The following is a 72,089-nucleotide window of genomic DNA, read 5'->3' on the forward strand; positions in this document are numbered from 1 at the left end:
TTTTTTTTTTTGAAAGGACAATTCTTGACCACTAGCTTGAAGGGAGCCCTGTACCATCCTCTCCCTGGCTCTCCCAACAACAAAAAGTAAAATACATGAAATTATATCTAGTTTATCTCTGTGGCTTATAAAGGTCTGTTTTTTCTTCTGCTCCTTTATACCATAGCACCACTTCCTTCGTAGAGCTCATGATTCAATTTGGTGTCTCCTGAATTAATCAGTAATGTACTTTATCTTGTCACCCTTATTATTTTTTGTCCTACTGATCTACCTTGTTAAAGATTTATCCATTTTATTGCCCTCTGTAATATTTAGACAATCTTTACTTCCCCTTTATAATTTTAAGCTCATCTTAAATCTGTGTTTATGAAGCTCAACTTTATTTTTTTTAATATGAAATTTATTGTCAGATTGGTTTCCATACAACACCCAGTGCTCACCCCAAAAGGTGCCCTCCTCAATACCCATTGAAGTTCGACTTTAAAAAAAAAATGTCGACACCTCCCACGAAAGATTACAAATTTATTTTACTTTAACAATCTTCCTCCTCCCTCTGCCCCTTCAATATCCTTCCCCAGTTTTTGTTTTTGTTTTCACCCTTTGGGATTTTCTGTCCCTGGATATTATCAACAAGTTATTATCTTTACATTGGGTGCTGTTGAAATCAATTAAATTCTGGATTTTAATCATAATCTATATTTAGGCTTCATTCTATGTTTAAATTTATTTAATATTCACTGGCATCCCTTTCACAGCACATTCCCCCATTTTACTTCCCCTTTGGCACATCAGAGCATAATGGTTAGCGGCTTTGGGAGCTTGACAAATTCTTTACCTATTCTGTGTCTCAGTTTCCTAAATACAGAATTGGGATAATAATAGTATCTACATCGTATAGTCATTTTGAGGATTAAAGGAAATGGCACGTAGAGCACCAGAACACTAACAGCCACCGTTTGAGTGTCACCAATCATTATTCATGAGTTCTTTATTTCATTCCATTTTTATTTTGTTGTCATATGTACTCCTCTAGATTTTTGGTAAGAAGTGGGGATTGTGAAATATTCCAAGATCTTGTGTATCTGAGAGTCTATTTTTACTCTACATATGAAAGAGAACTTACCTTGCTGCAGATTTTTGGGGCATCCTCTTTCTTCTTCTGGACATATTATATACACTGTCATCTGGTATCTAATGATCTTCAGAATTGTAAGACCAGCATAACATTCTTGCACAAACAATAGATAGAAAACAAAATAGCACTAAGAGAGAAAGAAAAAAAAAAAAAAACAGTAAAAAAAAAATTTTTTTCAAGAACAGGGCAGAAAATATCAGTAATGGGAATATACACTCATCGCTTACAGGGAAAAGACTTTAAGATTGGGTTATAAAAGCTATATGTTATATACAAAATAAAGACTTCCAAATAAAGACTTCATAATGGATAAACTTGTAGAATCACTATGCTGTTCACCTGAAACTAATGTAACATGGTATGTCAGCTACACTAAAAAAATCCAATTATCTTAAACAATAAAAAATCATAATCTCAAAAAAAAAAAAAGACTTCAAAGTGACTCATGAAGTTTGTAAGTTTTAAAAAATTGTTCAAAGATCTAGAGGTCCCTGGGTGGCTCAGTTGGTTGAGCACAGGACTCTTGATTTGGGCTCCGGTGAGGATCTCAAGGTTTGTGGGATCAAGCCTTGCATGGGGCTCCATGTGGATACCACAGAGCCTGCTTAGGATTCTCTCTCTCCTTCTGTCTCTACCCCTCCTCTGCTCTCTCTCTCTCTCTCTCTCCAAATAAATAAATAAACATTTTAAAAATAAATAAAATAGGGGTGCCTGGGTGGCTCAGTCCATTAAGCATCTGACTCTTGGTTTCTGCTCAGGTCATAATCTCACACTTCGTGAGTTCCAGCCCCGCATCAGGCTCTCTGCTGCCATGGCAGAGCCTGCTCAGGATCCTTTGTCTCCCTCTCTCTTCCTCTCCCCACTTATGCTTTCTCTCTCTCTCAGAAATAAATTTAAATGAATGAATGAATAAGTAAATACATAGTTGTTCAAAGATCTAAACTAGAAAATGCATGCAAGGAGAAAGCAGTCGTCAAGGTCTCATTGTCAGTCAAAACTGAATTTGAAGAAAAAAAATTAGGGGTGCCTGGTGACTCATTCAGCTGAGTATCCAACTCTTAATTTTGGCTCAGGTCCTGATCACAGGGTCATGGGATGGAACCCCACACGGGCTCTCACTGAGTGTGGATTCTACTTAAGATTCTCTCTCTCTCTGTCTCTCTATGTTTCTCTCTCTCTCAAGTCACATAGCATAAAATACTGTAGAAAAGAACAAGGGAAATTAACAAAAATATAATAATTGTGGAAGATTTTATACAGATTTTTAGAGTTCTTAACAAATTAAATAGTCAAAAGTAATGACAAGGGGAAAAAGGATACTATAATTAAAATTAATCTTCTAATAAGAATATATCTAAATATATATATACACACACACCCTGCATTATAAAATTTCAGAAAGTCAAGGTTGAATAAAATAAGGAATGGATTGACCAGGGAGCAACATGAGGGAACTTTCTAAGCTAGCTACAAGAAAATTAAAGAAAAGAAGAACCTGCCCCCCCCTTTCAGGGCTGGAGCATGCGACCCACCTTGCTTTCTGAAATATCTTGGGAGACTTATGGTAGCAATGTGAATGAGCCAAAATTTTATCTCAAACAGACCCTATTTCAAATCCTTGCCCAAACAGGTAGTACCTGTGTGACCTCAAATAAGTTATTTAAGGGGAATTGGCTGACTCAACTGGTGCAACATGCTTGATCTCTAACAATCTCAGCGTTGTGAGGTCAAGCCCCATGTTGGGTGTAGAGATTGCTTAAAAACTTTTTTAATAATACATAGGTTATTTAATTTCTGTGACTTTCTCTCTAAAATGAATGTAATCAGGGGCACCAGGGTGGCTCAGTAGGTTAAATGTCAGACTTTGGCTCAGGTCATGACCTTGCATTTCGTGAGTTGCCCCTCATCGGACTGACATTTCAGAGCCTGGAGCCTGCTTTGGATTCTGTGTCTCCCTCTCTCTCTGCCCCTCCCCCACTTGTGCTCTGTCTGTCTCTCTCTCAAAAATAAACATTAAAAAATTTTAAATGAGTGTAATCATATACTTCTGTGAATTTTTAATTTTTTTTTCGATATTCATTTATTTTTGAGAGAGAGACAGAGCATGAGCCAGGGAGGGGCAGAGAGAGAGGGAGACACGGAATCCGAAGCAGGCTCCAGGTTCTGAGCTATCAGCACAGAGCCTGACACGGGGCTCAAACTCACAGACAGCGAGATCATGACCTGAGCTGAAGTCGGAGGCTTAACCAACTGAGGCCACCCAGGCACCCCATCTCCTGTGAATTTTATAAGGACTCAGTGATATTATGTAGAGACCTAGGCACATACCTATTATTCTTAGAACTATATATAATCCAAGCATACAGGTACACTGAAATTATTTCACCTTTTTTTAAGTTTTTAAATTTATTTTTGAGAAAGAGAGCTGGGGAGGGGCAGAGAGGAGAGGGAGACTCCCAAGCAGCTCGCACATTGTCAACGCAGAGCCTGACATGGGGCTCAAACCCATGAACCATGAAATCATGACCTGAGCCAAAGTCAGATGCTTAACCGACTGAGCCACCCAGGCGCGCTGAGATTAATTCACTTCTAGTAAATATTCACCAAGAATGTATTAAGCACATGTCGCCCTGATGACCATACTTTAGTATGACCATACTTTAGTATCAGTGCTTTGCTGATATCTACTATGTAGCATGGGTAAGAGACGGACATCATAGAGAATCCAGCTGGAAGACTGGGAACATGAGAAAGCAGAGGTAGATATGAAAAATTAAAAATATCTCAGCTTTCCAGAGTTTATGATCTAATTATGTTAGAACTGAAACAGTGAACTCAGCAAGAGTGAATGATTAATTGCCCAAATGCCTTTAATATGAAAAACACACATGCTAAAGGAAAAGAAAAGAAAGGGAAAGGAAATCAGTCAGCCAAAGCCTGGGATTGCAAATTCTGCTTATTCATTCAGTGATTCACCCATCGAGCTTCCTGTGAGCATCTAGAATGTGTGGAGCATTATATATTGTCGGGGATTTAATACTAAAGAAGGAGAGTGTGCTGTGCTATAAGGGTTAATTCCAGCAGAATCCGAATTGGCCTGAAATTTTTTACTGAAATAAGAGACACATCTGCATGGCACTGATCCAGGTATGCCATGAAATGGTCAAGGTATGAAATGCACTGATTAATGGTTTGCTTTGTATCCATGGGTCCACGGTGACTTTTGAAGTGGCTTATCCCAGTGTGTCAGCATTGTTTATTGATAACAATGAGACTGACTGTATCTGGTCTCAGTGAGACCTCATAGAGACCTCTGCTATTGAGGCTGGTTACATAGCAAGATCATATGATTAACAAGGTACAAGGTAGTTCTAGAATCCTTTTGTACTTCCTGGTTCCAAAATGTTCCACGCACACATGAGTGATTTCTGATCTAAGAAATATGTCCTGCCATGGCACTGTGGAAAGAGGACAATTGGAGCCGATGCCAGGTGTCTCTGGATAACTTGCTGTGGGGTCGCTTTTGGCTACGAGGTTATGCTTACTTGATGCTTTTGCTATGCTGTGTCCCTTTAGGCAACAACCATAGATTTGTAAGCATTGTTATTTGGGGTCCTGTGAGTGCCCTTTAACAAGCACTAACTGCTGCCATTAGTTCGGTTGGTATCAGAAGGGGGATTATAAGTCCAGTCCCTGATTCATTTTTAACTAAAAATATGGCTAAGGCATTACTGAGATAGAAAAACTCTGGTTCTGCTAAAGGGGGTGGAGATGAATCATTGATGCCAGATGGTGGCCAAGTCACCCTTGATTTGAATTAGCACGTTTTCAAAGCAGTTATTGGTAATAAACCTTCCAGTGGAATCTGAAAATGATAAAACCTAAGCCTCAGATCTAGCAAAGTGGATTAGCAGGAAACTTCAGGCAGGTCCTCAAAAAATCTGTTCCATGGTGGCTGCATTCAATGTTAGCAAAAATAAAAGCTCAGAATCTCCTTTCGTTGGGCTTAACCCTCTCTGGCCAGGAGATGGCGCTTCAACCAAAGGAACCTGGGGCAGCTATACCTGCTAAATTAACTGTATCTGTGAGACCAATTAACTAAAAAGGTGATTCAGGTGGGACAAATTGACCATGGAGGACAAGAAAACACAAAAATAAAGGATTCTTGAGTGAAAAGAATTGTGACTGCAGTGTACTAAAAAAAAGTTCCCTGATGAGCCCTTGTGGAAACGGCTACTGAGAATTTTAGACCCAGGGGCACAGCCCCCCTCCTAGAACACAGCTAAGTGGAGGAGAATGTTTGCTAGCCCCTGAGCAAACGTTTGGGCTTACCTTGGATCTTTGAATCGCTGCTACCTTTGCGGAGATGGTTTGTGCAGCAGCCACTTCTTGACCAGGCTGGATGGAGGAAGCGATGTGTCACGCATATCCCGATAGGTGGGAGCTCCTGGTTGTGGTGTGTGCCATACACGTTGATGGTTTCTTTCTTTCTTTTTTTTTTTTTTTAATGTTTATTTTTGAGAGAGAGAGAGACAGGAGAGGGAGAGAGCAGGGGAAGGGCAGAGAGAGAGGGAGACACAGAATCCAAAGCAGGCTCCAGGCTCTGAGCTGTCAGCCGAGAGCCCGACATTGGCTGCAACTCACAAACCATGAGGTCATGACCTGAGTCGAAGTCGGACGCTTAACCAATGAGCCACCCAAACGCCCCCATGTTGGTAATTTCTAATCAAGAGAGAAAGCACGTGTTGTATGGCCCTGTGGAAGGAAGATAACTGAGCTCCACCCAGTCCTCTCCCCTTGCTATGAGGCAGCCTTTGGCTGTGATGCATATCCATATTTTAATGCCGCTGTTATATTGTATCCTTTTCCTATAAATCTTAGGTTTGTAATATTTGTCACTTTGGATCCTTGGAGTTTTCTTTATCGATGGAAACATGTCTAACTCTTGCCATTAATAAAAAAATATATATCCTTTTGCCCTCAGGGAGTTTGCAGTTTAGTGGGAGCTGAATATCAATTATGGGGTCAAGAGGCAGGTTGCATGGCTGGCAGGGAAGATTTCTCATAAGCCATAAGGAGAAATGATTGGTTGGTCATACAGGCCTCTGCAATGAAGTCTGAATGAGCTAGGATTATTTTACCCTAAACCCATAACCAAAGAGACCACACTGGAGACTTTGAGAAAGGTAAATCAAGATATTTGGGTTTGGGGAAATTGCATCTTCAGGAAGAATGCATTATAAGGACTCAAGAACTTGAATGAAGTTCCCATAGAAACTTGGAAGCAAAAACAATAGATGCCTCTCTCTGAGCATTTAGCAGCAATTTGCAACTGATTAGGCCAATGAAATGCAAAATGAAGATATGGCAGAGTTGACCATTAATATACTCAATGTGTTATTGTATCCAAAAATGTACAAAGGGTCAGCAGCTTGGATATGTCCCACCAAACTCTAATCCCAAATTCAAATTTCGTGGTTCTCCTTGGCTGAGCTGTGACTGCTACCATCAGGAAGCTGGGTCAGTGAGGCTCAGGGCCCCTGAGAGTGCTGTTAGGAGCAGTGTGTGCAGGCCTTTCTCTCCATGAGCTGAACATGGATGTTCCTGGGAAGACTAGCACTCCAGTGATGAGTCTATAGGTCACGGGTTGGCATTACCTCATGCAAAGGGATTTCTGTCCAACTACCAAACATCTAAGGAAGAACTCAAACCGAGATAAGTCTTCCTTTCATGAGGATGGGAAGTCACACGGAGCCTGGAGTGCAGAAGCATGTGTCTGGAGATGGGATGGCAACTTGCAGGCTGCTATAGGCACACAGGTGTGGACTCTCCTCTGCCAGGAGAATGTCGCCACTTACTGAACTCAAACAGCCAGACTTTGGCCACAGTGAGCAAACAAAACAGTATAGAGAGACACAGAGATAAACGTCAAGCAGAAAATAATCAGAACAACCCGCAAAAAATGTGGAAGGAGATAGAAAGAGATGGACCTAAATAAACAACCAACACAGAAAAAAGACAAACAGTGAAGGCATTAAAGAGATTCAAGTACAGTAAAATAAGAGACATTCTGGAAACAAGAATTATAATTTTCCTGTTTAAAAACTCAGACTTCTGGTTTTGGCTCAGAGTTGCAGAGGGCTGGCAAGCTATCACTCCTGCTCTTACAATAAGAAAAAAGCTGGGCCATTCTTTACAGGGCTAGAACAAACAATCTTAAGTATGGAACCAAAAAAAGACCCCCAATAACCAAAGTAATGGTGAAAAAGAAACCAAAGCTGGAGGCATCACAATTCCAGACTTCAAGCTGTATTACAAAGCTGTAATCATCAAGACAGTATGGTACTGGCAGAAAAACACACATAGATCAATGGAACACAATAGAGAACCCAGAAATGGGCCCACAAATATATGGCCAACTAATCTTTGACAAAGCAGGACAGAGTATCCAATGGAGAAATAGTCTCTCCAGCAAATGATGTTGGGAAAACTGGACAGCAACATGCAGAAGAATAAAACTGGACCACTTTCTTACACCATACACAAAAATAAATTCAAAATGGATGAAAGACATTTAAGTCTCACTTAAGTGAGACAGGAAACCACCGAAATCCTAGAAGAACACAGGCAGCAACCTCTTTGATCTCAGCCACAGCAACTTCTTAATAGACATGTCTCCAGAGGCAAGGGAAATAAAAGCAAAAATGAACTATTGGGACCTCATCAAGATATAAACTTCTGCACAATGAAGAAAACAATCAGCAAAACTAAAAGGCAACTAATGGAATGAGAGAAGATATTTGCAAATGACATATCAGATAAAGGGTTAGTATCCAAAATCTATAAAGGACTTACCAAGCTCAGCACCCAGGAAACAATCCAGTGAAGAAATAGGCAGAAGACAGGAATAGACACTTTTCCAAAGAAAACATCCAGATGGTTAACAGACATATGAAAAAATGCTCAATATCACTCATCATCAGGGGAATATGAATCAAAACCTCAATGAGATACCACCTCACACCTGTCAGAATGGCTAAAATTAACAACTCAGGCAACAGATATTGGCGAGGATGTGGAAAAAGGGGAACACTTTTGTGCTGTTAATGGGAATGCAAACTGGTGCAGCCACTTTGGCAAACAGTATGGAGTTTCCTCAAAAAAATTAAAAATAGAGCTATCCTATGATCCACCAACTGCACTACTAGGTATTTACCCAAAGAATAAAAAAACACTGATTCGAAGGAGCACATGTATCCCAATGTTTATAGCAACACTGTGAACAATAGCCAAATTATGGAAAGAGCCCAAATGTCCAACTGATGAATGGTTTAAGAAGATGTAGTATATATATGCAATGGAATACTACTCAGCAATGAAAAAGAATGAAACCTAGCCATTTGCAACAACGAGGATGGAACTGGAGGGTATCATGCTAAGTGGAATAAGTCAGTCAGAGAAAGACAGATATCATATGACTTCACTCGTATGTGGAATTTGAGAAGCATGGCAGATGAACATAGGAGAAGGGAAGGAAAAATAATATAAAAACAGAAGGGAGGCAAGCCATAAGAGACTCCTAAATACAGAGAACAAACTGAGGGTTGCTGGAGGGGAGGTGGGTGAGGGGATGGGTTAAATGGGTGATGGGCATTAAGGAGGGCATTTTTAGGATGAGCACTTGGTGTCATATGTAAGGGATGAATCACTGGGTCCTACTCCTGAAGCCAAGACTATACTGTATGTTAACTAACTTGGATTTAAATTTAAAAAAGAAAAAACCTGGTCAGGGGCACCTGGGTGGCTCAGTGGGTTAAGCGTCCCACTTCAGCTCGGGTCATGATTTCTCAGTTCATGTGTTTGAGCCCCATGTCAGGCTCTGTACTGACAGCTGAAAACCTGGAGCCTGCTTCAGATTCTGTCTCCCTCTCTCTCTGCCCCTCCCCCACTTGCTCTCTCTCTCTCTCTCTCTCTCTCTCTCAAAAATAAATAAATAAACATTTAATAAAAGAAAAAGAAAAAAGCTAGGGAAACTTAAAAATCAACAACTTATCTTAACCATCAGAGAACTGTCTTGGGCAGATGCCCATGGAAATCTGGAAAGGAGCAGGTACCTGTAGGGAGACACAAGACCTGAGCATTTGCTTACTCAGGACAGAAGCCGCTGGTGCCATATAAACTAGGAGGAAAATTAAACTAGAAATGTTGATGGATTACTGGAGGCTGACAGTGTGCCATTGTGAGGCTCCCCAAGGGTTGCAGTCATAGGGAAGCTCCCACCTTCTTGCAGTTTGCTCCTCCAGGAACCCCACCTGGCTCTCACGGGGAGGATGGGGGGGGACGCCAAAGGAAGCTCTCCCCGTGGGCTAGCTGGGGTCGGGGAACAGAAGCCACAATCAAATCTCCCAGGCCCAGCTCCCCTACCTATCTCTCTTGTGGAACAAAAAGCTCAGGCTGAAGCAGGAAATGCATCAAAGCCCACCGGGTGCTGTTGTGGTCCCCTTGCAGCCAGGGAAGGGATTCAAAACCTTAGCCTGCAGAAACTCATGAAAATGGAAAGGCAAAGGTACAAAAATAGCCAAAACAATTCTGAGAAAGAACAGAGCTGGACGACTTACATTATCTGATTTCAGGACTTATTATAAAGTTACAGTATTCAACACAGTGTTGTATCTGCAAAAGGATAGCAAAGGAATAGACATGTAGATCAATGAATCCAAATAAATCCGTGCAAATATAATGAACTGATTTTTGAAAGGTGCAAAGGAAACTCGGTAGAGAAACAATAGTCTTTTCAACAAGAGGTGGCAGAGCAATTGGAAGACAGAAGGGCAAGTGCAAATTAAAAATAAAAGGCTAATTCTCCTGTCGAAAAGAAAGGAAGTAATTTCTCTCCCTCATCGCTTTTCTTAGAGCATTTACTTTAAAAAACTTGTAAGTTCTTCCTCTGTCTCCTGGAAATGTATGTAAATCTTCTTAAACGTTAAAAAGCCCCTTGCTGGCTTTACTGCCTGGTAATGTCTTTCTCAAGAACCTAAAAACCAACTCTTCAAAATGTAATTACAAGAGAAGACAGTTCCCCTGTCTCCTGCTTTCTGGGGAATGGTAGGAACCTAACCTCAGAGGGGTCTCACTCCAAGTTGCAAAACCACCTCATGTCATAATGGTGTGAGAAGTTTGTTTTCCTTTGGATAAAGCCCATTAGCAAACCCACACAGCCACCTCAACTACCAAGTAAGTCTAGAATGAGCACATGTGTGACAAATGGTGCTGTGAAGTTCTCTTACTTAAGGACTAGTTATTGTTTATCATGTGACTATGTATGTAATGAGTTGTGTTTGCTTGACTATTGCTGGCATAGTAATAGGCAACCCTTCGTCTGCCTCCTAACTGCAGTGCTGGGCCCAAAGGAGACATTTATGAATGGTCCACCAGGTTCTGTATATGATGGTGGTCTATTCTTTCTGGATATCACATTTTCATCTGATTATCTATTTAAGGCTTCAAAGGTTAACTTCCAACCAGAATCTATCTCTGTGACATCAATAGTCAGGGAGCCACCTAATTAAAGACAACTGGAATACTGCTTTTCTGTGTTGAAAGTTTTGCTGTCAATTTGTTCTTTTTCCTCAGACTACAACCCTGCAGGTTCATTCAGTACTTGACCAACAGGGCAGACAGAACACTACAGGATACTCAGATGATGAGCCAAGTGCAATGTGACATAATTCACACAATGTGTATGTGGTGTAAAGGAATAGAGGGCATCTTCTCACAGGACCACACATCTCTATACACAGTACAGAGTTCTGTGTGCATGCAACACTGACCCTACTCCCTGAGTTTACCCTTTAGAGACTGGTAGACTCCCCAAAGAAGTAAATGCTATCAAGAATAGAGCTTTATAGCTGTAGGTTAGGGTAGGTTATGTCTAAGACACCTGCTTGCAAGTCTTGCTTCTTTGGTGTATCAAAATATATTTTGTGATGTACTAAAGTTCCTGATGTCTACCAAATATTAAAGTGCATTTTAGCCTAATTTATTATCTGTATTTTTTTTAATGTTTATCTATTCTTGAGAGGAGAGAGAGAGAGAGAGAGAGAGAGAGAGAGAGAGCACAAGCAGGGGAGGGGCAGAGCAAGAGAGGGACACAGAATCCAAAGCAGACTCCAGGCTCTGTCAGCACAGAGCCTGATGCAGGACCCGAACCCACAAGCCGCGAGATCATGACCTGAACCAAAGTTGGACGCCCAACTGACTGAGCCACCCAGGCTCCCCTATCTGTATTAAGTTATAAAAGTAGCCTTAGATGACTAGAAATTCTGTTATTTGTATTAAACAGAGATCTTTTTCTGAGTATGTGGCTCATGCTGTTGTGAAAAATGTTTTACCTCTTACCTTTGTCAGTTTATAATGAGAAAACTTCCTTTTACCCTATGTAGCTCAGAGAGCAACTTGATGTATTATCTCAAACACAATAAATATGCTCCTGAAGGCAAAAAAAGAAAAGGGGGTTATTGCAGCTTTATTTTTGATAGTGGGACATTGGAGAAAATTGTAAGTTCTTTCTCTGTTTCCTTGAAATGTATGTGCTGGTGGTGGGACATTGGAGACAATTTGGGTTAGTTATGAAATCTATTTTAGGAAGATAAAGGCTAAGCTGTTATAGAAGAGATCTTCAAATGCAGTGCCTCAGACAAAATAAAAGATTATTTTTCTCTTAAGTCCAGAAACGTATGGGTGGTCCCAAATGAAAGGCGCCAGTTCCTTATATATTGTTGCTTTGTTATTTCCTGGGAACTTGGTCAATCACCATTCAATCCTCATCCATGGCAAAGAGTGATCATCCGTCCTCAGTACTGCCCTTTTCTTCTACCTTTCAGTAATAGAACTTTCCCGTGTTTTAGACACATGACTGTTCATATAATGCAGCGACCACATTTTCCAGCTCAATGTGATCAAAGCTGGAGAGCAGTCAAGGAGCTGATAATTATTGAAACTGGATGATGGATACAGAAAGGTCAATAAACTGTTCTTTCTACTTCTCTATATGTTTAAACTTGTTTACAATAAAAAGGTTTTGCCACAATTAAAATTTGTCTTAAAGTTTTTAATCTATTTGGATTTTATTTGAATTACAGTAAATAAAATAATTTTGGATGACATGATGAATCCTTATTTTCTTCTTTTGTCATTAAAATATCTTTAATATCTTTCATTTTCAATATATCTTCAGTATCTTTTTCATTTTCTATCTTTTATCATAATCTTATTTGTATAATCATAAATATGATTTAAAACATAATGAAATGAGAAGGAAGGAAAGACAAAGGGAGGGAGACAGGAAATTCCAAGTTTTTGCACTAGGAATCCTTAGAATTCCTTATTTTTATCTGTAGACATTATTGGCCACCCTAGGTCCCATCGTGTATGATGCAACCCACTGAAACAAGAGTAATTCAGAGGAGGAATAGTTGGCCCAGGAGAACTCATTCACATTCAGAGCAGGCTTCCTACTTAAGGGCCTCTCCAGGGAGCTCTGTCACTCTCCAAAGTCTAGAGTCAAGATCAAGTCCCTCTGGCCATTGTTATATGGGAAGCAGAGTTAAGAAGGCTTCCCCTTAGAAGACTATAGGAATGTTTCCTTGCTAGGAAGTTCCACTCCTGAATCTTCTAAAGGAAGGACAAAGTTGAGGGAAGCCCACAGAAGCCCTAGCCATATCTGGGGCTTTTGCTCTAGTGTTGGAAGGATGCTATTCAGTATCACCCATTGAGAGCATCACTTGTTGGCCTAGGGTGCCCAGGTAAAGACAAATCTCCTTCTCATTCATATACATCTTCTCCTAAAACTACCCACTCTGGGAACCTGTGAGTGTCAAACCATGAACAGAGAGATCAGATCCTCACTTATCACCTTCCTGAGTTATCCATCAAAGAGAAAGGTGAAGGTGACAAGTATACCTTGTTCTGGTCTAGACCAAACCCTATCACTGTACATTTTACCAGGTGTTCTTGTTCTCAGTGTTCTTGCATTCTCTCTCTCTCTCTCTCTCTCTCTCACTCCCATTGGCATTTACCATCCCTGTGATGCACAGAAGATGGTCCAAGATTGACTTGGCTTTATCCAAATCTCCTGGTACCAACTCAGAGAGTAGCACAGTCTTCATGGACTTACATGCTAAGTACTGAGATTACAGAACAAACAGTAGACAATATAGATTCACATAAACCCTGGAATGGGCAGACCTTAGAGTAACTGATGTGCGCAACTCTCACCTCCATTTTGAGGGCTTCCTCCTGCCTGGCTTCCATAAAATCAGCACATTTGTGTGCCACTTCTGCTTGGGTTGACACAGAAGGGAAGAAAGGATTTTTATTTAGTACCAGTAATACCCAAGGAAGTTGTCCTTTAATCTTTAGAATTGCTTTTTTAAAAACTTTTTTTTATTTATTTCTGAGAGAGGGAGAGAGAGAGCATGAGTGGGTGAGGGGAAGGAAGAGAGTGAGACACAGAATCAAAAGCAGGCTCCAGGCTCTGAGCTGTCAGCACAGAGCCCAACATGGGGCTCAAACTCACAAACTGCAAGATCATGACCTGAGCCAGTTGGGCACTTAACCAACTGAGCCACCCAGGCACCCCTAGAATTGCTTTTTTTTTAATCTTTAGAATTTCTTTTTTTTTTTTAATTGTTTTTATGTTTATTCATTTTTGAAAGACAGAGAGCACAAGCAGGAGTGGGGCAGAGAGAGAGGAGGACACAGAATCTGAAGCAGGCTCCAGGCTCTGAGCTGTCGGAACAGAGCCTGGTACGGGGCTCAAACTCATGAACCGCGAGATCATGACCCGAGCCAAAGTCAGACGCTCAACCAACTGAACCACCCAGATGCCCCGAAATCTTTAGAATTTCTAAGCTGGAATGGACACTAGAAACCATCTAGTTTTCCAAGATTTTTTAAATGTTTATTTATTTTTGGAAGAGAGAGAGAGCAGGGGAGGGGCAGAGAGAGAAAGAGAGACAGAATCTCAAGCAGGCTTCACACTGTCAGGACAGAGTATGGGGCTCAAACTCATGAACCATGAGATCATGACCTGAGCCGAAATCAAGAGTCAGACATTTAGCCAACTAAGCCAACCAGGTACCCCCCGCCCAGATTTTTTTTTTAATAAGAAACTCAAGTGACTTACTCATGAACTTACTGGGGCAGAGAAAGGTCTTGCACCATCATCAGGTATCACAATATCCCTATCAATCACTCATTCATCATGATCTTTCAGCCACATAGTCAGTCCAAATGTTCATCACTTATTCACTGTGCTGATCAGAGCCTTCCTGTGGTTTGAGTTCATTTCCTTCTGGAACTGGAGAATAGTACTTCTCAATGCTCTGGAGTCCATTCCCAACTGCCTTCCTTTCTTTCTCCAGTCTGGATGATCTCTGTTCTCTTCTCTTTCCTTTCTAGGTCTGATTGTCTATGCTCTTCTTTTCTACCTTCTCCACCTTGGCCAATAGCTTCCTACCCTGAGCCAGGTAGGGCTGATGAGCCATGAAGCTTTACTCCCAATGCCTCATCCCCAGGCATGCTCTAAGACTGATAACTCATTTGATCATTCTTCTCCATTCTTGCCCCTCTGAAGGGGAACTTAAATGTTCCATGGAAGTTGGTAACAACATAACCACAGTCACTACATCTGTTCTCTTAGGACTGTCCAACAACCCTCAGATCCAGGCCCTGCTCTTTGTGCTCTTCCTGGGGATTTACCTTCTGACCCTGATGGGAAACCTGACGATGCTACTGGTGATCAGAGCTGATTCCCACCTCCACACATCCATGTACTTCTTCCTGAGTCACCTCTCCTCTCTGGATGCTTTCTATTCCTCAATCGTTGTACCTAAACTTTTAGAGAACCTTTTTTCCAAATGGAAGACTATATCCCCCCTTGAGTGTTTTACTCAGATCTCCTTGGTCATATTTTCTGGGGCCACTGAAGCTTGCCTCCTTTAAGTCATGGCCTATGACTGGTTCCAGGCTGTATGCCACCCACTGTTGTATGTGGTGGCCATGAACAGGAAGGTATGTACTGGCCTGGTGGGAGCATCCTAGGCCATAGGAGTGGGGACAGGCCTGGTTAACAGCATCCTTCTGGGTCAGCAGCATTTCTGTGGCCCCAATCTTGTCCACAGTTTTGCCTGCGAGCTTCCCCCAGTCCTCCTGTTGGCCTGTTCTGACCCTTACATTAGTATTGCCTCCATCCTGACCACATGGCGGTCCTGGGCCTTGGCACCCTTGTCCTATTTCTGGGCTCCTACACCTGTATCATCATGACAGCCCTGGGGATCAACTCTGTCACGGGTCGGAGGAAGATCTTTTCCACCTGCTTTTCTCATTTTTTTGTGGTCACCATCTTTTATGGTTCAGGAGTTTTCAGGTATGTCATACTATATCTCCTAAATGTAAATGTAGGGTATCCCTTGCCCTAAAGTGGCTTTGGTCTGTAGAACAGGGCATTTCAAAGGAGCAGGAAAATTACTATACTGGAATTCAGAAGGCCTAGGTTCTAGTTCTGGTTCTGCTGTGGACTAGCTGTATGAATTATAAAAAAATCCATTTTCTTTCTCAGGTCTCAATTGTCTAAGTCTGAAAGATGAGCTTATACAAGGACTAGAGACTTTCCTACTTTCACTAACCTATGATTAATAGTTCTCAAAAGGAAATCAGACAGCCCTTGGTAGATTATTATTCAGTGCTAGGCAAAAAAATAAATAAATAAAACATACAATTCTTGAAACAGATGACATCTTTCTTTCCTACTGGAAGATGATGTCTCTGAGCTGCTTTTACATGGCTCAAGCTCAATTTTAGTATGTAGAGAAAAGAAATATTATTAACCTCACTTTCAGGTAAGGAACCTGAGTTTCAAGACTAACCAGGTGACTTCTCAAATGTTCCAGAACAAGTTAGTAATGGAGCCATAATATAAACCAAGTCCCACTGATTTCAAACCTCATGCTCTTTCCTACCATGCTTCTCTCAAACATAAACAGCTCTAGCTGACAAGTCCTCACCTACTAGGAGCAGAATAATTAATGGTCCATGGTATCCACTGAACTGGAGATGGATTTGTACAAATTGCTCCATATTTTCTCACCTGCTTGTTACTTGGAGAGAAGGCAAGGGTGGAAAAGGATGATAAGGAATAGTCAAGAAGAGCTCACCTGAGGTTGTGGGAAAATCTCTTTATCTCTCTCTGCCTGATTTTCCTCATATGCCATAAGGAGACAATAAGATTTCTCCTGCCTACTTCACAGAAATGTTAGGAGGGATAGATGAAGAATAATGACAGTAAAATGAATATCTTTTTAAATCAAGCACACCAGAACCCACAAAGAACATTCCAATGGTGATGGCACTCTAGCACACACACAAAAAAATTAATGTTTCTTTGGGAAATACTTCCAGTGACACTTAATAAAATGCACCCCAAGATTTATTCTTATTATTTTAGATTAATATCTTGTGCTTAGCACATTTTTATTTTCCATGCTTGGCTTCTTTACTAAGCCAAAGAAAAATGCACCTAAAAGGACAAATGTTCATTCCAATAAGCATTATATAAAATAATGTGCCATGGGGCACCTGGATGGCTCAGTCGGTTGAGCAAAGGACTTCAGCTCAGGTCATGATCTCACAGCTTGTGAGTTCGAGCCCCACGTCGGGCTCTGTGCTGACAGCTCAGAGCCTGGAGCCTGCTTCGGATTCTATGTCTCCCTCTCTCTGCCCCTAACCCACTTGCATTCTGTCTCTGTCTCTCTCAAAAATAAACATTAAATTTTTTTTTAATAAATAAAATAAAATAAAATAATGTGCCGTGACTGAAGATAATTCCCAGAGCCATAAATGTTGGGAACAATGACAGTATTATTAGAGAAGCATACACTTTTGCCAGAAACAATCCTCACAGCATGAGAACATACATTGTATATACAGGGAAAAGAAGAGAAAAAAATCCTCATATCTTTATCATAACTATTAAGAAAAGATGTTTTGAAGCATATGAAGTACTACAGAAATGAATGAAATTATTAGTTTTTTTCTAATCTGCAGCCCTTGATGTGCTACAGAACTTTCTTTTTCTCGGGGCAGCCCTTATAATGTTCTGCATAAGAGAACTCATGTTTGGAGGCATATGAAGGTGGAAATGATTGACTTCTCAGTGATCATATAGTCATATCTAGATGCTGCTGCCACTGATAGTCAATTAAGCTCGGAGGACCCACTTTGCAGAGACTCTGGGATGGGATGGACCATGCCTGCCAACAGCGTTGTGGCCATTGTTCTGAGCTCAGTTTACTCCTCTGTGCCATTCCCTTCAAGATACATGACTCCAGCATCTGGCTCAGCCCTGGAACAAGTGCTCTCTGTGAAGTACAGTGTGGTGACCCCGTTGCTAAACCCTCTCATCTACAGTCTGAAGAACCAGGAAGTGAAAGCAGCCTTCAAGAGAGTGCTGGCCAGGAAGCCCAGGCTTACCTTCTAACCGAGTTCCACTGCCTGCTCGTAACAGGAGAAACAGTGGTGCAAAGGAAGAGGAGGCAGGAGAACTATCACCAGCTATGTTCTTTCTTCTAAAAACAGAAGCATTAGTTCCTCTAACTCCACTGTCCTCCCCCAATCAAGTGAGATGGGAAAACCCCCACAGAGCACATGACAGGGGGGCCAGTCACCACTCAAGAAAATCCTGACAAAAAAAGTGTGAAGGATCCTCAAAAAATTTAGAACTACCATATGATCCAGTAATTCCACTTCTGGGTACTTATCCAAAAGGAAATTATTATACCTAGATGTCAGAGGAAAGTAGCATGGAGGATAAATTGGGATAGAAAGGGAGTCCATATTGTTGGGCACCATTTTGAGACCTCCTCACACAGAGCTCTGGGAGAGGGTGCACTCTGACAGCCCTGCCCTGAGCCTCCCCACCGCAACCTGAGCCTGGACCACTTCAGATCCCTTCTTGGTTCAAGACTTGTTCCAGGCCTAAGGAAGGAGAAGGAGTTGGAGAAACAGAATAGATTCTCAGCTGCCATCCCATCTCTCCTTCAGCTCCCAAGAATGTTCTCAGGAAGAGAACAACAGCACTTTCCTGTCATGCTTCTATCAAATGCCAAGAGGTCAGGACTACATCAGTCAGGACTACTTCCATGCCAGCTCCCTAGCTTCCCTCTGTTCTTCTGAACTTCAAGCTAAGATACTCTCTGAAAATAAATTTGTTGTCAGTTTCCTCTAGCAAAGTCCTCTTCAGATTATGGCCTCATACATGGTATACTCACAGGTGATGTTTCCTGGTCTTCTCTGTGGCATGAAGACCAGAGCAATGGGACTGGGCACAAGTCCCAGCCTTAGCTGCATTTCTTCTTGGGCCACTTGGTGAAGCAGGTCCCTTATGTTACCAGAGCATTTGACTTCCTGAGGGGTAACTAAGGCAGGGTAATAAGTAAGAAGTCGATATGTGAGCTCTGTAGGAAGAATGGCCATCTGACACTGTCCTCCCACACATACCCATACAAAGGAGTCACTCCTAAAACCTGTAGACTTGGGTAAATCGTTTTGTCCCAAGGGGGAATAGCATGCAGTACTCCTGGGAGATGCATCACATTGTGTTTAAGTTCACACTAAAGTCACATCATGAGTACCAAGTTATTTCCTGAGAGTCTCTTTTCATTAAGTATAGGAGAGGGATGGCTTCTCCACCCCTTTCATGGTCCTATCAGTCTCTAAACAGCCATAGGGAGACTTCATGTGGGAACTGCTCATCTCTGAGACAAGAGAAGTATGATCTGACTACCAAAAGGCCCTGCAGGTATAGGGGTAGGAGGAGTATAATCAGCTATATTAGACATCTAAGAAAGGCAGGAAGAAGAAAAACAGGAAGTAGAAGATAACTCAGTTAACTCAGAAATGTCATTTTTTTTCTTCAAGTTTTTACTTAAATTCCAGTTAGCTGGATGGCGGTGTAGGAGGACGCTGGGCTCACTGCGACCTGCTGATCACTTAAATTCCAACCACACCTGCCTAAATCAGCCAGAAAACCGCCAGAAGACTAGCAGAATGGATTCTCTGGAGCCAAGTGTAGACAAGAGGCCCATGGAAGAGGGTAGGAAGGGCGGAGAGGCAGTGCACGCTACACAGAATGGCGGGAGGGAGCCGGGGTGGAGGGACACCCGCTGGCAAAGCAAAGCAGAGCCCCCGAGTCTGGCTTGCAAAAGCTGAGGGGCCGGACGGACTGTATTCTGACAGCAAGCGGGACTTCACATCTGGAAGGTTATAAGTTAACAGCTCTGACTCTCAACAATAGCCAAATTATGGAAAGAGCCGAAATGTCCATCAACTGATGAACGGATAAAGAAATTGTGGTTTATATACACAATGGAGTACTATGTGGCAATGAGAAAGAATGAAATATGGCCCTTTGTAGCAACGTGGATGGAACTGGAGAGTGTGATGCTAAGTGAAATAAGCCATACAGAGAAAGACAGATACCATATGTTTTCACTCTTATGTGGATCCTGAGAAACTTAACAGAAACCCATGGGGGAGGGGAAGAAAAAAAAGAGGTTAGAGTGGGAGAGAACGAAAGCATAAGAGACTCTTTAAAAACTGAGAACAAACTGAGGGTTGATGGAGGGAGGGAGGGAAGGGTGGGTGATGGGTATTGAAGAGGGCATCTTTTGGGATGAGCACTGGGTGTTGTATGGAATCCAATTTGACAATAAATTTCATATATTAAAAATAATTTAAAAAATTACAAAAAAAAAAGTTAACAGCTCTGCTCAGAGAACGGGAGGGCTAGAGGACAACAGGAGGGAGAGTTGTTGAGCCCCGGATGACAGACCTCAGCTTGGAGGGGAACAAAGGTGCTCGTCAGTGCCATCTCCCTTGCCCATCCCCTAGCCAAAATCCCAAAGGGAACCAGTTCCCGTCATGGAACTTCCTTGCACGGCGCAAACACCCAATGCTGTGCTTCTGTGGATCCATCCCTCCAGTGGGTCTGACTCCCTCCCAGTGCCGCAGGACCCCTCCCGAAGCGGATCATTGAAGGAAAAGCGAGCTCAGCCTGCCCCTCCTGCCCCTGTGCACCTTGCCAATCCACCCCAGCTAATACGCCAGATCCCCAGCACCACAAGCCTGGCAGTGTGCAAGTAGCACAGATGGGCCACACCACCCCACAGTGAATCCCACCCCTAGGAAAGGGGAAGAGAAGATACACGCCAGTCTGACTGTGGCCCCAGCGGTGGGCTGGGGACAGACATCAGGTCTGACTGTGGTCCCGCCCAGCAACGCAAGTTATTCAAGACAGCACAGGGGAAGTGCCCTGCAGTTCCACACCACTCCAGGGACTATCCAAATGATGAAACGGAAGAATTCCCCTCAAAAGAATCTCCAGGAAATAACGACAGCTAATGAACTAATCAAAAAGGATTTAAACAATATAACAGAAAGTGAATTTAGAATAATAGTCATAAAATTAATCGCTGGGCTTGAAAACAGTATACAGGACAGCAGAGAACCTATTGCTACAGAGATCAAGGGACTAAGACACAGCCAGGAGGAGCTTAAAAATGCTATAAATGAGCTGCAAAATAAAATGGAGATGACCACAGCTCGGATTGAAGAGGCAGAGGAGAGAATAGGTGAACTAGAAGATAAAATTATGGAAAAAGAGGAAGCTGAGAAAAAGATTTAAAAAAATCCAGGAGTATGAGGGGAAAATTAGAGAACTAAGTGATGCACTAAAGAGAAATAATCTACGCATAATTGGTATTCCAGAGGAGGAAGAGAGAGGGAAAGGTGCTGACGGTGTACTTGAAGAAATCATAGCTGAGAACTTCCCTGATCTGGGGAAGGAAAAAGGCACTGAAATCCAAGAGGCACAGAGAACTCCCTTCAGACGTAACTTGAATCGATCTTCTGCACGACATATCATAGTGAAACTGGCAAAATACAAGGATAAAGAGAAAATTCTGAAAGCAGCTAGGGATAAACATGCTATAACATATAAAGGGAGACCGATAAGACTCGTGACGTATCTCTCTACTGAAACTTGGCAGGCCAGAAAGGAATAGCAGGAAATCTTCAATGTGATGAACAGAAAAAATATGCAGCCAAGAATCCTCTATCCAGCAAATCTGTCATTTAGAATAGGAGAGATAAAGGTCTTCCCAAACAAACAAAAACTGAAGGAATTCATCACCACTAAACCAGCCCTACAAGAGATCCTAAGGGGGATCCTGTGAGACAAAGTACCAGAGACATCGCTACAAGCATGAAACCTACAGACATCACAATTACTCTAAATCCATATCTTTCTATAATAACACTGAATGTAAATGGACTAAATGCGCCAACCAAAAGACATAGGATATCAGAATGGATAAAAAAACAAGACCCATCTATTTTTTGTCTACAAGGGACTCATTTTAGACCTGAGGACACCTTCAGATTGAAAGTGAGGGGATGGAGCACCATTTATCATGCTACTGGAAGTCAAAAGAAAGCTGGAGTAGCCGTACTTATATCAGACAAACTAGACTTTAAATTAAAGGCTATAACAAGAAATGAAGAAGGGCATTATATAATAATCACAGGGTCTATCTATCAGGAAGAGCTAACAATTATAAATGTCTATGCGCCGGGGCGCCTGGGTGGCGCAGTCGGTTAAGTGTCCGACTTCAGCCAGGTCACGATCTCGCAGTCTGGGAGTTCGAGCCCTGCGTCAGGCTCTGGGCTGATGGCTCAGAGCCTGGAGCCTGTTTCCGATTCTGTGTCTCCCTCTCTCTCTGCCCCTCCCCCGTTCATGCTCTGTCTCTCTCTGTCCCAAAAATAAATAAACGTTGAAAAAAAAAATGTCTATGCGCCGAATATGGGAGCCCCCAAATATATAAAACAATTACTCACAAACATAAGCAACCTTATTGATAAGAATGTGGTAATTGCAGGGGACTTTAATACTCCACTTACAACAATGGATAGATCATCTAGACACATGGTCAATAAAGAAACAAGGGCCCTGAATGATACATTGGATCAGATGGACTTCACAGATATATTTAGAACTCTGCATCCCAAAGCAACAGAATATACCTTCTTCTCCAGTGCACATGGAACATTCTCCAAGATAGATCACATACTGGGTCACAAAACAGTCCTTCATAAGTATACAAGAATTGAGATCATACCATGCATACTTTCAGACCACAATGCTATGAAACTTGAAATCAACCACAGGAAAAAGTCTGGAAAACCTCCACAAGCATGGAGGTTAAAGAACACTCTACTAAAGAATGAATGGGTCAACCAGGCAATTAGAGAAGAAATTTAAAAATATATGGAAACAAACAAAAATGCAAATACAACAATCCAAACGCTTTGGGATGCAGCAAAGGCAGTGCTGAGAGGAAAATACATTGCAATCCAGGCCTATCTCAAGAAACAAGAAAAATCCCAAATACAAAATCTAACAGCACACCTGAAGGAAATAGGAGCAGAACAGCAAAGACACCCTAAACCCAGCAGAAGAAGACACCCTAAACCCAGCAGAATAAGAGAAATAATAAAGATCAGAGCAAAAATAAACAATATAGAATCTAAAAAAACTGTAGAGCAGATCAATGAAACCAAGAGTTGGTTTTTTGAAAAAATAAACAAAATTGATAAACCTCTAGCCAGGCTTCTCAAAAAGAAAAGGGAGATGACCCAAATAGACCATGAATGAAAATGGACTTATTACAACCAATACCTCAGAAATACAAGCAATTATCAGGGAATACTATGAAAAATTTTATGCCAACAAACTGGACAACCTGGAAGAAATGGACAAATTCCTAAACACCCACACACTTCCAAAACTCAAACAGGAGGAAATAGAAAGCTTGAACAGACCCATAACCAGAGAAGAAATTGAATCAGTTATCAAAAAATCTCCCAACAAATAAAAGTCCAGGACCAGATGACATCCCAGGGGAGTTCTACCAGACATTTAAAGCAGAGATAATACCTATCCTTCTCAAGCTATTCCAAAAAATAGAAAGGGAAGGAAAACTTCCAGACTCATTCTATGAAGCCAGTATTACTTTGATTCCTAAACCAGACAGAGACCCAGTAAAAAAAGAGAACTACAGGCCAATATCCCTGATGAATATGGATGCAAAAATTCTCAATAAGATACTAGCAAATTAAATTCAACAGCATATAAAAAAAATTATTCACCATGATCAAGTGGGATTCATTCCTGGGATGCAGTGCTGGTTCAACATTTGCAAATCAATCAATGTGATACATCACATTAATAAAAGAAAAGAACCATATGATCCTGTCAATCGATGCAGAAAAAGCATTTGGCAAAATTCAGCATCCTTTCTTAATAAAAACGCTTGAGAAAGTCGGGATAGAAGGAACATACTTAAACATCATAAAAGCCATTTATGAAAAGCCCACGGCTAACATCATCCTCAATGGGGAAAAGCTGAGAGCTTTTTCCCCTAAGATCAGGAACACGACAGGGATGTCCACTCTCACCGCTGTTGTTTAACATAGTGTTGGAAGTTCTAGCATCAGCAATCAGACAACAAAAGGAAATCAAAGGCATCAAAATTGGCAAAGATGAAGTTAAGCTTTCACTTTTTGCAGATGACATGATAATTATACACGGAAAATCCGATAGACTCCACCAAAAGTCTGCTAGAACTGGTACATGAATTTAGCAAAGTTGCAGGATACAAAATCAATGTACAGAAATCAGTTGCATTCTTATACACTAATAATGAAGCAACAGAAAGACAAATAAAGAAACTGATCCCATTCACAATTGCACCAAGAAGCATAAAATACCTAGGAATAAATCTAACCAAAGATGCAAAAGATCTGTATGCTGAAAACTATAGAAAGCTTATGAAGGAAATTGAAGAAGATATAAAGAAATGGAAAAACATTCTGTGCTCATGGGTTGGAAGAATAAATACTGTTAAAATGTCAATGCTACCCAAAGCTATCTACACATTCAATGCAATCCCAATTAAAATTGCACCAGCATTCTTCTCAAAGCTAGAACAAGCAATCCTAAAATTCATATGGAACCACAAAAGGCCCTGAATAGCCAAAGTAATTTTGAAAAAGAAGACCAAAGCAGGAGGTATCACAATCCCAGACTTTAGCCTCTACTACAAAGCTGTCATCATCAAGACAGCATGGTATTGGCACAAAAACAGACACATAGACCAATGGAATAGAATAGAAACCCCAGAACTAGACCCACAAAAGCATGGCCAACTAATCTTTGACAAAGCAGGAAAGAATATCCAATGGAAAAAAGACAGTCTCTTTAACAAATGGTGCTGGGAGAACTGGACAGCAACATGCAGAAGGTTAAAACTAGACCACTTTCTTACAACACTCACAAAAATAAACTTAAAATGGATAAAGGACCTGAATGTGAGACAGGAAACCATCAAAACCCTAGAGGAGAAAGCAGGAAAAGACCTCTCTGACCTCAGCTGCAGCAATTTCTTACTTGACACATCCCCAAAGGCAAGGGAATTAAAAGCAAAAATGAACTATTGGGACCTCATGAAGATAAAAAGCTTCTGCACAGCAAAGGAAACAACCAACAAAACTAAAAGGCAACCAACGGAATGGGAAAAGATATTTACAAATGACATATCGGATAAAGGGCTAGTATCCAAAATCTATAAAGAGCTCACCAAACTCCACACCCGAAAAACAAATAATCCAGTGAAGAAATGGGCAGAAAACATGAATAGACACTTCTCTAAAGAAGACATCCGGATGGCCAGAAGGCACATGAAAAGATGCTCAACGTCTCTCCTCATCAGGGAAATACAAATCAAAACCACACTCAGATATCACCTCACGCCAGTCAGAGTGGCCAAAATGAACAAATCAGGAGACTATAGATGCTGGAGAGGATGTGGAGAAACGGGAACCCTCTTGCACTGTTGGTGGGAATGCAAATTGGTGCAGCCACTCTGGAAAACAGTGTGGAGGTTCCTCAAAAAATTAAAAATAGACCTACCCTATGACCCAGCAGTAGCACTGCTAGGAATTTACCCAAGGGATACAGGAGTACTGATGCATAGGGGCACTTGTACCCCAATGTTTATAGCAGCACTCTCAACAATAGCCAAATTATGGAGAGACCCTAAATGTCCATCAACTGATGAATAGATAAAGAAATTGTGGTTTATATACACAATGGAGTACTACGTGGCAATGAGAAAGAATGAAATATGGCCCTTTGTAGCAACATGGATGGAACTGGAGAGTGTGATGCTAAGTGAAATAAGCCATACAGAGAAAGACAGATACCATATGTTTTCACTCTTATGTGGATCCTGAGAAACTTAACAGAAACCCATGGGGGAGGGGAAGAAAAAAAAACAAAAGAGGTTAGAGTGGGAGAGAGCCAAAGCATAAGAGACTCTTAAAAACTGAGAACAAACTGAGGGTTGATGGGGGGTGGGAGGGAGAGAAGGGTGGGTGATGGGTATTGAAAAGGGCATCTTTTGGGATGAGCACTGGGTGTTGTATGAAAGCCAATTTGACAATAAATTTCATATATTAAAAAAAAATTCCAGTTAGCTAACATACAGTGTAATATTAATTCCAGGTATAGAATTTAATGATTCATCGTTTACATAGAACACCAGTGCTCATCAGAATAAGCACCCTCCTAAATACCCATCACCCATTTAACCCATCCCCCCACCCACATCCCCTCCAGCAACCCTCAGTTTGTTCACTATATTTAAGAGTCTGTTTCCTGGTTTGCCTCTCCCTTTTCCTGCCCCCCCCTGTGTTCATCTTTTTTGTTTCTTAAATTCCACATTAATGAAATCATATGGTGTTTGTCTTTCTCTGACTGACCTATTTCACTAATCATAATACCCTCTAGCTCCATCCAAGTCATTGTAAATGGCAATATTTTATTCTTTTTGATGGCTGAGTAATATTCCATGGTACATGTATATACATTTGGGCTCTTTCCATAATTTGGCTACTATAAACATCAGGGTGCATGTACCCTTTGAATTAGTATTTTTGTATCCTTTGGTAAATACCTAGTAGTGCAATTTCTGGGTTGTAGAGTTCTACTTTAAATTTTTTAGAAACCTCAATGCTGTTTTCCAGAGTGGCTGCACCAGTTTGCATTATCACCAACAGTGCAAAAGGGTTGCCCTTTCTCTGCATCCTCACCAGCACCTGTTGTTTCCTGTGTTATTAATTTTGGCCATTCTTACAGGTATGATGTGATATTTCATTGTAGTTTTGATTCATATTTCCATGATGATGAGTAATGTTGAGCATCTTTTAATGATTCTGGTAACCGTCTGTACATAAATGTGGTACTTTAAATTGGAGTTTTGGCATGCTGGATTGTCAAAGCAGGAAGAGATATAAAAAAAACAAAAACAAAAACAAACCACCTGAACCAAAACCCTCCTTTTAAGATGAGGAAGCTGAAGCACAGAGGACAGAGATGACATTCCCAGGTTTGCACCATCAATGAGTAGCAGAAAAGACTTTAGGACTCAAATCTCCGTCAACCCATTGGTCACCCTTTTCAGATTCTTGGCACCCCTATCTTTGCTGTCCTTCTCCCACCCCGCATCTCCACCAGTCAAAAATCCAACCCATACTTCAAAACCAGCTTAAATGCCACTCCTTTAATAAATCCTTTCTTGATCTCTTTTTCCACAGCACCCCCCCCAATGTAAAGTATATTTTTTATGAATGTTCAGAGCACATTTCTAAATTCTCTCATGATGCTATGACATTATCCCTTGTATTATAATAATTTTTTTAATTTTTTTTACTTTTATTTATTTTTTGATAGAGACAGAGCACAAGTTGGGGAGGGGCAGAGAGAGAAGGAGACACAGAATCCAAAGCAGGCTCCAGGCTCCAAGCTGTCAGCACAGAGCCTGACGCGGGGCTCGAACTCATCAGCCGTGGGATCATGACCTGACTTGAAGTCGAACGCTTAACCGACTGAGCCACCCAGGCATTCTGCATTATAATTATTTATTAATTGTTTATCTTATCTTTCCTACTAGTCCTTGAGGGAAGGGACCCTTTTGCCAATTTTTTACTCCTTCTATAGTTCCTTGAATATGCTAGTGATCAATGAGTTTCTTGAATCAAGTTGCAACAGAAAGTAACCTCCATCTTTCTAAGTTCAGTCTATTTCCTCTTCAGTAGAGATGGAAGGTGGCTATGACTTATAGCTTCAGTGTCCACCCACTCACACTACTTCCTCCTCCTCCCTCCAGGAAGAAAATACAGCCAGCCATTCAATATCAGGCCCTTTATTCAAGACAGAGGTGGAATCCATTATTGTAGTTAAAGTGCCATCAGGGGGCACTAAGCAAGGGTCAAAAGTCCAGTGTACCAGTCACACATTCCTGGAGAATCATTCTCAAGTGTCCAAAGGTGTCACTACAGAGTTCAGGGCTCAGAGACAAATCAGCTTCAAGGGGGTAGAAAGAAGCAAACTGAGGTAGCCTTAGGGGAGAGGCATTCCAGGAATGTACAGAGGGCAGAAACAGCAAAGACCGCAGGCACTCACAACATCTCACAGTGCCACTGTTCCAGTTTCTCAGAGCAGAGTGGTTTATGGGCCAACCTGATAATGGAAAAAGAGATGGGACAAGTTGGATGACTGGATCTCCCAAACTTCCATCTAGCTTTATTCCCAAAAGGGTCAAGGTGGAAGAGTGTGGATGAAAATTACAGAAGGACATTCCTAGCCAGGTGGCAAGGGACACTGAGCCACCTAATGGGGTAGGGTTCACTTTTAAAACTCCAAAAAATTATAGAACTGGAAAAGACATGCAGTGGTATCAAGGGCTTGCTTCAGGGTCTAGGACTAAAACAAGCTGAATTAGATGTCCACGTCCAGGTGAAGGGAGCCATAGGTCTCAGCCTTCTCTTTCTTATGCTTATTAGGAATATTGTTAAACAGGAGTGGTGTGAGGGAAGCTTAGAAAATCGGAAAACTGAATCTTCTCAATGACTTTTGTTTTGAAAACTACATTCTAAATTAAATGGTCAGGAGATAGAAAGAGAGGACAGTAGTGCTGGACTAAAGGAGTGAGAAAAAGGAGGAGAAGGGAAAAGTAAAAAATAGAATGGAGATTCACCAGTAGTCAATTCCTTCCTTATCCAGGATCTTCTTGGCACAAATCATGTCATCAGTAAGGTCATCATCCAGGAACTCTGGCAGGAGTTGCAAGGAGAGGAATGAGAGAGCTAAGTATTACCCAGAAAGATAATGTGTTTCCCTCTTCCCTGGATCTATTAGGTCTGGTTCTTCTCTGAACTGGAGGCTTATGCCTGTTGCCTTTCTATATGATAAAGTCAATACAATAATGTTCCCCATCCAAGATAAGGATTCCCTTCACTTTTCTTGAATGTCTCCGGAGGAACTGTCAACTTCATCAACTGACTTACTCTGAAAATGCAGGGTATTAGACTTCAAGAATCCCAGACAGCTCAGATCATCTACCTGTGAACTTCTGGGAACTGCCTGGGGATTTAGTGAACATGAAAATTCTGTCAATTCAAGCCCCACAGTTGAAGTGGAGTACAAGGCACTGAAGCCAGAAGTATGCTTGACACCAAAAATAAGATTATCCCAGAGGTAGCCTCCAGGAAAACAGAGGAACAGGATAAAAGAGGCTACTCACTGTCACAGGAGATGTCACAGATGTTCCTTGACTGAAGGATCTGGTTGTCCCTGCACCAAAATTTATTGTTGATCTGGAAGAGTCCATATTCTGTGCTGCCATTGTTATTGACTATGGTTTGTGTATCATAACCACTAGTATGAAATATGGTACAGATCCCTGAGGGAAATATGAGAAAGAGGTATCACAGAGGTGACTATAAATTGTGCATTTATAGCATAAATGAGGACCTGTATTACCAGACATAGAAAGGCTCTCTAGCCAATCTCCAAATATTGCAAAGCACAAAATATATTGATGAAATGAAAAGAGTTCCAAAAAGGACAGACAATAAGAGAAAGGGAAAATAAGGGCGTCTGGGTGGCTCAGTCGGTTAAGTGTCCAACTTCAGCTCAGGTCATGATCTCACAGTTCGTGGGCTCGAGCCCCACATCAAGCTCTGTGCTGACAGCTCAGAGCCTGGAGCCTGCTTCAGATTCTGTGTCTCCCTCTCTCTCTCTGCCCCTTCCATAGTCTGTGTCTCTCTGTCTCTCAAAAATGAATAAATGTTTAAAAAAAAATTTTTTTAAAGAGAGAAAGGAAAAATACATGAATAAATGTAATGAAAAGAGTAAACAGATAAGCAGATAAGATAAAAGGATTATTATATAATTGAATAAAAGTGGAGAGGGAAAGGTGGATGAAAGAGAGACACATATGAATTAATGAATGGATGAAGCAAGGCAGCAGGGAACTTACATTCAGACAAAGCAATGCCTCCATAGCCATCCATGTCTTTCAGCACCTGGGACAGCTCACATTTTGTAAATTGCTTCCCCTGGATGGCAGGGAACATGATGCCAATCAGGAGCAGAGAGACAAAGGACATCATTTTGGCTGCCCCCAAGAACCTGAAATAGGGACACCAGACAGCTTCACCTCCTTTTATTTGTGGAGAAAGCCTCGGGGGCCCTGGCACCAAGCCCTACATCCAGGAAGAGGATGAAGAGAGACTGGTCATGCCAACACAGAAACACTGAATCTGCCAGCTTCCTTCCGTACTTTTACCCCATTTTTCCTTCTCCTCCCCTAATCTCTAGTCCATACCAGTTATTGTTTTCTGCCCAGAGAGAGTTCCAAGCATGATTCTGTTCCCATTTGGCTTTGTTACGTACCTTTGTTTCTTGTAGATTTGGTTCTAGGAAGCAGGATGTCCCTAGCCTACTTCGGGAACAAAGGAGGCCTCAGGGGTAATATGAGTGAGGCAATCAGAAAATAAACTAAGGGTCTTGGCAAAACCCCCTCCCCACTAGAGACATACAGAATATGGAAAAGGAGTGTGTGTCATTACATGCCATAAGCCCAGGATCAGAGTTGGCACTTGTGCAGTCAACTCAGGCATGGACAAAAGGAAGAGTCCCTTAACATGGTGGTTCATGGCTGGGGGCTCAGGAGTAGGGATGGACGATAGCAACATAGACTACAAGAATCTGATATAACTTGGATCCAGAGATTTCTATACTTCAGGAAAACAGAGTATGACAGTATGTAGCTCTCCTATGAGCTATTATCCAGGCTCTCCACCACCAACCACCACTACCACTAAACAGCCAGATACCACATTGGTGTTAATTAAGACATTATGTAAATCCAAAACTAATAACTTGTAGCAGATTTGTTCATGGGTATAGAAACTTGTAGACAGCCTCAGAGTTGGCCACAGACGGTTAAAGAGAGAGTAACCCAAGTCAGTGTAAAGAGGACTTTGAGAACTTTAAGATTAGATTAAGATATATCTACAGTCTACAAAACAAGATTCTGGATCTGAGCTTTTTAAGGTCAGTGCCCCTGAACAAGTAAAGTTGAGGGTACCAGTTCTGAATAATTCCTCCAACTTGCTGGCATCAAGCTTCAAATCATGTGCCAATAGCTATTAGCCTCCTTCGTGCCAGGGCTCATCTTCTTTATTCCAATCTCTCAACCTGATTTCTTATATTGAAGTGGGTATCTGTCCCAACCAACAGTTTTCTCTATATCATGGGTGACCAGTATATGAAGCTGCATGAGTGAAATGAGTGTAGAGGATCTTGGTGTCAAGAGAGATGAGCAGAAAGTCCTGATGGCAAAGAAATACATGTTCAGAAACACAATGAAAGGGCTGCTACAACATTTCTCCTCCATTCTACCCAGAGGCATTGGAGGGGTACATGAAGGACAGGAATAGGAATAGGAATTCTGTCACACTAAGCAAGTATGGTTGAGAATATGGCTGGGAGTAGAGGATGACCTTGAACCATCTGACAGACAAGGAAAGCTAGGTCTGCTTGCCTATAATTTGGTTGGTTGTATCTCTGCCCTTCCCTGAAGCAATAAAAAGCAGCATCCAGGTCTGCACGGCTAAGCGCAAAAAATAAATGTGCCTCGGGCAAGAGGAACCATTATTTCCCTAGAAATGTTTGTAAAATGGCATATCTGAGGATCATCTGGAAAAGAATATGGAAGATGTGTAATGGGAACAATTACAAACATTCAGAGAAAGACGCAGATTCTTGGAGATAGACCAAACAACAATGACCACAGCACTGAAAGAGGAAGAAAGACATCAGGACAGCTACCTTTCCAGACAGGTAGCGTGCTCTCTGTGCAGGCTGAGATCTGAATCAAGGCAGTGAAGAGACATTTACAACACACGGATTTTTTAGAAATATGCTAGGAAGCTATATTCATTTTCTCGGATGCTGTCATAAAAATCAGGTTTCTCAAATCAGTCCTATTTGAAGGACTTTTAGAGATTAAGGAATCAGAAGGACCTGCTTCAAAACACATTTGTCAGTTGCCATCCAAAACTATAGTTTGTAGATAAGTGGTAATTTATAGAGAGAGCCAAGGACTACCATTTGGAGGAGCATCCTAGATCTACAATAACATTGATCGTTACTTCTGGTTAGTATATTCACCTTGTTCTACTTCCTCCCATAATCCACATAAATTACTACTAAGTGGACAATGAAGCAAAATTTTGGACTTGACATATAAATTTCAGACAAATTCTTCATTGAATTATAGAGTTATTTAAAGCAAATAAAATTTGGGGGCACCTGGGTGGCTCAGTCGGTTAAGCATCTGACTTCAGCTCAGGTCATGATCTTGTGGTTCACAAGTTTGAGCCCTGCATGGAGCTCTGTACTGACAGCTCAGAGCCTGGAGAGTCCTTCAGATTCTCTGTCTCCCTCTCTCTCTGCCCTCCCCCACTCGTGCTCTGTCTGTCTCTCAAAAATAAACAAACATTTTTAAAAAGCAGATAAAATTTGGAGAGTGATTTTGATTGGTGCTTTTCTTTTGGGGGTTGCTTGTGCAAAAGTCCTTACAAAGTCACTTAGCACTAGGGATTCACATCCTGTATCTGCACCAAAAGCGTGCTTGCAATTTACATTGGATTATTTTGAATTGTTGTATTTGTATTACTATCTCTATAACTGTTCTTGTGCATAAAAAAGCCAATGGTTCACTTTTGTGAACTGAGAATAGTATCAACAAAAAATGTAAATATACAAATGTAAATCATCACTCACAACTTATTTTAAAATATACTAACTAGGGGCGCCTGGGTGGCTCAGTCGGTTGAGCGTCCGACTTCGGCTCAGGTCATGACCTCACAGTCCGTGGGTTCGAGGCCCGCGTTGGGCTCTGTGCTGACAGCTCAGAGCCTGGAGCCTGCTTCCGATTCTGTGTCTCCCTCTCTCTCTGACCCTCCCCCATTCATGCTCTGTCTCTCTCTGTCTCAAAAATAAATAAACATTAAAAAAAATTTTTTAAATATACTAACTAAAATGGATTTTACCTTTTTGATCAAATATTAGCTAAAACAAATTCATATGCAATTACTAATACGTAATAGAATTTTTATGCAAATCTTACCCAATTTTTCATTTTAAATGTCTATTTTTAAAAAAACATAAGAGCACCTAGCTGACTCAGTCAGAAGAACATGTGACTCTTGATCTCGGGGTCATGAGTTCGAGCCCCACACTGGGTGTAGAGATTACTTAAATAGATAAAAACTTTAAAAAATAAAAATAAAAAAATAAATGAACACACATTTATATAATTTTACATCACACCTCTGATAAAATCTTACATCCTGTTTTTTGTTTAGGTGGTACTTTTTTCCTTTCTTTTTTGATTGGTTTCTCTCTCCTCCTCATTTCTTTCCTGCCATACACTGTCCCATTAACTCATATGAACAGTTTACCATATATCCACCCAAATTTTTATAAGTTACCATATTTATATACACACATATTGTTTTGCTATTCATTTGAAAATTTTTAATCCATCTGAAATTCTATCTGGGTTCCCTCTTCTGTTCAACTTGTCATCTTTGTCTATTTTAACACAAATACCTAGTAGACTTAATTGATTTTATATGTTTTGATATCTGATATGACAAGTCTTCTTTGCTATTTTTTATTAAGAAAATTAATCAAACTTTTTATTTTCAAAAAATGTTTTAAACTTACATAAAAGTTGTAAAAATATTGTAATAACTCACATATAGCCTTCGTGGAGATTCACCCACTGTCAACACTTGGCCACATTTGCATGTTCTCTCTCACTTTCTTTTTTTTCTCTGGCTTTACTAAGATATAATTAATATTTAAGCTTAAGGTGCACAACGTGGTGATTTGATCCGCATGTATACTGTGAAGTGATTGTTGCAATAAGGTTAGTTAATATCTCCATCCCCTCACATGATGACCATTTGTGTGTATGCGTGTGTGTAGTGAGAACATTTAAGATTTACTTTCATAGCAAGCAGGCAAAAATCTCTTTGACATTGCCACAGCAACTTCTTACTCAACACGTCTCTGGAGGCAAGCAAAACAAAAGCAAAAATGAACTATTGGGACCTCATCAAAATAAAAAGCTTCTGCACAGCAAAGAGAACAATCAACAAAACTAAAAGGCAACCAATGGAATGGGAGAAGGTATCTGCAAACAATATATCAGATAAAGGGTTAGTATCCAAGATCTATAGAAAACTTATCAAACTCAACACCCAAAAAACAAATAATCCAGTGAAGAAATAGGCAGAAGACAAGAATAGACACTTTTCCAAAGAAAACATCCAGATGGTTAACAGACACATGAAAAAATGCTCAACATCACTCATCATCGGGGAAATACTAATCAAAACCACAATGAGATATCACCTCACACCTGTCAGAATGGCTAACATTAACTACTCAGGCAACAACAGATGTTGGCGAGGATGTGTGGAGAAAGAGGATCTCTTTTGCACTGCTGGTGGGAATGCAAACTGGTGCGGCCCCTCTGGAAAACAGTATAGAGGTTCCTCAAAAAATTAAAAATAGAACTACCCTATGACCCAGCAATTGCACTACTAGGTATTTATCCAAGGGATACAAGCATGCTGTTTTGAAGCCGCACATGCTCCCCAATGTTTATAGCAGCACTGTCAACAATAGCCAAAGTATGGAAAGAGCCCAAATGTCCATCAACAGATGAATGGATAAAGAAGATGTGGTATATATATGCAATGGAGTATTATTCAGCAATATAAAAGAATTAAATCTTGCCATTTGCAACTATGTGGGTGGAACTAGAGGGTATTGTGCTAAGCGAAATTAGTCAGAGAAAGACAAATATCATATGACTTCACTCATATGAGGACTTTAAGATACAAAACAGGTGAACATAAGGAAAGGGAAGCAAAAATAATGTAAAAACATGGAGGGGACAAAACATAAGAGACTCTTAAATGTAGAGAACAAACAGAGGGTTGCTGGAGGAGTTGTGGGATGGGGGATGAGCTAAATGGGTAAGGGGCTTAAGGAATCTTCTCCTGAAATCATTGTTGCACCATGTGCTAATTAGCTTGGATGTAAATTATAAAAATACATACATACATACATACATACATACATAAATACATAAATAAATAAAAGATAAATAAACATTAAAAAAATATTGACTTTCATAGCAACCTTCAAGTATATAATACAGTATTGTTAACTATAGTCACCATGCTGTACCTTAGATTTCCCAGAACTTATTCATCTTATAACTGGAAGTCTGTACCCTTTGATCAACATCTCCCCATTTCCCCAACCCCCCAGCCCCTGGCAACCACCATTCTACTCTTTGTTTCTATGAGTTTGATGTTTTGAGGTTCCACATAAGAGTGAGATTTTATAGTATTTGTCTTTCTTTGACTTATTTCATTTAGTATAATGCCCCTCAAGATCCATCCATGTTGTTGCAAATGGCAGGATTTCTTTCTGTTTTAAGGCTGCATAATATTCCATTGTGTGCGTGTGTGTGTGTGTGTGTGTGTGTGTATGTAATATTCTCTAGTCCTTTTTAGATAATCCATTGTTAGTGTATTATATACCTAATAATTTTTAGAAAGTAACTTTTTATGATGTTAAATCTTTAATCTCAAAACATATGTATTTTTCTTTCATTCAGATTTTATTTTACTTACTTCAGTAAGATTTTATAGTGTTCTTCATACATATTCAGTGCCTTTTTAATTAAACTTATTCCTAAATATGTGACACTTTTTGTTGTTAATGTGAATGAGATATTTCCCCCTTTCCATTTCTGGGTATTTATAAATAGTACAAAGAACAAGTACTTTTTTGTAAATATATCTTCTACAAAGCCATCTCACCAAAATACATTATAAATTCTAGTATTTTTTTGACTAATTTTGGGGGGTTCTAAGTATATAATCATACCTCCAAAAGTGATAAGCTCTCTTTTCGTTCTTTGGCTTTTAGCAAAAGGAAACTATGAGGAAGCTGTCTGCCTCTGTCATGGCTCATGGCAGAAAATAATTAACAATTACAATAATACTAATGTTCTCCCCTGAGAATATAAAGCCATTGGCGTGTTCCCACTCAGGTCTGAGGTTCAGGTTTACATATCCACAACCAGGCAAGGATGGACCATAATGGATTATATGGTACATAGACATGATTCCTTCCACCCTTTACAGGATGAAAGCACTCATTCCCCCAGCTGCTAGGGGGGTTATCTGCAGACAGCATTTAGCTGAAACCCTCTTAGAGCAAGAGGGCCCCTTTGCCTCAGCAGGGAATAACACTGCCTGGACACCTCAACTCCACAACTTCCCATGAAATTGGCTAAGCACCTTGTTGTGACTGCAACACAGTTCAGCTTGTCCCTCTGACCAAGCCTACTTCCTTCACCTTCCTACCTACCCACCCCTACCCACCCCCCGCCCACACACACAGGTGTTGGTTCCAAAAGCAGTCTCCAATAAACTTCTTACACACCAATCTCCCTCTCACAATCTGTTTCCTAGGGAACATGATGTGTAACAAAAATAATAATAACAGTTCGTGGGGTTAGACATTCATAACTAAAATTATTGAAAATAATGTAAGTCAGGCAATACTCAGAATAAAAGTTTCCTAAGGTCTTATATAAGATAATGGTTATTATATTAATTAACTATATTAAAAGTTTATTGGTGGTAAAATTTTCAGATCAACTTGTAAAAGAATAGAAATAGAATATATAAATTTCAAATCCATACCAGAATAACATAGACTAAGAAAATAACATTAAATAAATAAATAAAACTGGAGCGCCTGGGTGGCTCAGTCGGTTAGGCGTCCGACTTCGGCTCAAGTCATGATCTCGCGGTCCGAGAGTTCCAGCCCCGCGTCGGGCTCTGTACTGACAGCTCAGAGCCTAGAGCCTGCTTCGGATTCTGTGTCTCCCTCTCTCTCTGACCCTCCCCCATTCATGCTCTGTCTCTCTCTGTCTCAAAAATAAATAAACATTAAAAAAATTAATAAATAAAACATAAATAAAATAGAACTAAAATATCATAATAGAATTAAACTAAAAAACAGTAACTGAAAGATATATGGAAAATGTCCCAAATATTTTGAAAGTAAAGAACACACTTCTAAATAACCAACTGGCCAAAGCAGAAATCTTAAGGGAAATTAAGAAATATTTTGAACTGAATAAATATTAAAATGTAACATATTAAAATTTGTGGGATGCAGCTAAAGCAGTGCTTAGAAGGAAATTTATAGCATTAAATATTTATACTGGAAAGGAAGAAAAGTATCAAGTCAGTAATCTAAGTTTCCTTCAATTACATTAGCCCTTTAAAAAGAATTTTGGAAATGCCCATCCAGTCAGTCTTACATGGCAGTGTTATGAAGAATGAAAACCAAGTACTAACATGTAATTTCCTCATCCATGTCAACCTTTACTCTGTTGCCCATGGAAAGGGGGCAGAGTCCAAATAAGAGAAATAGCCTGGCAATTCCTGGCCAGGGCCATCAGAGAAGTCAATCTAGAACTTTCAAGATGGAAATAGTGGAAAACAGCACCTTCACTTGAGGAATAACTTCCAAAAACATGGTTCTAAAGGAATGTAAGATGAAACTCCCACTTTGCAACTGTATTTAAGAAGACACTAATCCTTGAGGGTGGATGGAATGTACAGGTGAATGCTTTCATTACAAAGAACCAAACTGTGATGAATGTATGTCAGAATCAGAATGATAGGCCAGTCTGGAAACAAGAGCAACCTCCAGGGTTTCCCAGCAATCACTGGGAAATCTGTACCAGGGCTTTCAAATTGGGTGAGAAGTAGATGGGTAAGAAGGCGAGATCAAAACCCAAGAGATTTCAAAAGATGAGCAATATGCAATAACAGGTTAGTATTCAGGCAGTTGGAAACAGGACAGGACATATAAAGGTCAGGAATCCTGTGGCATTCACCCTTCAACACGGCTGGATCAGAGAGCACCTGTGGAAACAGTAACATGGGTTTCTTTTCTTTCTTTCTTTTTTTTTTTAAATGCTTATTTATTTTTGAGACACAGAGAGAAAGAATGTGAGCAGGGTATGGGCAGAGAGAGAGAGACACACACACACAGAATCCGAAGCAGGCTCCAGGCTCTGAGCTGTCAGCACACAGCCTGACGCGGGGCTCGAACCCATGAACAGTGAGATCATGACCTGAGCTGAAGCTGGACGCATAATCAACTGAGCCACCCAGACACCCCTATGGGTTTCTATTTCTAAAGGAGCTTTTATCACTTCTGAGCTGACAACAGTGGGAGCTCTCACAATTCAACCTTTCCTCTGCTCAGGATGACTTTGCCATAGATTTTCTTTGTTGATGGAAAATTTACATACAACTAAAAGTACCTATTTTAAGTGTACAGTTTGACAAGTTTTGATAAATATATATACTCATGTAACACCACACTCAAGATTTAGAACATTTCCATTACTCCAAAAAGTTCCTTCATTTCCCTGAGCAGTCAATCATATCCCTGATACCAGGTGAGCTTTGATCCATAACTATAAATGAGTTTTGCCCGTTCTAGAAATTCATGTTAATGGAATCCTGTTTCATGCCTGACTTCCTTCACTCAGTATTTTTTTGTATTTATCAACGCTACTGTATGTAAACATGGTTCATTTCTTTTTATTACTTAGTAGCTTTCCATTGTATGAATATACCACAATATATTTATTTGTTCACTTCCTGGTGGATATTTGAGTTATTACTCAAGATCTGCTTTTGTCCGCAGTAGACAGCGTCTCTGATGGGATAGAAAGTTGTGGTACTGGAGTTCCATCTAGTGTCTATTTGTGGTACTGCAGACTCTGGTGTCTGACCAAGCCATGTTTTCAACAGCCCCCAGCCTGACAGCCTACTGCTATCAGTGCTTAGATTCAGGCAAGACAGAAACCAGTCCCTTAGCAGCAGCAGCACCACCACCCCCCGCCCCGCAAAAAAAAAAAAAAAATCAGCACATTGGATATACATTCAACTGCTTTCCCTCCCAAGGGATAAGTCAGGAATTGAGGGTTTCCTCCCAATCAGACCATGCCATGGCATGCCATGCTATGCCATGCTGAGAAGGGCTCTGGTGAGTGAATGAATGCCAAGAATTTTCCTGCTGGGGCTTCAATGTGTTTGGCTGGGATGCAGGAATTACTCTCTATTATATATTCTCCCTCTCCCTCCTCTCCACCTCTTTTATATGTGTGTGTGTGTGTGTGTACATATATACACACATACATATATATATATACACGTATACATACACACACACACATATATATATGTATGTGTGTATATATATATATATATATATATACACACACACACACAGAAAATAGCCTTCACAACTCAAACCAAAAATACATTTATTTCCTGTTTACCCATGTTTGGGGTCTGTTGGTCTCAAAAGGTTAGACATTAACAGTTTGTACCCACATTCAGGAATTCACTTGAATGACACAAGCCTTGGAATTTCACAAAACCACAAATGGCTGATCGCTACAAACACCCACCTTTCTTCCTTGAATGTAAGAAATGAGCAGTAGAAGATACATTTCTTCATAACCATTTGGAAAGCAGGGTGGTGCCATTGTACCCAGACTCAAGGCAGCTCTGTCTCTGGCTAGAATGGAAGCTGCAAGCTAGTCTCATGGAGTCATAGGAGAGTTGGGCAGGATATTTTACCCACTCACTGAACATGGAAGTAGCAGGGTCTCCTGTCTCATTGGGTCTACCATGTTTTAATGAAGTAAAGCACTGGACTTTTCCTGTTTATGTTGTTTCAGATTTGTCATTTTGTTGAGTGGCAAAGAAGGCAGCCATTTAGTAGCTGAAACAGAAGAGAGAACCAGAACTCCCAACATCTAACAGGAAGATCCTCATCCAGGAATCTCTTACCTGGTTTCTGGCTTTCTCACAAAGGCAACTCGTTCATGTATCATTGTTAAATCCCTGTCTCCATGGAGGAAGGAGGGTCTAGGTTTCCTATTCTGCAATATTGCTGGTATCCTTTATTGCCTCATTTTTCTCTGCCTAGTTTCCTGCTTCTTTGAACTTATACTAATTGTTTTACTGGATGCCAGACATTATGGATTTTCTGTTGTTGATTGTCTCAATTTTTTTTTTGTCTTTCTTTAAAGAGTTTTGGCTTGCTATTGGTAGACAATTAAGATATTTAGGTTCAAAAACAAACAAACAAAAATCAGAAACAGATTCATAAATACAGAGAGCAAACTGGTGGCTGCCAGAGTGGCATGGGGGGAATGGACAAAATGGGTGAAGGGGAGGGGGAGATAGAGGCTTCCAGTTATGGAATGAATTCTAAACCCTTTGCCATACTCTAAATTCTAGTTCACATCCCCCTCACTCCATGAACTCCCCTTACTTCTTTCTCTCTTCTCAATACACTATGTAGCTCTTTTGTGGCAGATGTCACATTCCATATTTCACCACATTTACATGCAGGAAGAAAGACTCTATTCTTGACTATCCAACAATGCCTACCACGTTGTGGTAGTTCAAAATATATATTTGTTGAATAAATGATATATCCCAAAATATATTGTCTTCTTATCAGTGGAAATATATAAGAAAAGGAGAAGTGACCCTCCTGCCTAGTGAAATATTGAAATATGGTCTAGGATCCCTCCCAACTCAAAACTTCAATGAAAAAATGGTTAGGCAAAATTGTGCCACATCTATACGATGAATATTACATGACTAGTTTTTAAATTTTTTTATGTTTATTTATTTTTGAGAGAGAGAGAGGGAGGCAGAAGATCTGAAGCAGGCTCTGCACTGACAGCAGAGAGTCTGATGTGGAGCTCGAACTCACAAACCACGAGATCATGACCTGAGCTGAAGTCAGACACTCAACCGACTGGGCCACCCAGGTGCCCCTTACATGACAATTTTACATGGAGAGATATATTCAATGCTTACAATGTGTTAGGTGAAATATCAGGATTAAAGTTATATGTATGATAATAACTATAATTTTGTAAAACATGCATAGAATCACTAGAAGGAAATATATTTTTAAATAATGGAGTTCTTTTCATGTGTATGTGCTCTTCACATGCTTTTACTGCCATGATCCAAAATCAGTCTTGAAAGACAGCTGGACTGGCTTACCTTCAGGAAGTATGATGCAGGATGATCAGCTATTCCAAAAGCCAAACTGTATCTTTATTAAATATCCTCCAACATTTTATTTGACTAACTAAAGCCTTATTGAGAATAGCAGTTCATATAGTTATCTGCAAGCACATTTTGCAACAAGTTTATCCTGCAGGGTTCACCAGCAAGTTTCACTGCTCACAGTGAGGTATTTTAAGAGTGCTTTATTGAGGTTTTGTTTGTTAATGACTGAGGCCACTTTTTGACAACATTCACTTTTTATTTTTTCCAGGATGAAATGTGGACAATCAACAGGAGCCAAATTAGGGTACATTTTATGTATGTCTGTACATCTATGTGTCTGTTCCACAATACTTCAAATCAGAAGTTAGCAAGCAACTGAAGATAGTTTTTATGAACCAGCTTAATCATATTTCCAGGCCAACCCATCACAGTTTTCTTCTTTTTCTTAATATCTTCCATTTATTCCTCTCCTCAGTTATCCAAAGGCACAGCTGTGAAATGCCAGCATTGAATTCTGGCTCCTCCATTTACTAACTGTGTGATGCTGGGCAACATACATGACGTCTCTGTGCTGTAGTTGCCTGATATATGTAAAGTGTAGATAATGATAATAATTGACTCCCATGATTCTTATGAGGCTTCAGTGAGATAATTTTGTAAAAGTCTGATCAGAGCATCTAGCACATACAGACTATTCAGTAAATTGTCTCCGAGTATCATTACTTTGCTCTCTGGTCCTACCGCATCCTCCTCCCTATATTCTCTCCATTCATTATTGATGCTTATATCAGTGAGATGGGAGGAAAGATACAAGAATCTTGTCCTGGGGTGCCTGGCTGGCTCAGTCAGAAGAGCATGAGACTCTTGATCTCGGGGTCATGAGTTCAAGCCCCATGTTAGGTGTATTGATTAAATAAATAAATAAATAAATAAATAAATAAATAAACTTAAGAGAGAGAGAGAGAGAAGCCTGTCCTTTGAAGATGAATTTTTCCCCAGGCAAGATTTCTGCATTCTGGAGGGCTGGTTCTGGATGAAGGAGCTGTCTGACCAGGGTAATATGAATTCATTATCAAGGCATGGGAAATCAAAAGTAGTAAATAGATAACTCTACTCACCAATTTTTGTTTTGTTCATTGCTTTATACCTAGCATCTAGAACAGTGCCTGACAAGTTGTAAATAATTGGTAATTATTTCTTGAATTAATTAGTTATGACATATTAAAAAAATTTTTTAAATTTATATCCAAGTTAATTAGCACATGGTGCAACAATGATTTCAGGAGAAGATTCCTTAAGCCCCTTACCCATTTAGCTCATCCCCCATCCCACAACTCCTCCAGCAACCCTCTGTTTGTTCTTTACATTTAAGAGTTTCTTATGTTTTGTCCCCTCCCTGTTTTTATATTATTTTTGCTTCCCTTTCCTTATGTTCACCTGTTTTGTATCTTAAAGTCCTCATATGAGTGAAGTCATATGATATTTGTCTTTCTCTGACTGAGTAATTTCACTTAGCATAATACCCTCTAGTTCCATCCGTGTAGTGGCAAATGGCAAGATTTCATTCTTCTATATTGCTGAATAATACTCCGTTGCATACATATACCACATCTTCTTTATCCATTCATCCATCGATGGATATTTGGGCTCTTTCCATATGTTGGTTATTGTTGATAGTGCTGCTATAAACATTGGGGTGCATGTGCGCCTTCAAAACAGCATACCTGTATCCTAGTAGTGCAATTGCTGGGTTGTAGGGTAGTTCTATTTTTAATTTTTTGAGGAACCTCTATACTGTTTTCCAGAGGGGCCGCACCAGTGTGCATTCCCACCAGCAGTGCAAAAGAGATCCTCTTTCTCCACATCCTCATCAATATCTGTTGTTGCCTGAGTTGTTAATGTTAGCCATTCTGACAGGTGTGAGGTGGTATCTCATTGTGGTTTTGATTTGTATTTCCCTGATGATGAGTGATGTTGAGAATGTTTTCATGTGTCAGTTGGCCATCTGGATGTCTTCTTTGGAGAAGTGTCTATTCATGTCTTTTGCCCATTTCTTCACTGATTATTTGTTTTTGGGGTGTTGAGTTTGGTAAGTTCTCTATAGATTTTGGATACTAACCCTTTATCTGATATGTCATTTGCAAATACCTTCTCCCATTCCATTGGTTGCCTTTTAGCTTTGTTGATTGTTTTCTTTGCTGTGCAGAAGCTTTTTATTTTGATGAGGTCCCAATAGTTCGTTTTTGCCTTTGTTTCCCTTGCCTCCGGAGACGTGTTGAGTAAGAAGTTGCTGTGGCCAAGGTCAAAGAGGTTTTTGCCTGCTTTGTCCTTGAAGATTTTGATGGCTTCCTGTCTTACATTTAGGTCTTTCATCCATTTTGAGTTTATTTTTGTGTATGGTGTGAGAAAGTGGTCCAGATTCATTCTTCTGCATGTCACTGTCCAGTTTTCCCAGCACCACTTGCTGAAGAGACAATCTTTATTCCATTGGATATTCTTTCCTGCTTTGTCAAAGATTAGTTGGCCACACATTTGGCCTACTCTGTTCCATTGAACTGAGTGTCCGTTTTGTGCCAGTACTGTCTTGATGATTACAGCTTTGGAATACATATCTTTTTTTTTCAATGTTTATTTATTTATTTTTGAGAGAGAGAGAGAGAAACAGAGCCCAAGCAGGGGAGGGGCAGAGAGAGAGGGAGACACAGAATCCAAAGCAGACTCTGGACTCTGACCTGTCAGTACAAAGCTCAATGCAGGGCTCAAACTCACAGAACCATGAGATCATGACCTGAGCCAAAGTCAGCTGCTTAACCGACTGAGCCACCCAGGTGCCCTGGAATACATCTTCAAGTCCAGGATTGTGATGCCTCCTGTTTTGGTTTTCTTTTTCAAAATTGCTTTGGCTATTCAGGTCTTTTCTGGTTCCGTACAAATTTTTTGATTGTTTGTTCTAACTCTGTGAAGAATGCTGGTGTTACTTTGATAGGGATTGCATTGAATATGTAGATTGCTTTGGGTAGTACTGACATTTTAACAATATTTGTTGTTCCTATCCAGGAGCATGGAATATTTTTCCTTTTTTGTGTGTGTGTCTTCTTCAATTTCGTTCATAAGCTTTCTATAGTTTTCAGTGTATAGATTTTTCACCTCTTTGGTTAGAGTTATTCCTAGGTATTTTATGGCTTATGGTGCAATTGTAAGTAGGATCAATTCCTTAATTTCTCTTTCTGTTGCTTCATTATTGGTACATAAGAATGCAACCGATTTCTGTGCATTGATTTTATATCCTGCGACTTTGCTGAATTCATGGATCAGTTCTAGCAGTTTTTTGATGGAATCTTTTGGGTTTTCTATATAGAGTATCATGTCATCTGCAAAGAGTGAAAATTTGACCTCCTCCTGGCCGATTTGGATGCCTTTTATTTCTTTGTGTTGTCTGATTGCTGAGGCTAAGACTTCCAATACTATGTTGAATAACAGTGGTGAGAGTGGACATCCTTGTCTTGTTCCTGACCTTAGGGGGAAAGTTCTGTTTTTCCCCAGTGAGGAGGATATTAGTGGTAGGTCTTTCATATATGGCTTTTATGATCTCGAGGTATGATCCTTCTATCCCTACTTTCTTGAGGGTTTTTATCAAGAAAGGATGCTGTATTTTGTCAAATGCTTTCTCTGCATCTATTGAGAGGATCATGTGGTTCTTGTCCTTTCTTTTATTGATATGATGAATCATATTGGTTGTTTTGAGGATATTGAACCAGCCCTGCATCCCAGTTATAAATCCCACTTGGTTGTGGTGAATAATATTTTTAATGCATTGTTGGATTCAGTCATCTAGTATCTTGTTGATGATTTTTGCCTCCATGTTCATCAGGGAAATTGGTCTATAGTTCTCCTTTTTAGTGGGATCTTTTCTGGTTTTGGAATAAAGGTAATGCTGGCTTCATAGAAAGAATTTGGACATTTTCCTTCCATTTCTATTTTTTGAATAGAGCTTCAAGAGAATAGGTGTTAACTCTTCCTTAAATATTTGGTAGAATTCCCCTGGAAAGTCATCTGGCCCTGGACTCTTGGTTTTTGGGAGATTTTTGATTACTAATTCGATTTCTTTACTGTTCATGGGTCTGTTCAAATTTTCTATTTCTTCCTGTTTCAATTTTGGTAGTTCATATGTTTCTAGGAATGTGTCCATTTCTTCCAGATTGCCCATTTTATTGGCATATAATTGCTTGTAATATTCTCTTATGATTGTTTCTATTTCTGCTGTGTTGGTTGTGATCTCTCCTGTTTCGTTCTTGATTTTACTTATTTAGGTTCTTTCTTTTTTCTTTTTGATCAAACTGGCTAGGAGTTTATCAATTTTGTTAATTCTTTCAAAGAGCCAGCTTCTGGTTTCATTGATCTGTTCTACTGTGTGCTTTTGTTTGTTTGTTTGTTTTGTTTTTTTGTTTGTTTTTGGTTTTGATAGCATTGATTTCTGTCCTGATCGTTATTATTTCTTGCCTTCTTCTGGATTTAGGTTTTATTTGCTGTTCTTTTTCCAGCTCTTTAAGGTGTAAGGTTAGGTTGTGTATCTGTGACCTTTCTTCCTTCTTTAGGAAGGCCTGGATTGCTATATACTTCCCTCTTAGGACCGCCTTTGCTGCGTCCCAGAGGTTTTGGGCTGTGGTGTTATCATTTTCATTGGCTTCTGTGTACTTTTTAATTTTCTCTTTAACTTCTTGGTTAACCCATTCATTCTTTAGTAGAATAGTCTTTAGTCTCCAAGTATTTGTTATCTTTCCAAGTTTTTTCTCGTGGTTGATTTCAAGTTTCATAGCGTTGTGGTCTGAAAATATGCATGGTATGATCTCGATCTTTTTGTACTTGGTGAGGACTGATTTGTGTCCCAGTATGTGATCTATTCTAGAGAATGTTCCATGTGCACTGGAGAAGAATGTGTATTCTGCTGCTCTAGGATGTTCTGAATGTATCTATTAAGTCCATCTGGTCCAGTGTGTCATTCAAAGCCATTTTTTCCTTATTGATTTTCTATTTAGATGATCTGTCCATTGCTATAAGTGGGGTGTTGAAGTCCCCTACTATTATGACATTATTATCAATGAGTTTCTTTATGTTTGTGATTAATTGATTTATATATTTGGGTGCTTCCACATTTGGAGCATAAATGTTTACAATTTTTAGGTCTTCTTGGTAGATAGACCCCTTAATTATGATATAATGCCCTTCTTCATCTCTTGTTACAGTCTTTATTTTAAAGTCTAGATTATCTGATATAAGTATGGCTACTTCAGCTTTCTTTTGTGTTATGACCCGCATTTATACAAAAATATAATTTAATACCTAGAAAATAGGATATAGATCCTTTATTTCCACTTTAAACTTACAGATAACACTTCAGAAAAGAGTTGAAATTAAAATAAATCGTAAGTACACGCTGGATATTTTTATCACAATTATCATAAATTCTAAGTCATGGGGTGCCTGTGTGGTACAGTCAGTTAAGCATCTGACTGTGGATTTCAGCTCACATCATCTCACAGTTCATGGGTTTGAGCCCTACAACAGGTGCTGCGCTGACAGCACGGAGCCTACTTGGGATTCTCTGCCTCTCCCCCTCTCTTTGCTCCTCCCCCACTCACACTGTCTCTGTCTCTCTCAAAATAAATAAATAAATAATTTTAAAATAGTAAAATAAAAAAAATAAATTCTAAGTCAATAAACACAAAGAGTCTTTCTACCTAGGTAGAAAGATATTCTTCTTTTTCTCACCTGACATATCCCTCGGGCTCTTGACACAACCCAGGACCTAGGCAGACATATTTTATTTTCAACTACTCCCTCAAAGAGAAGATGCTAGGAAACTAATTTGACAATAAATTTCATATAATAAAAAATAAAATAAAATAAAATAAAATATAAAAAAATAAAAAATAAAAAATGGTAAAAAAAAAAAAAGAATATGCTAATTAATTCCTTGCACGTCACCTTTTCCTTATCCAAGTTTTCCACTCTGTCTTTCACCTGTCAATGTAGGACACTTGTCCAATTTCTTCTAGGAAGGGCCATCATAGACTGTTACTGGAAAAACCCAGCCCCGGTCATGACCCTATGCTATCCTCCTGGCCTAGACCTGCTCTCTGTTTTCGTATGGAAATAACTCAATGCTACATTTCTGTAGCAGGTTTCCTTTGCATTTGTCAGTCAGCTGCATTTACTATCTGCCTCTACTATCTTGATGAGGCCTGACCTGGTTTTATATTAATCTGTGATGTTAAACTATCAAACTAAATGGAACAAATTATCTACAGAATTACATGGCAGTTTCTTCCTTCCTCCTCCCTGCTAAGAGATTAAAGTAGGACCCCAGGTCCTAATTCATACCACAACAGAAAGACTGCTGATCTAGCCATTAGAGGTCATCCTCTAGATAATCCATCCCAATGCTGCAAGACCAAATCACAGCATACTCACATTTCACCCTGGGGCTCATTCTGAGCATTGGATATTAATTAAATAAGTTAATATTTGCTTTGTGAATTATAAAGTATTAGATAAATGTTGGTCTTAATTGTGGCTATTTTTATGTCTTTCCAGTCTTTCCCTATATCATAAGAAAGAAGCCATTAGTGAGTGAAATACCTGGATGTGGTCCCTGGTGGACCAGAATATTCCCCTGGAACTAAAACACAGATGCAGCTGCTCCAGTTAGCTCCAAGCTACATCTCCTCCCCAGGAGGCTCTTCTTCATCCCCCGACAAGAGAAGGAGGTTGCCCTGCTCTAGAAAAGGCAGTAGTGTCCACTGCAGCACATGTAGAATAAGGACAATAGTGGTCTGTGAGCACTCTGGAGTAGGGGAAGCCAGTAACATGGAGCCTCCATAAGAGAGAAGCATAAAGTCCACAGAGCTGACAGCTGACAGAAGAATTTAGTCTGGAGGTAAGAACAACCAGGAGAGGAGTTGACTCAAAGCCCAAAGCAGATCAGGCTCCCTTTCCACTGAATCTGAGTGTCTAGGGTGCATCTGGCTCAACACTACTCTCTGCCAACAGAGAGAACCACCTCTGACCAACCTAAACAAATTCAGAATGGAGCTTGCCATATTGTTTAAATGTCTTGTGCTTATTCCAGTATGTTCCAATGAATGGGACCCATTATTTGCCAACTCCTGGAGCATCTAGGAAGGAACTTCATTTCCTCCCCTCTGATCCTGTCCAATGAGCCTCACTTTATTTTGATACCCCAATATCATGCTGTAAATAATAACAGTCCACCCCATAAGAATCACCTCTTTGAAACCAGCACAGGTAGGTGGGTATGGATTTTCCACCATCATCACCCCTTGGTCCTTGTTCTGCCCTCTGAGCACCTATGAGCTAACTTTAGTCCCTCTTCTTTATAAGAATCCTTCCAGGCGGCTGGGGGAGGAAGGAATTGGATGAAGGTGGTCAAAAGGTACAAACTCCAGCTATAAAATAAATAAGTCCTGGGGTGGGGGGGATCCTTCCAATACCTGAAAACAGCTATCATATTCTCCCATCATTTTGTCATTTCCAGAGTAAACATCTCCACATTCTTCACATGTTCCTCATACTTCACAGTTCTGAAGTCCCAATTCATAACACTCAACAAAATCTCAAATCATTTTCACATAAATGGCTACTTTTTAATTGATTGTTAAAGCCTACAAGCCGATTTTATATGTGCCCCTGTTAAATTTCATCTTGTTTTTAGTCTAGCATTTCAAAAGACAAGATTATTTTGAATTATAATTCTATCACCTATAATACTGGCTTCTTCACTCTGTTTTCATATCATCTGAAGTTTGATGAGCCATGCATATTTGCTGTTTATGGAAGTCACTGCCAAAAGAGGTAAAGACAAGAAGACAAAGCCTTCTCCTTTTTACTAGACATGTTTCTCCAGATTTTCAGAATCATTCATGAGAAATTTTGGTGTATAGTAGCCAAACTAAAAGTGTTATTTTTAAGCTCACAGTCATTATCTTTTCTATGAAGCTTTACTGAAATTAATATGTCCTTTTTCTACTCCTTTCTCCTGATCTACTAAATTATTAATACTACCATTAAGGGACATTATGTGAGGTTTGACATTATATCTAGTAGCATTATTTAGCTTCTGGTGATGTCTCCTTATAAGACTTCCACGTGCTCTATAAAGCATCTATTTAATAATTTTACCAGGGACCAAGGCCAAATTAACTGGTTAACAAGAGCAACAGTAACTTTTTTATCATAAGCATTGACTCAGAGACTTGACAAGACTTAAGAAGTTTTGGATCTGTTGACTGGTTGGTTGTTTTGGTTTGACTAGTTTTTTAGTTTCTTCCCTTGCTCCATCTTTCTGCTAAACCTAGGATCTATTCCATTCTCAATTTAAATCTCTTTCTAGCTCTTTAAGAAGTCACTAGTATGCAAAAGATAAAAATATGTATCCAATACATTTGAAAATATTCTATTCCTTCTATGTCTGTATCCCCCATGTGACCAAATGTGTGTCTGCATGATATAAGCCCAAAACCAGAGGGAAAGGTAAGACCAGGGAAGGAATACAAAAACCATGTGTTCTTGCTGCCATCTGCTAATGCGGCACATCATCTTTTTTTTTTTTTAATGTTTATTTATTTTGAGGAGGAGGGGCAGAGACAGAGGGAGAGAGAGAATCCAAAGCAGGCTCTGCACTATCAGTCCAGAGCCCAATGTGGGGCTCAATCTCACAAACTGTGAGATCATGACCTGAGCGAAAATCAAGAATCAGACCCTTAACCAACTGAACCACCCAGGTGCCCCTGGAATGTCATCTTTCTTAACTTCAAAAATGAGAAAACTCTCTATCATGTTGGGCTTTCTGGTTTCTTCCCCCTACCACACACACACACACACACACACACACACACACACCCTACTTGGCTTCCATCTCCAACTTTAATCATGGTTCCATCTCAAACTCTGAGTGACAATATACCAATATTCCCTCAGTTAGGGAAGAACTCAGAGATTCCCTCTCTTATTTTAGCAATAATTTAAATGCTTTTTTCCCTAGCCCAATCATTAATAATCAGATGCTGCAAGTTTTTTTGTGGCAATTTATCATTGGAAAATTACTGTGATTAATTAATTTATTTATTCTTTTATTCATTCATTCTACAAATACTGATGAAGGTCTTCGTCTGTGTTTGGTGTTAGTGTAGTATTGTTAACGACTAAGAGAAGGAATCTTATTACAGGGTAGAAATGTCTAAATAACTGACATTAGGGGAGATAAATTGACCAAGTGACTTGTAGAGAGAAATAGGGCAGCAAGCCAAAAAAAAGGAAGTATTCTCAGCTTCCAATAAACTGATTAGAGTCTGAGCACAGTTTGAAAATGGCTTTACTTGTGAGCACTCTGGACTCTGAAAATGGCTTTACCAATGGTCACCAGGCCACTTTTCCAAGGAAAAGGAATGGCTTCCGAGGGGAGTGGAATCTAGGTTAATTCAGATCTTTCTAGATTGTATCTCACATAGAATAAATGCTATAAATTTCTCATCAAAATTTCCAAGTCTCATTTTCTTGGAAAGGGAATAACAGTATGAGATAAGGGGTTACTTCAGGAATGTGCATGACCTCAGAGTAGGACCACCTCCCCACTAAGTAATGGGTACTCCTCCCACCCCTCCAGAAGAGGTCACCAGGTGTGGTTCTGCTGTTGACGCTCAGCCAAGACTGTCAGTAAACAGCTCACTGATGACTGGAAGAGCCCTACGCTGCTCTCTGATACCGATATTTCTATCACTCAGGAAGGATTTGAGAAAGCACTATGGGATAGTAGACTATGGAAGGAGATTTGGAGTCAAGCAAACTTGGGTTCACATCATGACTCCATCATAATTGCCTTAAATAATTGACTTAATCCCACTGGGTCTCAGTTTCTCCTCTATATACAAGAGACAATAAGGGCTATCTTTAGTGCTTGCTGTGATGAATAAATAAATAAGCCAAGTATAGCGTGTGGTCCTAATAGGATCTTTGTTAAAGTTAACCTTCTTCTAGGGGTGCCTGAGTGGCTCGGTTGGTTAAATGGCCGACTTCGGCTCAGGTCATGATCTTGCAATCTGTGAGTTCGAACCTCGCGTTAGGCTCTATGCTGACAGCTCAGAGCCTGGAGCCTGCTTTGGATTCTGTGTCTCCCTCTCTTTGCCTGTCCCCTGCTCATACTCTGCCTCTGTCTCTGTCTCTCTCAAAAATAAATAAACATTAAAAAAATTTAAAGTTAACCTTTTTCTCTTCTCTTGGGCCCAGATCTAGATGAGGAAGCAGTCCAGTGGTGATAGTGAAAACCAGACCACCTGGCTGATCCTGGTTGGCTTTGGGGAGCTGCAACACCTGGGCTTCCTCCCCTTCACCTTCTTTTTAGCCATCTATGTGGTAACAGTTGGGGGCAACGCCCTCATCGTGCTGGCTGTGGCCTCCAGTCGGACACTCCACACACCCATGTACTTCTTCCTCTGCCACTTCTCCTTGCTGGAGATTGGCTACACCTCCAACATCATGCCTCAGCTGCTGCAGAGCTTCCTGAAAGGGAGGGAGGCCATCTCACTGGTCAGCTGTCTGGTCCAGTTCTACACGTTTGCCTCGCTGGCTGCAGTTGAGTGCCTCCTGCTATCTGCTATGTCCTATGACCGTTACCTGGCCATCTGCCACCCGCTTCGCTACCCTGTCCTGATGAGCCCATGGTTGTGTGGCTGCCTGGCTGCTGGAGTCTGGGTCAGTGGATTTTCTTTCTCTGCCTTCACTCTGGCCCTGGCAGCCCCTCTGACCCTCTGCCCTGGCAACAGGGAGATCGACCACTACTTCTGTGACTTTGCTCCAGTTGTAGGGCTGTTCTGTGGAGATGTGGGGGTTATGTGGGCAGCTGGAGTGAGCATCTCAGGCTTTCTGACACTGGTCCCCTTCCTGTTGATTGTGGCATCCTATGCCTTCATCTTAAGGACTGTGCTGCAAATACCTTCAGGCCATGGTAGACAGAAAGCTTTCTCCACCTGTTCCTCCCACCTCAGTGTGGTCGGGGTGTATTATGGCACTCTCATTGTGGTCTATGTAGCCCCAACAGACCACATGGCCCCCTTGTTCCGAAAGGCCTTCTCTGTCCTCTACACTGTATTCACCCCTATGGTCAACCCCATTATTTACAGCCTCAAGAACCAAGAGGTAAAGGGGGCCCTTCATAGGCTCTGGGAACAGCTCATCCCAAGTGATACCCCACTGAGGGGGAATAGGACAGCAAGCGACTTCTTCCTGGATTCCAGCTTAGCCCCCTCCTCAAAGTCTAGAGGACTAGAGACCACATTGAAAAGATGAATACTGAGGGATTGAAAATAGATGTCTGACAAAATAACGTAACTTCATTTTTCCAGTTGGGATGGGGTAGGGATCAAAATCTCATGCCTTATACAGGGCCAAAATATTATAGACACTCCATAAATATTAGTTGACAAAAATGAACGAATGAATGAATATGGAAAAGAATGCAAGAAAGAGCAGAGAACAATACCAAGTGGGGAACATCTGCAAATTATTAATCTAAGATGGCAAGACTAAGGTTGGCAGATAGAAAAAGGAAGGGGTAGGGAGATGGTAATGAAGACCACAATTAACATCTCCTGACATGCTTCAAATGAAATCTCAGAAACAGAGACAGACTTGAGCGTAAAGCCTATGGAGCAGTGATGTAGGTAGTGATGGTGCGAGAGCCAGTTCCCCTGCATCCAGACAAGGCATCCCCTTGGGAGAGGAGGAGTCAGCCATTCATACCTACAGCCCAAGAGGCCAACTGGGCCACTGCTCTGAGAGTTCCCATTAGTCCTCCTGTTGTTGATGTCAGACAGGTAGGAAGTAGGGAAAAGGAAGGAGACAATTAAATGAGAAAAGAAAGACATAAATTAAACTCAACAAGAGAATTCTGTAGTTTTCCCTCTATCAGAAAATCTTCAAAACCTCTTAAAAATGACACCAAAAAATTCTAATTTCTTATTTGAATTGTATCAACATATTTCTCAAGGTATGGGATGTGGACCACCTGGTACCAGAATGATCTAGAGTAGCTGTTTACAAATGAAGACTTCTAGGCTCTTCATCAGACCTACAGAATCAGAATCTCTAGATGCGAGGCCCAGGGATCTGCATGTAACAAATGCCACAGGTGATTTTAGGTGTAGGGAAAGAGCATGGCTCTCAGGGGTGACAGGAATAATAGCAGGAAAACTGACCAAAAAAAAAAAAAGGAATATAGTTCCCAGTTCCTCATGGATGTTGAGAGATGCAACCCTGAGTGATGGGTACCAGATAGGGAGATGTACAGAATGTAGAGGGCCAGCAAGAGGATCTGGAGGAAACCTGGGATAGCCAGCCCTGTCTGGGTGGAGTGGAAATACAGAGCAAGAAAAAACAAAGAGAAAATGTCCCTGCCTAGAAGGTTGCTTGGGAAGTGGTCAGAACCTAGGCTGTATATGGGTATTAAAAAATGTCTCTGTGATGTTTATTCTTTGCATTAAAGTCAAAAGTGAAATCCTGTGTTATAACGGTGTCTTGGAGGCCAGCACAGAATATACAGGATGCACATCAGGTTCCCCAAACAAAGAACCCAGCAGCTTCCTCAGGATGCATGCCTCACGCGCCCAGAGGGATTCCTTCACCTTCTGTGTGAGAGGCATTGAGAACAGAGTCAACCTGGGTGTAGACCCAAGTTGGGAATTGTGGAGGCACGGGGAGGTGTGGGTCCCAAGGCCTGCGTAAAGCATGTGGCTGCCTTTACAATATCATTTCCAGTGTTTTGACAAAGTTCCAAGCCCTTCTCCTCACCTCCCCCACAACCATCACCTGACATCCCCTGCCACAAGCAGTCCTGTGCCTACTCCTGAAGCCAGAAATTCCTAATGTATCACCATTTGAATAACTGGTCAAATGCACATAGTACTGCGGTAGAGGAAAGAGGCACGCCTATCTGTGTTGATCTGTGCTCTCCCTCATACCAGCTTCAGCAAATTACTGCACCTCTTTGAGCCTCAGATTTCCGATCCGTGATATGAAACCAATAATAAATAAGACAGACACATACATACTTCACAGGGTTGTTGTGGCAATGAAACAAAATACATATAATAAAGTCCTCTATCTCTATGTTTTACTTGGCCTGTGACACATTTTAACAAATATTAACATCCTCCCCTCACTCTCCCTTTCCTCAAGGGAAGTCAGGAGACACCCTGTCCCTTTGGGTCACATCACCGAGGACCAGCCCTTTCCTGGAGTGGAACCTGACTGCATAGACACATGAGGCACAGCTGCTCCTTCTCGTTACCTGGCATTAAAGGGTTGAGAATTCTGGGAGGACACCAGGTTATAAGAAAACTGGACCTAAATAGAAGAGAAACTCCAGAGGAGAGAGAAGGAAAGTAGAAAAGAAGAGAAGAGATGGGAGAGGAAGGAAGACAGGGAACAGGGAAATGACAAGATGGGAAGGGGAAGAGGAGAGACAATGGAAGGGAAAGTAAACAACAACAAGTGGAAGGGGTAAGAAAGGAAAGAAGTAGGAGAAGGAAAGGAGAAAGGAAGGGTTCCAGAAGCCATTCCCACATTCTTCCACTTGGACCACACGTTTCTGTTCCTAATGAAAAGGTAGGGGCACCTGGATGGCTCAGTCAGTTAATCATCAGACCAGATTTCAGCTCAGGTCTTGATCTCAGGGTGGTGAGTCCAGTCCACAGGGTGTTGGACCCTGTGCTGGGCGTGAAGACTGCTTTAAAAAAAAAAAAAAAAAAAGGAAGCAGATTGGGTTTTTAATGGATTGCATTAAAATGTTTCAGTTATTAATAGGACTTCTGTTCAATATTGCACTGTAAGTCCATGCTTTGAGATACCCTACATAAAGCAAGCACACAAAAATAAATGAAAAAATGAAAAGGAAAAAGTGTAAAAGGCATATAATAGCTCAAAAACAAAATAGGGGCACCTGGGTGGCTCAGTCGGTTAAGCCTACTTTGGCTCAAGTCATGATCTCACGGTTTGTGGGTCCAAGCCCCATGTCAAGCTCTGTGCTGACAGCTAGGAACCAGGAGCCCGCTTCGGATTCTATGTCTCCCTCTTTCTGTGCCCCTCCTGCACTTGCGATCTCTCTCAAAATAATAAGTAAACATTAAAAAATAAATAGGTTTTAAAAATAAATAAAATAAATAAATAAATAAATAAATAAATAAATAAATAAATAAATATCTCCAGGGGCGCCTGGGTGGCTCTGTCAGTTGAGCATCCAACTTTGGCTCAGGTCATGGTCTCAGTTTTGTGAGTTCGAGCCCAGCGTCCCTGTCAGCGCAAAACCTGCTTCAGACCCTCTGTTCCCCTCACTCTCTGCCCCTCCCCCTTGTGTGCCCTATTTCTCTCTCAAAACTAAAATAAACTTTTTTTTAATAAACAGATAAATAAATAACATAAACTTTTTTTTTAATTTTAATAAATAAATAAATAAAATCTCCATGGACCACAAATATAAGGAAACTAATAAAAGCTGTGAGTAGGGCTGAAGCTGAAGACCTTATAACAAGAGGCAGCTATAAGTTCAGCTCCTACAGGTTGACAGAGACCAAAATTTCTCCACTTGCAGTAGGAACTGGAGCCAAAGTCACTCTAGAAAGGAGGGGCTGGGAACAGGGTCTCTTTTTATTAAAGAGAGATGGGAAAAACTGCTGCCTGCTCCTGTCTGAGGCAAAAGCTTATCCAGAGCACATCTGAGGAGGCGAGAGAGTACATAGCTTAATGACCAGGAATTGAGAGTGTGTACGTGTGTTTTCGCACTCAAAATGAGTCTGAGATCCAACATTATAAAAGACTTGGAAAAAACCTCAGTCCACAAAATGGCCAAAAAATCAGCAGTTGGAAGATAAATCTACACTAGAGAATATTAAAAAGTCTCAAGTCTGAAAGACAAGTACCATATGATTTCACTCATATGTATAATCTAAAAAAAAAAAAAATGAACAAAAAACGCAGAAAGACCCATAAATACAGAAAACAAACTGATGGTTGCCAGAAGGGAGAGGAGTAGGGGAATGATCTCACAGTTTGTGGGTTGGAGCCCCCACATCAGGCTCACTGCTGTCAGTGCAGAGCCCACTTCAAACCCTCCATCCCCCTCTCTCTGCCCCTCCCCAGCTTGTGCTCACACACTCTCCCTCTCTCTCTCTCAAAAATAAATAAACATTAAGAAAAAAAATTTTTTAAAGAAAGTACTGATATAGTGATAATTCTTCCTTCACAATGTCTATCCATCTAACTGAAATCAAGGCCTTGTGCTCTAATAAAAATAATCAGCTTTTTTCTTTTTAAAATTGTTTTAATGTTTATTTTTGAGAAAGAGAGAGAGAGAGGAGAGGTGAGAGAGAAAGAGAGAAGGAGACACAGAATCTGAAGCAGGCTCCAAGCTCTGAGCTCTGAGCTGTCAGCACAGGGCCCGATGCAGGGCTAGAACTCATGGACCGCGAGATCATGACCTGAGCCAAAATCAGGCGCTTAACCGACTGAGCCACCCAGGCACCCCAGCTTTTTTCTAACCATGTATATCTCCTCTTAGTTCTGTTTCTCTAGAGAACACTGACTAATACAAGATGTTTGACAATCACTGATTACATAGATACTAGAGAGAATTCAAGTAGAGTTGGAGGTTTAGATCTGATAACTTCTTTCAGACACAGAGATATTATGAACTTAGGTTCTAGTAGTCTCCTGTTCAACTTATAGTTTACTGCTTGCTGATGCCAGAAGATCCTCAATTTCTCCAAACTCAGTGATGCCAATCATGGATTCCCCCCACTAGACTGAGTAGGAAAATACCTTCAGCCAAGCACAGATAATGAGCCAAAGTTCAGCAAAGCACACAGGGACAACCCCCTCTGGGGACATTCCAACAAAAGCACAAGGCTTGAAAATCATACTGGTGGGGCACTTGGGTGGTTCAGTCAGTTGAGCATCTGGCTCTTGATTTCAGCTCAGGTCATGATCCCAGAGTCAAGGGATCGAGCCCTGAGTCAGTTCCACGCTGAGCATGCAACCTGCTTGAGATTCTCTCTCTGTGTTCCTCTGCCCCTCTCCGACTTACACATTCTCTCAAAAAAGGAAAGCAAAGGCAAGGCAAGGCAAGGCAAGGCAAGGCATGGCACGGCAAGGCAAGGAAAAGAAAAAGAAAAAAAGAAAACCATACTTTTTCCTACCAACTCCCATCTCTCCCCATTTTACCTCCTCATGCATTTGCCCAAATACAGGACCCACCCCCACCAAAATGAGACTTTATTCCTGGTATTATTCTTGGTTACATCCCCTTCCCTGAAGTTCACCCTGGCAGGGCCAGTTTGGGGAATTAGCCTTGGGCAACCATATCCTTCCTGGCAGAGCTGCCAGCATTATTGCCCAATCAGAGACATCTTTGTGCCCGTAGGGTATAAGAGACAACAGCATCCTGGACATAGCAGACTGGGGTCCCACCAGCTACAGAAATGAGGTCCATTCTGATCATCTCCCTCCTCGGCTGCTTCTTTGCAGCATATGAGGCCAAAATCTTCTCCAAGTGTGAGCTGGCCCGCAAGCTGAAGGCAGAGGGAATGGATGGCTTCCACGGCTACAGCCTGGCAAACTGTGAGTATGAACCATCCATTATTCTATCTCTGCTCAAAGAGGCCTTCTTCCCCAACCAAACAATCTTTCCCTTTTCACCTTGTGATTTACTCATTTACTCATTTGCTCTCTTGCACTCCCCAAATGCTCCTCTTGTCTCCACCTCTGCTGCCTTGTCATTCCTATCAGGATCTCCGTTTCTCTCTTTCCACCAGGGATTATTTGATCTGTAATAGATTTTCTTCTGCTGTTCCCCGAAATCACCTTCCCACCCAGTGCCCTTGAATACTTCCTTGGACCCATCCAAAAACTCACCTAACCACTTGCAAGTTTGCTCCCATCACCTTGGCTTTCATCTGCATCCTTTTCAGTCCAGGTCCCTGCAGCAGAGCTGGTGCTGCCTCCCACCCTCTCCCCTGCCCTTTTGTCCACCAAAAACTAACCTCTGCTGAGTTTGTCTAAAGTCTGTTCTATCCGTGTCACAAGAGAGTTGGAAGGGAATTGTGAGAACAGAAGGGGAGACGATGACAAAGTGCAAGAAGGATTGAGAATCTTGGTCACCCATCCCATTAGGCACAACACATAAAGTTATTTCAATTTCCCTTGGATATCTTCATTTTTCTTCATGCCAAACATCCTTTCCTGTCCCCCCCCAAAGGATAGCTTTTTTGGGCTCCCTTTCTAGGATGCCCCTCCATTACTTCTCCACCTCTTCCCTTCCATATACCTGGGGATAGAAGGCAAAAAGTAAATATACAAGGCAAGAGTTAGATATTTGGCTGGGAGATGAGGCTGGAAATGTAGACTGGGAAACAGACTGTGATTGATTGATTATTGGGCATCCCAAATGCATTTATTTAACAAATTGTTATTACATACTTATCATGGGCTAATTATTGCTTAGGACCAGGAATACACAATGGATTATAAATATAAATCTAGGGGTGTCTGGGTAGCTCAGTCAGTTAAGTGTCTGACTCTTAATCTCAGCTCAGGTCTTGATCTCAGGGTCGTGATTTCAGGCCCCACGTTGGATTCCATGGTGGGTGTGAGCCTACTTAAAGTGTGTGTGTGTGTGTGTGTGTGTGTACACATACATATAAATATAACATTGAGGACCTCATAGTCTCTTCATTTCAGTCTTAGGGGACTTTATGGCAGTTCTAGCACAGCAGAAGTTGTGTCTCATCACGAAACAATCCTCCTTTTCTAGCCACACCTTTTGTTCTCTCTGACACAGGGGTCTGCATGGCTGAGCATGAGAGTAACTTCAACACCCGGGCCTTCAATGGGAAAAATGACAATGGCAGCAGTGACTATGGGATCTTCCAGATCAACAACAAGTGGTGGTGCAAAAATAACTCCTCCCCTTCAGCAAATGCCTGCAACACAATGTGCAGTAGTAAGGACACCTTCCCCTCTGAGGGCTGGTTGACATGGGGCAGGTGCACTGCTCCCTAACACCTGACCCTTGGCCAGTGCTGTAGAAGTTGAGGATAGGGAAGAAAGGGGCCCAAACAGTCTTCCACAGAGCTCTTCCTGCCAGAAAGGAGGAAGAAAGATACAATGACCTCTGACTAAGCCTCACCTTCCTGGGCTCCCATCCCTCAATACATGGCATCCTGTTCCTCGTACACACATGACTGTATCACCCGTCCACATACCCCACATAGCACTCTGGACACACTAAGTTTTTCCTGAAAACAGAGGTTCTCCCGGGACCCTCATGTATGCCCTGGGTGCCCTCCAGAAGGAACAATGCTCAGAGGCAGATTCAAAGCAAGGCAAGAAAACCCAGGCAAACAGAAGGCAAACCCACAGAAGAGCTGCAGAGATAGAGGGTTTCTGACTCCAGCTCCATTTCCTATAGGAATTCCTCTCAAAAACTCATTGATTAATGAAACAGGAAAAGGGGTTTTTCCCTCCCTGCTCAGCCACTTTTCCTTCTAGGGTTTCTGGATGACAACATCAGTGATGACATCGCCTGTGCCAAGAGGGTCGTGAAAGATCCTAATGGGATGTCTGCCTGGTAAGCAGAACATGCAGGGCAATGATGAGCCACACTGCCAGGGATGGACCCAGACAGTATTCGGGATGCTGATAAAATAAGCAGCATCTCTGCCGTAGGATTCTCCCTGGGCTTTGTAGGGAGCTGAGACTCTTCTCCCGATGTGAAATGAGGCAGAGTAATACCGTGATGTGCTCACCCCATGCATCTCTGTGGCACATGTTCTTAGACGGGCAAACCCTCCCTATTGAGCCTCTCCCACATTATAAACTGAGTCCAGCCTGCAGACCCTACATCCCCTCTCGGCTGAGCCACTATACACTCCTGCCCCTGCCTCTGATCTATGCTGTATTTCTCTATTCTCAGGGTGGCCTGGGTAAGACACTGCAGAAACAAGGATTTGTCCAGATATCTAGCCAGTTGTAATCTGTGAGACTGTCATTGAATATGGCTCCTGGAGAAAGTGGCCAAGTTCTTGGAAACTCTGAATTTCTGTCCCCCCTCCCCCATCTCTGCCTCCAAAATAAAAGTTACTCAAGTTCAGCTGTCTTAAGTATCATGTTTAAGGACTGGGTTATGATGAGACTTGCTACCTGCTATAGACAGCTGAAGATCCTCATCTCTCCAAGCCCATCACTGAAGTTCCCTGTATCTCCTCTGGAAAGCCAGTTAAGGAAAATCCTTTCCTGAGAACTGCTTGAGACTGAAACTGACAGTTGAATATAGCATTCTTGATGTAAGCTCTTATGAAATTCATTAGGTAGAGGTGGCTGATATTATTCTCCATCACCATGAAGGAGAGTTCAAGACGAAAGAGAAGAAAATTGTGGGAAACATTCAGTTTAGACATAGGGAAGGACTGGCAGAATGTCAGGATGATTATGTTGGCTAGGGTAAATGACTAAGCTGCTATAACAGAACCCCAAAAACATGGCATTCTCACAAAACAGTCCAAGGTGCATAGACAAGCTCCTTTGTCCCACACAGACATTCAGAAATTCAGATTCCTTCCATCTTGCACTTCCACCACCCTTTAAAGCAGTGCTGCTCAAAGTGCGGTCCACAGACCAACAGCATCAACAATATCTGGATACTTGTTAAAAATGTAAATTCTTAGGGTGCCTGGGTGGCTCAGTCATTGAAGCATCCAACTCTTGATTTCAGCTCAGGTCATGATGTCCCGGTTTGTGAAATTTAGTCCCACATTAGGCTCTGAGCTGACAGTGTGGAGATTGCTTGTGATTCTTACACTACCTTTCTTTCTGGCTCTCCCCTGCCTGTGAAAGGGCTCTCTCCCTCTCTCAAAATAAATAAATAAAACTTTTTTTAAAAAAGCAAATTATTGGGCCCACAGTAGACCTACTGAATCACTGTTTTAATCTCTGTGGTTTTTAAATTTTTTTATTTTTATTTTTTGAGAGAGAGAGAGACAGACAGTGCATGCAAGTGGGGGAGGGAGAAGGAGGGAAGAGAATCTTAAACAGGCTCCATACTCAGCACAGAGCCCTACATGGGGCTCAATCTCACAACTGTGAGATAACGACCTGAGCCAAAATCAAGAGTCAGAAACTCAACCAACTGAGCTGCTCAGGCACCCCTTAATCTGTCTTAATGAGCTCTCCAGATGTTACTTATGCATTAAAAAAGAAATTGAGAAACACTGCCCTAGGGTATTGTCCTACAAGGACAAAGCTAGATTGAAGACACTCCATGCTCTAAATTGAGGATGGGGAGTAAGTTTGGAGAAACATACATGCAATGTTTTAAGGTCCAGGCCTGAAGGAGGCACATGTCACTTCCATTAATACTCCAAAGACAGAATATAATCACCAGCCATTCCCAGATGCAAGGGGGCTTAGGAAACAGTACCAGCTAGACAGCCCGGGGCCTGTTAATAATACTATTATTACAGGAAAAAGGGGAAATGGATTTGGATGGACAACTAGTAGTTTCTGCCACAGTAATTAATAAATCATTAAGAAAGTAAATCACAATCACATTCCTATGGTATAAATGTTTTCATATGACAGTATTTTTGTGCCCCACCATCCGTTTACATATATCTTGTGGGCAAGGTTCTTCCACCTCTGGATAAAAACTCAGGCAGGTACCATGACTTTCATGGTCACCCTCAGATAATGAGAGCACACCAACTCTGTCCAAGGAATTTTCCCCTCCTCTCTCCAGCTCTTTTCTTGGCATCTCCAACATCTTTATAGACTGTCAATGGAAGATTCAACTAAAGATGCAAAACAGATTCCCACAATCTCTTTTTTCAATATTTGTAGTCTCGCAACCATCCAAGCACCCTGTCCCTTCCTGTACTAGAATGAATGGTTATTCCCAATTCCTTACCCCCTCTGTCATGGGATATTCCAGAGCACTACAATGGACAGAGTACCCACCCACCACATGGATGTTGAACTTGGTCATGTGATTTGCTTTGCCAATAGAATGTTAGCCGATGTGACACAAGTAGAAACTAAAAATGTGATTTCATGGTTTCATCTGACCCCTTGTGCTCCTGTGATTGCCCGACAAGAGCATGCCCCAGGTACTCACTGTCCCCTCACCCCCACCTGGGCTCCAGAATGAAACATGTGGAACAGACTTGAAACCAGCCCAAATCCTGGTTCCTAGAGTCCCCTCCCCCTCCACTCAATCAAAAATCCACCAGACCCAGGAGCAGGAAAAAAAAAAATGCTGTTATAAGCCACTGAGTTTTGAGGTGGTTTGAGACATAACAACAACAACAACAACAACAACAACAACAACAACAAACTAATACTCTTTCCCACCCTTGTGTCTTCTCAGAGTCATCCCCTTTACATGACCACCACAAATCCTACCCCTCACTTAGATTACCAGCAGGACTCTTTACTGTGAGGATACAGATGCTGTACTTCCCTTGATGGATTTGTATTAATTTAGTTAAAATATATTTACTGAGCCTTTACTTTGTGGTTAGTTGCTCTGAAAAGAGGTTTAGATGAGGGCCTTGCCCTTTTCCATATTGCAAACCCAGGGTGGAAATCTAAATTCCCTACCCAGAATAATCCAACCAGTAACTAATATAAATGGGCCCTCAATCAAAATCTAATATAGTTCTTTTCCTCTCCCTGCATAAACCAAGGATGGGAGTGTGTACATAGTTTTTGTAAATGTTGGTTAGGCATTTGTGAAACAAAAAAATTTTGTCTCCTCTGGGATGTTTATTTTTATTCACCCCTGATAATGCAACCATGTTCTTTTTAATTCTATAAAAATATCTGAAGAATAGCTGAGGCAATGTAAAGAAAAACAAAACCAGAAGACTCACACTACCAAATTTCAAGACCTATTACAAAACTATAGTAATTATGATAGCACGGTATGGGGGTACAGATAGGCAAATAGATTAGTGGGACAGAATGATGACTCTCACAAACCTGGCCAACTGATAGGACAAAGGTATTGCAGTGGGGAAAGGATGGTATTTTTAATAAATGGTGCTGAATCAACTGGCTATCCATATGGCTGCTCTTATTATCTTTTATTCATCTCAGAGCTCTCTGTGGTACTAGAAGAAGGAACAGACACACATCTATGATTCTAACCAGCTATGAACTTTTCCACTCATTTAATAAATATTTAGGGATGCCTGGGTGGCTCAGTCGGTTGAGCGTCTGACTTCGGCTCAGGTCATGATCTCACCATTCATGAGTTCAAGTCCCACGTGGGGCTCTGTGCTGACAGCTCGGGAGCCTGGAGCCTGCTTCAGATTCTGTCTCCCTCTCTCTCTGCCCCTCCCTGCTCAAGCTCTGTCTGTCTGTCTCTCTCTCTCAAATAAACTTAAAAAAATTTTTTTTAATTTAAAAAAATAAATAAACATTTAACAGAAAGCAACAGAAGAGGTAATAGTAGACTTTTTTCACCTTCCCAAGATCCAGATATAAACTGGACTTTGAAATATTTTGCCTCAGAGCTGCGGAATCAAACAAAACATTGGCCCTAAAACCTCATCCTTTTGTTTTGTTTTGTTTTGTTTTGTTTTGTTTTTTTCCTTTTTGCTACACCAAAGGAAGCTGCACTGGAAAGAAAGGCAAGCAAACATTTCACCCCACAGCAGAGAAGATCCCAGGATAGAGAACACCCAGCCATGGAGTTAGCAGAGTTCTTCTCTGGTGGGAAGAACTCATGCCACACACAATTAATGCTCTGATCTCGTACTGTATCATTTTACTCAAAACCAATAAGCTTCCTTTTCTCCAGAAAAAGCAGAATGAGTTTGTTGTTCACATTTTTAGAAATCCTTATTTGAGCAATACAACCTTGCGGTTTGAAGGGAGGAAAAGAAAAGTTTGGACATCAGGGTTACAAATCCTCTCTGACAGGTATGGCCAAGAGTAGGAGAACTTTGAACAGACATTTCACCAAAGAAGATACATGGATGGCAAATAAGCATCTGATGAAAAGATGACCAACGTCATTAATCACAAGTGTAAAGCTAACAAAAACAACGAGATACCACTATACACTCATTAGAATGGCTAAAATGGAAAAGACTGACCATACCAAGGGTTGTTGACAAGGATGCGGAGGAATAAACTCTCATGCACCACTAACGAGAATATAAAATGATAACCATTTTGGCAAACGACGTTTTAGTTTGATCCAGCCATCACACTCATGTGTTTACCCAAGAATAAAGGAAGTGTATGTGCATACAAATGCATGTACAAAAGTGTCCATAAATGCCTTATTTGTAAAAGCCAAATTCTGGAAATAAGCCAAATGTCCATCAACGTATAAGGAATAAAGAAATTGCAATATATCCATGTAAGGGGACACTACTCAGCAATAAAAAGGAACTATTGATACACACAATGTGATTAAAGCTCAAAATAATTACGCTAAATGAAAGAAGTCAGGCCAAAAAAGAGTATATAATCCCATTTATACAAATTTATATAATTCCATTTATATAAAACTCTAGAAAGTGCAAACTAATCTATAGTGACAGAAAGCAGATCGGTGGTTGCTTTGGAAAAGGAATAGAAGGAATGTGGGGGAGGGGCACCTGGGTGGCTCAGCAGGTTAAGCATCTGACTTCAGCTCAGGTCAATATCTCATGGTTTGTAGGTTTGAGACTTGCATCGGAGTCTGCTTTGGATTCTGTCTCCCTCTCTCTCTGCCTCTCCTCTGCTAGCACTCTCTCTCTCAAAAATAAACATTAAAAAAAAAAAAGAAGAAGAAGAAATGTAGGGGAGACACTACACAAAGACCCAAAAATGTTTTCAGAGGAATGGATATGTTTACTATCTTTATTGTGATGAGTTTATTATTATTCATGAGTTTATACATATGTCAAAATGTATATTTTGGCAAATTGTATACTTTATGTACAGTTTATTCTATATCAATTATGCTTCAATAAAGCTGTTTTTTTTTTTTAACGTTTACTTATTTTTGAGACGGAGAGAGACAGAGCATGAACGGGGGAGGGTCAGAGAGAGGGAGACACAGAATCTGAAACAGGCTCCAGGCTCTGAGCTGTCAGCACAGAGCCCAACACGGGGCTCGAAATCACGGACCACGAAATCATGACCTGAGCCGAAGTCGGCCGCTTAACCGACTGAGCCACCCAGGCGCCCCAAAGCTGTTTTAAAAAAGAGGGCTCAGTCGGTTAAGCCACTGCCTCTTGATTTAGGCTCAGGTCACGATCTTATCGTTCATGAGTTCGAGCCCTGCGTTGGACAGTGACAGTGCACAGCCTGTTTGGGATTCTCTCTCTCTTCCCCTCTCTCTCTGCACTTCCACTGCTCTTGCACTCTCTCTCCCTCTCAAAATAATAAACTTTAAAAAAAGAAAAGAAAAACTGTTAAGAGTCTACCATAAGCAAGAATAAGATACAAATCTCAAAACTGCACTCTACCTCAAAGGAAAAATGTTCAACTAAAACTTCAAAGTTAATATTCTACACAACTGGGATAAATTCATTACAAGAATACAGACTGGTACAGTGCTCCATGTAAAGTGATCTTACTCATGAGTCTATCTGGAGTCTTACATCAGCTCTGACACTAACTACTTGCTCTTATGGGTTGAATTGTGGCCCCCAAGAAAAATACATTAAAGACCCAATTGCCAGAACCTTGGAATGTGAACTTATTTGCAAAGTAGGGTCTTTGCAGATGTAATTAGTGAAGACCTGGTCATGAGAAGTAGGGTGGGCCCCTAATCCAATATGACTGGCTTCCTTCTAAGACGACAGCCATGTGAAGACACAAATACAGGGAAAATGACATGTGATGAAGACAGAGATTGGAGTTATGAAGCTTCAAGCCAAAGAATGCCAAAAAGGCTGGCCAACCACCAGAAGCCAGGATCAGGAAAGGAAGGATCTTTCCCCACAGGTTTCTGAGGGAGCATGGGCCTGCCAACACCTTGATTTCAAACTTCTGGCTTCTGGAACTATGAGAGAATAAATTTCCCCCCCAGCATTAGTGGGGGAGGTGAGAGGACCTATTGCCCTAAGAATGCCCTTCTGCCTGCATCTGACCCTTTGTCACAGCTACTTAGGACTTCTTTCTGCTTGTTCCACTCCTTACTTGGTCCTCATCTCTAAATTACAGGACATTTCTCTTCCTGTTAAGCATTCTTTCTCAGCATTCATTGGATACCTAAATTCCTTATCCTTTGGGATTGGTGACATACTATAGATTGCCAGAACTGGAAGAATTACTACTGCTGTTATTAGTACTAATTCCACTGGGTTACACTTACTTGGTGCTTCTATGTGCCAGGCAGTTATAGATTCATCTTCATTTCACAGAAAGGGAAGTTAAGGCACAAGAGATTAACTAATTTGCCCAAAGAATTTCATATATAATTTATTACAATCCTTTTTTTAAGTTAATTTATCTGAGAAAGAGAGAGAGCATGCGAGCAGGGGAGGGGAAGAGAGAGAGAAGACAGAGAATCCCAAGCAGGCTCAGCACTGTCAGTGCAAACCCTGACATGGAGCTGGATCCCATGAAGTGTGAGATCATGACCCGAGCCGAAATCCAGTCAGATGCTTAACTGACTGACTGAGCCACTCAGACGTCCCTTCTTCTTTTTTTTTTTTTTAAAGTTTAGTTTATGTATTTTGAGAGAGGTGGGAGGAACAGAGAGAGAATGAGAGTGCATCCCAAACAATCTCCATACTGACAGCACAGAGCCTAACCTGGGGCTGAATCTCACAAACCATGAGATTGTGACCTGAGCCGAAATCAAGAGCTGGATGCCTAACCAGGTGCCCCACAATCCTCTTTTATAAAAAGTGAGGAAACCAAGACCCATAAATATTACTGACTTAACCAAGTGTATTAGGTTCGTAGGGCTGCTGTAACAAAGTGCTACAAACTGGGTGCCATCAGACTACAAAGCATGCCCGACCCTTATAAAGGAGAGAGGGAAGGAAAGAGGGTTGAGTAGAAAGCATCCTAAAGTCCAATGCAATTCTACACATTTGGTAAGGTCAGTGGTGAGTCCATGAGCCAAAGTAATTCTGGGAGACTGAGTTTCCCAGAAATAGGCCTGCCTCAGTACTTCTGCCACACTCATCCGGCAGTGGGAATCATGACCCTGATGTGAACATGGTGTCATGGCAGGAAGGAGAAAGTAGTTGAGAGCACTAAACTACAGAATTTGTGCTGGTTATTTTTGCGCTTGCCTCCAAGGGGGTCCCTGACACCAAGTACAGATACAAGCTTAAGAGAAGATGCCATCAAGTGGAACTGATGGAAAAAAAAAAAAGAAGTATTGCTTGGAGTTAAAGACTCAGTGCTCCAGAATGGGGGTGTGAGAAGAGATGGGAATGAATTCCCTCTCATACTACAGTATGAGCACCAAAAGGGCAGGAGCAAGCCAGCTACCTGCCCAAGAGCCTAGCATAATACTGGGAACATTAGTAGGTACTCAATAAAGGTTGTAGGTTCTAGGTTCACTTATTTATCAATTAATGTTCAAATACAAAGCAAGTGAGAAAGCAGGTAGTAGAGTAAAAGTGTGAAGGGAAGAAAATAAAGTCATGAATAGGCTATATAGAGAAGCAAAATGAGGTACTCCCACCAAGACCTATACATGGAGGTATAATTGACCTTAAAGAATTCAACCAAAAAATAGATCCATAATGGATCAGAGAAGACACATGTAAAGTTACCTTAAAAATATAGAATGGCCCAGGGGTACCTGGGTGCTAATACATATAAGACAGCATTCTCACTTGCAAAATATTAGGATATTATATTGCTGCTGGACATCATGGGAAATAGTACATAATCCAAAGTACCCATTTTTGAACACACATTAGTTGAATAAAATCCCATTCCCATTTCATCACTTCAACCCTGACATTAAGCCTGCCATTTCAACCTTCACATTTCAGTCTCTTGCCAAAGTTGCTTCCCTATTTCTTGTAATCTCTGGGCATCGGAAGACATTCCATTCTGCATATTGGCCTGTAAAAATTACCTCTGTGTCCATCACCAAAAAATCAAAAGAATACCATAAAGCTGAGCCATGAATGAGGGAAAGGTATTGGAGTGAGTGCACTAAAACAAAGAAATACAAGTTGCCACTAGGTCCAACCTTTAAGAGATAATCCAAATGTCTATACTTATATTTTTAAAATAGAATAATAGGGGTGCCTAGGTGGCTCAGTCAGTTAAGTGTCTGACTTTGGCTCAGGTCATGATCTCACAGCTTGTTAGTTCAAGCCCTGCATTGGGCTCTGTGTGGACAGCTCAGAGCCTGGAGCCTGCTTTGGATTCTGTGTCTCCCTCTTTATCTGTCTCTATCTCTGTCTCTCTCTCTCTCAAAAATAAACATTAAAAAAGTTTTTTTAATAAAAAAATAAATAAGTAACTATAAAATTTATATAAAGGTATATGCTTTTCAAAAAAATGTTTTGTTTTATAATTTTTACTATGGAATTATATAACATTTTAAATAATTATAAAATAACCAATTTGGCAAAATAATTATTCAAGAAGGAACCATTCCAAACTGACTTAAAAATACTATAATTTAAAGTGCACTTGGGTGGCTCAGTCAGTTGAGTGTCCAGCTCTTGATTTCGGCTCAGGTCATGATCTCACAGTTCATGGCATTAAGCCTTGTGTCAGGCTCTACACTGGGGGCTCAGAGTCTACTTGGGATTCTCTCTTTCCCTCTACCTCTCTCTGCCCCTCCCCCCTCTCAAAATAAATAAACATTAAAAAAATACTATTATTTAAAATATATATACTATGTGGGGAGCCTGGGTGGCTTGGTCGGTTGAGTGTGCACCTCTTAATTTCAGCTCAGGTCATGGTCTCCCAGTTTGTGAGATTGAGCCCTACGTCTGGCTCTGTGCTGACTTCACAGAGCCTGCTTGGGATTCTCTCTCTCCCTAAGTAAATAAATAAACTTAAAAAAAAAGAGAAAAGTTTAATCTAAAATGATGGTATGGACCCTAGGCTTATCATGGGGAACATGTCATAATATATAAAAATATCAAATCACTATGATGTATACTTAAAATTAATAGGATATCCTATGTCAGTCTATGTCAATTAGACTTCAATTAAAAAATAAAATGAAAAAAAAAAAGAAAAAAGAAAACAAAGGGGCGCCTGGGTGGCTCAGTCAGTTGAGCGTCCGACTTCAGCTCAGGTCATGATCTCGCAGCTAGTGAGTTTGAGCCTCACGTTGGGCTCTGTGCTGACAGCTCAGAGCCTGGAGCCTGTTTTGGATTCTGTGTCTCCCTCTCTCTCTGTCCCAACCCACTCGCATTCTGTCTGTGTCTCTCTCAAAAATAAATAAACATTAAAAAAAAAAAAAAAAAAGCAAATAAATAAATAAATAAATAAAATGATGGTGGGATGCCTGGGTGGCTCAGCTGGTCAAGCATCCATTTCTCGATTTTGGTTCAGGCCATGATCTCATGGTTCATAAGATCAAGCCCTGCTGTTAGCACAGAGCCTGCTTGGGATTCTACCTCTCTGTCTCTCTCAAAATAAATAAATAAACTTTAAAAATAAAATAAAATGATGGTAAAAAGAAATACGTGCAAACACTAATTGAAAGAAGCTGGTATGTATATATTAATGTCAGGCAAAATATACTTTAAGGCAAAAGCATTATTAGATATAAAAATAATAGATTTATTAGAGGCAGAAAGTAGGAAGAAATAATAAAGATAAAGGCACAATCAATAAAATAGAAAAAATCCGATAGAAAAGAACAACTCAACCCCAAGTTGGTTCTCAGGAAAGACAAAGGAAATTGATAAACATTTGGAGAGACTAAGCCAAAAATGGAGAATGCACTGATAACCAATAACAGGAATGAAAAAAAGAAAACCACTTAATATGATTCAGTCTTCAATAGATAGGATTATATTACAAACAACTTTGTAATAAATTTAAAGTTTATGAAATGGGAAAATTCTTAGAAAAAATATAACTTGCCACAATTGACACAAGAAACAATACATTTAACAATCATTTACCATTAAATAAATTCAGTCAGAAAATAAGTATTTTCCCACAAAAAGCAACAGCAACAACAATGAAAACACCTGCAGTCCCACAGTACCACAGGCCATATCTACTAAATATTCAAGGAAGAAATAATTCTAAACTTACACAAATTATTCCAAAGAATGGAAAGAGATGATAGAAGCCCAACTCATTTTATGAGGGTAATATAGACATGACAGCAAAACAAGAAAGGAAAATTACTGGCCAAACCCAGGTGCAAAAAATCCCAGTACATATGAAAACTAAATCTAGGAATCTAGGAATATGTAAAAACACTAATAAATTATTGCCAGTTGGGTTTATACAAGGAATATAAGGAATGTTTAAAATTAGAAATAAATCTATGCCTTTCAAATATTAGAGATTAAAGAAGAAAAATAATAATCATCTCAATAGATGCAGAATTATTCTAATAAAATTCAGCATCAGTGATTTTTTTTAATTTAGCTAACCAGAAATAGAAAGGAAATTTGTTACTCTAGTACTAGCTACAAAATAAAACTCCAGCACATTTTTTATTTTTATTAAGATTTTATTTTTTATTCTTTCTTTAAAGATTTTATTTCTAAGCAGTCTCTACACCCAGTGACCTCACAACCCCCGGATCAAGAGTCACATGCTCCACTGACTGAGCCAGCCAGGTTCCCTTAAACTGGAAGTAATCTCTACACCCAACATGGGGTTTGAACTTACAACCCCAAGATCAAGAGTAGCACACTCTACCAACTGAGCCACCCAGGCACCCCAAACTTTTTAAATCCAGTTCCTTCTGAATCCAAACCCCATTCATTTGGTCATACTTTAAGTAAACTTTTTCAAGTAAACCCATGAAGTTGAGTATGGCTGGAAAGTAGCACTTGAAAGAACATTTCTTTGAAACAACTGTCATTAGATAATTAAGGTCAGATCATGAATAGTCTTAAGTGCCATGCTAAAGAGGTTGTTTGTTTTCCTGACAATGAGGTACCAGTGAAGGTTAGAGGTTGGCATAAGCAGTGGAAAGACCAAATAAACCTTGTTTCAGAAAATCATTCTGGCTGCAGTATGGATTTAAAAAGGTAAGACTTCAGGACACCTGGGTGGCACAGTCAGTTAAGCATCCAAATTCTTGATCTCAGCTTAGGTCTTGATCTCAGGGTCATGAGTTCAAGCCCCCCGTTGGGCTCCACACCAGCTAAAGCCTACTTAAAAAAATTAACATAGGGGGTGGGGCCAAGATGGCAGAACAGCATGGAACTTTTTTTTGCATCTCTTGACCCTGAAATACAGCCAGATCAACACTAAGCCATCCTGCACACCTAGAAAACTGATTTGAGGATTAACACAACAATCTGCACAACCTGAACCAGAGAACTCAGTAGGTATGTGGTGCAAAGAGGTGAACTGGGGGAGAAAGCTGCAGAGGGCAGGAAGCTGTTTTTGCTTGAGAAGAGAGGATGGAGATGGGGGGAGAGTACGGAAAGCATCCCCCTGTCCGAAAGCAGCTGGAGAGAAAAGAAAGAGTATGCACGGGACTGAACAAAAAAAGGAGGAAGGAGAAAGGAGAAAAGAGAGGGTTTAAATTCCATTAAGTCTCTATAAACAGGGGCAGCACAGACTCTGAAACTCTGCAACTCGGTACCTGGTGGTGCTCTGGTGGGAAGGGTGAATCCCCAGGAGCAGAGAGCGAGATCCAAGAGGTCCTCAGACCACATGGGGAGGGGAGAGGCTGTTCCCCTTCTGGGAGGACATTTGGTAGAGGCTGTGCAGCCTCCTCACAGGCAAAGGTCCCAGTGGACCCCAGAGAACAACCGTATTCACTGTTGCTGGAACAAGGACATTAAGGGGGAAGCCTGGTGCCAGATGTGTGTTATGATTTTCCATACTCCATGAAATGCTGCTGCCACACGAGCGCGTGAATTTTTATGGGGTGGGTTAGCACCCAGTCGCAGTCTCTAGGCATCAGCAGGAGCACAGTCTCCCGAAAGCTCCTGGGGGCAGGCCA

General features: G+C 40.8%; 4 protein-coding genes across 4 annotated transcripts; 3 read left to right on the top strand and 1 right to left on the bottom strand.

The window, feature by feature from the left end:
- Window positions 1–14,788: 14,788 nt before the first annotated feature.
- On the top strand, window positions 14,789–17,672 carry LOC106969333 (olfactory receptor 8S1). The gene is given in 3 exon segments (XM_053199623.1): window positions 14,789–15,392; window positions 15,395–15,563; window positions 17,510–17,672. Coding segments are annotated over 3 exon segments (936 nt in total).
- Window positions 17,673–27,497: 9,825 nt separating this feature from the next.
- LALBA (lactalbumin alpha) lies at window positions 27,498–32,427 on the bottom strand. The gene is made up of 4 exons (XM_015065870.3): window positions 29,632–32,427; window positions 28,894–29,052; window positions 28,348–28,423; window positions 27,498–27,830 (listed from the first exon to the last, which is right to left on the bottom strand). The coding sequence occupies exons 1-4, from the start codon at window positions 29,762–29,764 to the stop codon at window positions 27,770–27,772; spliced, it is 429 nt and encodes a 142-aa protein (XP_014921356.1). The 5' UTR covers window positions 29,765–32,427; the 3' UTR covers window positions 27,498–27,769.
- An 18,673-nt stretch (window positions 32,428–51,100) lies between these two features.
- LOC106969332 (olfactory receptor 11A1-like) lies at window positions 51,101–52,249 on the top strand. Its single transcript, XM_053199624.1, has one exon. It carries the CDS (start codon window positions 51,197–51,199, stop codon window positions 52,247–52,249), a length of 1,053 nt encoding a protein of 350 aa, XP_053055599.1. The 5' UTR covers window positions 51,101–51,196.
- Window positions 52,250–57,057: 4,808 nt separating this feature from the next.
- Window positions 57,058–60,082, top strand: LOC106969360 (lysozyme C, milk isozyme). Its single transcript, XM_015065869.3, has 4 exons — window positions 57,058–57,571; window positions 58,791–58,952; window positions 59,501–59,579; window positions 59,925–60,082. Exons 1-4 carry the CDS (start codon window positions 57,433–57,435, stop codon window positions 59,989–59,991), a joined length of 447 nt encoding a protein of 148 aa, XP_014921355.1. The 5' UTR covers window positions 57,058–57,432; the 3' UTR covers window positions 59,992–60,082.
- The last annotated feature ends 12,007 nt before the right edge of the window (window positions 60,083–72,089 follow it).

This window comes from Acinonyx jubatus, chromosome B4 (assembly GCF_027475565.1).
Source record: "Acinonyx jubatus isolate Ajub_Pintada_27869175 chromosome B4, VMU_Ajub_asm_v1.0, whole genome shotgun sequence".
NCBI lineage: Eukaryota > Metazoa > Chordata > Mammalia > Carnivora > Felidae > Acinonyx > Acinonyx jubatus.

What these genes read in the sequence shown, in the direction of transcription:
- LALBA (XM_015065870.3), bottom strand. Translation starts at nt 29,764, where the DNA reads ATGATGTCCTTTGTCTCTCTGCTCCTGATTGGCATCATGTTCCCTGCC. An exon ending in CTGTGACATCTCCTGTGACA is followed by an intron (nt 28,424 to 28,893) that starts GTGAGTAGCCTC and finishes AACTCCTGCCAG; the next exon opens with AGTTCCTGGATGATGACCTT. An exon ending in AAGGAAGGAATTGACTACTG is followed by an intron (nt 27,831 to 28,347) that starts GTGAATCTCCAT and finishes TTCCATTATCAG; the next exon opens with GTTGGCCCATAAACCACTCT.
- LOC106969360 (XM_015065869.3), top strand. Translation starts at nt 57,433, where the DNA reads ATGAGGTCCATTCTGATCATCTCCCTCCTCGGCTGCTTCTTTGCAGCA. An exon ending in CGGCTACAGCCTGGCAAACT is followed by an intron (nt 57,572 to 58,790) that starts GTGAGTATGAAC and finishes TCTCTGACACAG; the next exon opens with GGGTCTGCATGGCTGAGCAT. An exon ending in CCTAATGGGATGTCTGCCTG is followed by an intron (nt 59,580 to 59,924) that starts GTAAGCAGAACA and finishes CTCTATTCTCAG; the next exon opens with GGTGGCCTGGGTAAGACACT.
- LOC106969332 (XM_053199624.1), top strand. Translation starts at nt 51,197, where the DNA reads ATGAGGAAGCAGTCCAGTGGTGATAGTGAAAACCAGACCACCTGGCTG.